Source organism: Astatotilapia calliptera, chromosome 11, assembly GCF_900246225.1.
Source record: "Astatotilapia calliptera chromosome 11, fAstCal1.2, whole genome shotgun sequence".
NCBI classification, from domain to species: Eukaryota; Metazoa; Chordata; class Actinopteri; order Cichliformes; family Cichlidae; genus Astatotilapia; species Astatotilapia calliptera.
The window spans coordinates 23324607-23385554 of NC_039312.1; the positions used below are offsets into that span (position 1 = coordinate 23324607).

Here is a 60948-nt window from a genome sequence, read left to right on the forward strand (position 1 = left end):
GCCACGGTGACACTGGCGGAGGAAGTGAGAGTGGGGTTTGGAGGGTGGAGAGCAGAAAAAGCAGGCCAGGAAGATGGATGGGAAGCCTAAAGGCATCGTGAGGCAAACTAGGTGGCTGGATATTCTCAGATTGCAACATTTACTGTAAGTTACAGTATATTCTCAGGCTTGATGGGTTCCCTTCCAGGCGTCTGTTTCTATCACAGCTGATGCTTATGTCCCCTTCTCTTTGTAATATATAATATTATGTAATGTAAGAGGTAGTTAATATCCTGGTTGCGTTCACATTCAGGAAACGCACATTTTTGTGTGTCACATTTAATAAAAATGCAGGAAACCTGCAGCTGTTTATTTAGATTGTCTCACTTTCAGGAATATTTGGACTTTTTTTTTTTTTTTGGTCAAATATGTTTATTCGCTTCCTTGCTGCAAATTAAACATCAGGATCAAACAGATTTCAAGAATCTGTGCCAAGCCTGGAGCTGCAGGGACAGGATGTGATGTGCTTAGCGTAGAAAGGGGAGAAATAACCTGAACAGTCGTCCTACTAGCAAAACCGGTAGGACATATAACATGCTCAAGCTGTGCCAGTCGCTACAAATGTTAGTTTGTTTTGATTTTTCATGCAACGCTGAAGCATTTCTCGAAGTCTCATCATCGGGTATTGAACAGAAGTGTCGGTCAGTATGTGTAGGCGACTGTGTTTATTTGTTAACGAAGAATAAATATAAATTAGGCGCAGCCTTCCAGACTAATTTGCATCTGTTGTCCCCGGTTTTTAAATTAAAATTGGATGTCTTGTTTTAATGGTATTTGTTTTCTTAGTTATCTTTTTAAAGTGGGCATACAGGTGTGTGTACACCACCCCTTTATTGCTCAAAAGTGTTGTCACAGTGTTGCCACTGGACAAGGATAAAGATTGGCCTCAGTTCACATAAACTCACCATTGTTGTGGTCTCATAGGCAGATATGTATGTGGATGTATATGAGTAGCTGCTTTCCCCTCTGCATCCGATGCTCCTGATCGCTCATTAAAGTGTCAGGTATCACTATGGTTTACTATCAAAAAAAAAGAAAAGCCCCTGACTGTTTCTAAAAGTACTTTTGTACCATTTTTCTTTTGTGTCACCTAGCGCTGTTCATAGTAATTAGTAAGTCTTCAGAGGTGTAATCAGATTCTTTTTTTAACCTTCAGACGGAGATGATTTCATGCTTCCTCCGGTCTTTATGCTAATCGCTACCCAGCTCTACAAGTAACACGCAGACATGACAGTGGTATTGATCTACTCATCTTAACATCAGCCAGAAAGCAAAAACTGATTAAACTGTTCCTTTAAAGTGAATATCAGAAGGCCAGTTTAGTGATTGTGGTCACTTGTGTTCCTTTTTGTTGTATAAATGTATCTTTTTTTCCTCTTCTGAAGTGATGCAGAATGTAAATGCTGAGATGTAATCTGAGTTACAGCAGATATCATGATATCATTATAATTGCGCTGCAAAACTTCTAATGAAAGTGCAAGCGCTAAAACTAATGGTATGTTAAATATCCAACATGTAGAATTTTAATAGGGCCACTTTGTTTTTGAGACAGCAGTGTAATGTATCATAATTGCTTTAATGTGTTGGATTTTTGAGAGTGCTAAAATCTACAAAATTATGTGCTCCAATCGACGTAATGGCAAACTGACCTGTGCTTTTAGAGCACTTGTTACTCTTCTGTTAAGTATCTGCTTGCTGTTTCCAGCTCTACCTTTTACCTCCCACCTTTTCTGTGTGTATATGTGTATGAGCGAGAGAGAGAGAGAGAGAGAGAGCGCGTGTGTGTGTGCGGGAGAAACGGTGTGTTTGTAGTACAACATATCATTCATGTTCTGAGTGGACAGCAACATTTGGCTAATGCAGCCCTGCTTTCTCTGCTGGCTGGAGTCGACCACCTCGGTGCCAGCGCAAAGTGGACTGTAAATATTGACGGGGAGATGGCAAGAGTAGAGCGGCGACCTTGTCAGGAAGAGAAGCAAGGAAGGAGAGGCAGAGGGAATGATTGAGGCGCGGGAAGAAAGCGAGCGGGGTGGAGAGAGAGGGAGCGACAGAAAGAAGAGATGGAGATGCCTTCTCCCAAGGCAACCGAGTGTGCTTTGATGCACTGTGGCAGGGAACACACTGTGTCCCCAGAGAGGGAGAGCATCTCTCTCACACACACACAAAACACACACACCATGCAGAGTTATCACATTAACCACGACACAGCTTTTTAAAATGTCAAAATGCACAGGCACACTTAGAAGACGCTTACACATACACACAAACACAATGTGTACACTTAATGTACGTCAGTGACGTGAATTTAATCCTCAGACAGTCTAAATGCGCAAGGTTGAGCTCTGGGAATCACGGGAGATTAGAAATGACCAGCATTACTGATTTGCCCAATCCAAAAACCCCTGGCAACAGCATTGCAGACGTGCACGCACACACACACACACACACACACACACACATAAAATTCAGTCAGCGTTTCCTTCAGTCAAATCAGTAAGGTCTGTCCTCCCTGAGCCATTCGGCTGGTTGTGTTGTCCGAACAAGCACAATCAATTTGATGTGATTTGTTTTGTGTTGAAATGAGTTGTAATGGCATCATGAGTGCAGTGAATAGCAAATGACAGTGATGGTGATTGTGGTGGTGGGTGTAGTAGGTCTTCAACTGCTGGAAAATTCATGTCAGAGGTAGCTGCAACACTCAACACTGTAGCACTTGCATTGATTGTGAATAATTTAAGTGCGTGTGTGCAGGTCTAAGTGGGTGTGCGCGTTTGTGTGTGTGTGTTCAGGCCTGCAGCTCATGCATGTGCCCTTTTAGCATAGCCACTAGCTGTACTTTATTCTCCACCTTTGTTGTTTCACCTCTTTGCCTCATTCTGCTCCTGCCCCTCCTCCTCCTCTTCTTGTCTTCATCTCCCTCAATTCTGCAGTTATCTGTGCACCTGATCGTTAGGTTACTGTATTACCAAGTGTATACACAGATCAGGCTGAATGAACGCCCGATAGATGGATAGGGCGTGTGTTTTACCAAGTTACCCCAGAACAGGGGTGCCCAATCCCGGTCCTCGAGAGCTACCGTCCTGCAGCTTTTAGATGCATCCTTGTTCCCACACACCTGAATCAAATGAATGGCTTGTTATCAGGCATTTGCCAAACATGATGGCATGCTGAAGAGATCAAACCATTTGATTCAGCTGTGTTGGAGTAGGGATGCATCTAAAAGCTGCAGGATAGTAGCTCTCGAGGACCGGGATTGGGCACCCCTGCCCCAGAATCTAAAGGGTAGGATTTCACTTTTCTCTTAGTGAGCAATGAGATTACATGCACTGTTCTTTATCTTAATCTCTTTCAGAGGCCATCCATTCATTCCATCCTAATCTCATCTCCAGGCTCTCTGCTCTGACCGTGGTAGCCTTGTGTTTTTCTGTGCCTGCTGGGACTATAGCCCTGTGTCTCATCTGAGTTCAAAAGGGTCGAATTTCAGCCGATACCCGTTTGTCTCATTACGCTGAAACTTTGCATTAAGGGCAAGCTTTTTCCTGAAACGTAAGTTTCCACTGACATCTTAAAAACAACAAAGGCGAACTTGCAGAAAAGAGAATTCTAAATCAAATGTTTTCTCCTTCAAAGGCATTAATGGTGGCGCGGTGATCAAACGCTGAGAATTTATATAATTAAATAGACATTTTTCACTTTGCTAAAAAAGCATGCTGCTGTTTGACTTGAAATATTGGAGAGGGTAAAAGCGGGGGGAAGATGATGCACAGTGAAAATTCACAAGCGGGACAATCCCGCAGCATTACTGCCACATGGCCAAGGCTACGTCAAGCTGAGCCAACAAGCAGCCTCAGGCTTTGGATATTTTGGTCAACTGTCTCTTTTTTGTTTCTTGTTTTCTTTTTAAAGGCAAGCCAACCCATTAGGAATGAATCTGATCATTAGCTACACTAGGATTGTTTTTCTAGTGACAAATCTGTTAAGCCAAAACCAACTGTATTTTTATCTAAATCTTTTCTTCAGTGGATATGAAGGATTTCAAGGTTGGTTAGCAGGCACTCAGTGAAGTAAAACTTGTGTAGGTGTGTGTTTGGTGTGCCTGTGTTGCACCGATTCTCTGAACAGGTCAGGGAGGGTAATAAAAACAGGCTTATCTCTACTCGTTAGGCACAGGAGATAAGAGATGCAGAGGGAGACGCTGCAGATTTGTGCTGTCGTAATACAGGGCCAGACGAGCGAATCCCAAATTGCGCCGCCAATGGAGCAGGATGACAGGAAAGGGGGGATGATGGGAGTGAAGGATGGATGGAAGGAGAGGAGGCACAGATAAATGCAACAAAAGCCCAGCCTGTGTGGGGAAGTGGAGGATAGGCCAGCATGTTAACCTTAATCCCTTCAGGGAGAGGCGTAAACACACAGGAAGAGAACAAGGGATTGAGTGGAAAAGAGAGGGATGTGAGATCTTTGTCTTCCTGCTCTCCCCTTTATCCCCTCTGTGTGTGATCAGCCAGTTGCAGGCAGCAGTCGGGAAATCCCTCTGTACTTATCTGAAGCCAGCCTCTTAATCACAGCCCTCATCTCACTTGGCTCTTCCTGCTCCCTCTTTCTCTTTTCCTTTTTATTCCCCTCTCCTCACCTTCTCACTGTCATTCTCCCATACTCCACTTTTTGGACTCCGCCATCTCTCCTTGACTCATCTCTCACTGAATCCTCTTTTGCTGACGACTCGCTTCACATTTCAGCTTTCCAGACAGTGACTCACTTGGACTAAGTTTTTAAGGAGAGCTCATCTGCCTCCCGAATTTTTTGTCGCACACACTCCAAAGCATTTTAAAATGGAAATGCGAAAAGAACAAAGGTGGAGCTGGAAAAAAAATCAAATCTAGCCACTAGCTGCAGAGCTGCAGCTGGGACTCATCCATGCATCCTAAAGCTCAAGAGATTCTGGTGGTATTTTCAACTTGCTGAAGTAGGTCTGCAGTAATTTCAGGCAGCTCCAGCGAACCATCCAGCCACATCTCCTCTTCCGTCACTCCTACTCCTCCCCCTCCTCCCGTGTGCCCAGTGGGAGAGTGGTGGTCTATGGTTGAGTGGCTGGCCAGGCAGGCATCTGTGAGCAATGGAGGGCTCACATATAGGAAAGGGATAGATGTCTATACGACTGGATGGTCCCTGAATTGATCCGCTCACAGGAATGGAGCTGACCTTTAACTGAGTTTGCATCTCGCTCAACAAAACAAACAACAAAAAAACACCACATGGTTTGTTGGATGAGCTCTTCTCTACCTCGGGGCTCCTCTCCACTCAAATTAATTTGATCATATTTTGTGCGCGCTGGGTTTTTGTGTCTAATTTTATTTTAAAATATGTATGTTGATGTGTTTCTGTGTACGTGTGTGATGTTTGTTTGGAAAGAAAAGCGAGGGGGGCCAAAGGGCAAATGGCAGACCAGCGTCTCAGTGTAAATACATCATCCTGAGTGACAAGAATGCAACACAGGATGTCAACTGTTTCTTAAAACAATGCCTTGTGTCGGTACAGTTTTGTGTGCATGGGCGTGCGCCCTATTTGTGTGGGTAATAGCTTGTCTGGTTGGATGTCCTTGGCGAAGAACTGCACAGATTTAAACAGGGCCAGCAGAAGTACGGTGTATATGTGCACACACACACACACTCTCTCTGGCGTTCTCGCTGTCTCTGTCTGCAATATTTCATTAGCGCAAGACATGGATGGTGTCCAGGGCCAACACAGAGGGCACGCTCTCAAGTCAACTCATTCACACACAAACACTGCACCTCAATCCTTACAATTGGCCTTTTCCTGCAGCTTTTTCGCCTCCATCTAAGGTTATCTGAAAGGAAGGAACAGGCTCCTACCTGAAACCTGCTGAGTAAAAATGGCATTGGTGGGATAATGACGCCTGTGAGATAATGCAAGGCAAAGCAGAAAGAGGCGGTTCTATAGAGGTTTGAAGGAGCGGAGGAAAAAAATATCCCAGCAACCAAAAATGTGGAGGGAGGTGTGACAAAGAAAACCAGACACGGCAGTGGAATGAGGAAGGACTAACACAAAATACTGGGAAGACGAGGCAGGTTTCAGGTTTTAAATGATTAGATGAGAGTCTGTGCTTTGGTGTTACAGAGACACAGCACCACCATGTGGCAGTCTGAATGCACTGCGTCGAGGTGATTTTTATGCAATTAGCTGAGATGTTTCCTGCAAAGATGTCAGCTGCAGCAGCTGAACCCCGGTAAGACCTGAATGCCTGCCAGTATGCCACATCCAGTCCCCATCTGTGTTGTCTGAGATTTCATCAAGGCTCCCTCGTCTTTTTATTGTTCTGCGCAAATCATTTCTCCTTTCCCATTAAATGAGAAATATTCCCACTGACTTTGAAAGTGTCACAGTACAATGTTCCCTTTCTCCTTTGTTCAGCCCTCATAAAATGAAAAAAAAATTGAAGTAATTATTTAGCATTGTTAATTTTACTGGTATAAAATCTGTTATATGGCTGAGCTAAAGCAAAAGTATGTTTTACAAGCTTGGGACACTTTTAAGATTCCGAGTATTGCATGAATAATTAGGTTTAATTTCCCGCAGCCTGTCCTAAATTGTCTCTCCAGCATAGTAGCTCATTGTTCTTTTCTCTGTATTACAGAAGAACCCTTTTTTTGTGTGTGTGAATTTGAGCAATAAATACAAAAATTGAAATATTTCTTTTCAGTGCATTTTAAGGTACAGGGATGAATAGACTTCTTAATGCTTGTAGGGAATGAAACACGTTTCCCTCTTCATGTGTGAGCACCGTGGAATTTTGTCCCCTCCAGAAGGAGAACAACTACTTTAGATGCATTGAGGCCACCACATGTTCGTTTTGCTCCCAAGATGTGAGGAGTAGGAGTCTTTGCTCCAGAAGTAATTACAAACAATAGAAAACTTTGTACCCAGCAGAATAAATCCAAACAACATAATTAACTGATTGTATTTATTATTTCGTTAGAACCCGTTTGTTTCATCTTTAAAGGGCTTACTGCACTTACTGATTGCTGTGCTTTGGATACTGCAGGTCCAGCGCTCATATTTAATTTGACACTGTAAAGTATGCTATCCGTTTAAAAGAGAAAGACGCGCCAAAAGCAGGACTGCAAACTGTGTCGATGGCGCGCTGATTTATTTCTTTTAATAAATGACAGCCTATTAAATGTTCACCACAATTAAAGAGTATTAAGAGGGAGGAAACCCAAAGAACGTGTGGGGTCAGTGATTTTTCAGATGATGTGTAATGAATAACAGGACGAGACATGATTATCAGGTCACATTTGTACGCGTGAAAGAATGAGGAATTATTTGACGAGGTATTCAAAGTAGACTATTGTTAGAAGTGAATCGTAATTAGAGGGCTAACAACGTTCAATCATGACCCTTCCAATTATTAAGACTAGAGTTTATTCTCATCAAATGAGCTTCAGATCCTCTTTGCCCTTTACCACCTCCTCATTAGCATAATCCCCTGGGAATGCGAGGGATAATGAGCTGGGCTGCACCTTCAGTAAACACGCGCTGCGTGTGCGCACTTCGTGGTTCATGCTCAGCGTGGTCATGGTTCATTAGAGGAACCTCTGCACGACTCCGCTGGTTCGACTTAATCAGCCATGTGACTCGACACTCTAATCAAGACCCCGTCTGTACTTTACAGTGTTACATCTAGACACAGACACACACGCATCTCTAAACTCTTCTTCACTGATTAGTCTCTCCGTCTCTTTTTTTTTTTTTTTTTAATTATAAAGCCACTCTTAGTGATCGGGTTGACAATGTGAAACAACTTCATTTATCTTACTTACAGCCTTGTAGTACACGAGTTCTAATTAATGGTAATGTTGTTAAGTCAGTTGTTCCCAAACTGAGAGGTGGGACTCGTTGAAAACAAATAGGAGGAGAAATATTAGAGTGGGGGGAGCGCACAGATCGTTGCACAAAAATATTTCTGGCCTTTTTAAAAAAAAGTTTATTTGTCAGGGACCATGAACAAAAACATTAATCTCAGAGGAGAAGGGATACATTGTGCCGGATTTAGCTACCAGCTAATTTCCATCTGCAAGTCTCCAAGTCTCCAGGCAGGTAGACACGATGCTAAATCTGAAATACAAATCATGTCCAAGGTACTAGATACAAATTAGCGTGATATGATGAAGCATCCGCACGCAGCTCAACAACCCCCTGGCCCTACTCCCATCCCACAAACACACATCATACAACACTCACACATATATCCAACACCCAGACTAACCCATCAGTGTACATGCATATTATAACAATCAAGCTGCTATAGAGGTTTTAAAAACGCTTCATCTAATCAATGTTGAGTCTTTGACGCTTGTTTTCAGCCTTGAATAAATTACAGGGTCACTGACTTTACTATTCCCGCCGCTCTTAGCTGCTTCGTAGCCAATGCCTTCTTCTCACATCTATTTATTGGCTCTGAGCAGCTGCCAGACAGCAAGTGAGAACACCAGGAGGTTACCATCCCAGAAACAGAACAACACAAGTATAATGACAATTGTTGTTTTTTCTTTTTTCAGTTTGAACAACTTGTTCTCTTTCATTTTAATCTAAAACACCCCTTAACCTCCATTTTTTCATATTTGTATGCATGCTCCTGCAGTAGGCAGCTTCTAGTCTAGAAGCTTAAATAATAGTTTTATGGTGGCTGAGGTTTGGGTAGGTTTAGATCTTTCTCCTATCATGATTTCTATGGCTGCTCATGTGCTTTGTTACTTTAGCATAAACGCATGTTGTGCTGAGACAATTGTTTTGATATTTCACAACATTTTGAAAATTGAAAATTAACTGTGGGTCATAATTTTTGTTGTTGTTGTTGTAGTTGTAGTAATAGCAATCTCAAAATAAAATATGAGAGCCACAGGTGCTGATTGGTTGGTTGATTTGTTTGTTTGTTTGTTTTCTATGAGAGTGTAGCCATAGCACCCTCCAAAAGTATGACAAGAGCAAGACCAATTAATCTGTCCATCAAGCCTACGACCCACAGACACTGATTATGCCTTTCAAGGGGATCTTTCAGTAGTGCAGTAGTTCCCTTCAGGGGGTGAAATATGTATTCGGTTGGTTTTAAGATCTGGTGATTGACTGGTCTTGTCTTAAACCTTTAATTTGTTAACCCTAATGAAGTTTTGAGTTGAGGCGGCAGCATGTTTTGGATCACTGTCTTGCTGCAAAATAAAGTTTCTCCTGATTCATTTGGATGCATTTCTCTGTAAACTGACAGACAAAATGACAAATGTAAACTTTTACATTTATTCTGCTGCTACCATCATCAATACAAATGATTGAGCCTCTTCCGGAGGCTGTTGCATTTAATGGTGGTGGAAAAAGATCCCAGATGGAGACTCGTGGGTATGCAGGGATTTTATGAAACCAACTCTTTATTGAAGGCAATCTGAATCAACAGGAAACACTGGAAACTAAGGAAACTACAGAAATCATAATGCTAGGCTACAGGGAACTATTGGAAACCAAGGACCACAGAAAAAAAGGCAAAAGAAACAGGTGACGAGACAAAAGGCTACAGAGAGGAATAGGTTATAAACACACACGAGGTAAAGTAACCATCACATCACATACAGCGGAAATTTACTGGGGAAAATACAACTACAAGGCTACCAAAATAAAATGGGGAAATAAGTAAATAGGGACTATATATAAATATACGGGTCGCAGTGAGGAAGCATAGAGGAACATAAACTCGGTATTAACTGTAAGAACAGCACAAAGTACGATTAAAATAATCTAGGAACATTAACCACTTCTAAACAGAAAACAAATAAAGAAATGGTAAAGCTCAACATGGTGGGTGAACGGCCATAATCGAAGCGAGCCCAAGCCATGGTTCAACTTCCACCATGCTTCTCAGATGAGCTTGTATGTATGAGCAGATCCCTTTGACCTTTCCATCGCTTTGGTAGAGGTTAATCTCCGTCTCATCGGTCCATAGAAGCTTTGTTGCAGAATTATTGTAACTCATCTCTGTACCTTCTTTACAAATTCCAGTTTCCACTTTCTTTAATCTTGATGAGTGTTTTGCACTGCTGTTCTCAGAGTCTCCTTCACACAGCAGATTGTGATATTTCCATCCCTGCTCGCTGCAGGTCGTTAACAATGTTATGGACTGAGTGGAGTGTTTTTCTGCCATTACTTCTTGTTTTTCCTTGAATTACTGGTTTTCTCAGCTCCAGAATGATCAACTTGACTGGCTTTACTATTCCAATACTTTTTTGTGAGGTGGTGGGGTGTATTTGTGTGTGTGTGTTTGTGCTATGTTAAGCTATCAAGTTGCTTTCATTGACTTAATAGTCATTCAAAAATCATGGAGTGCTAATCTAACACAAAGCCAGAGATTTACTCCTCGTTTTTCTCTTGTAAAATTCTTTACCTGTTTTGTTCTCTTTACAAGCTATTTAAAGGGGCAGTGAGCCCAAATATCAAACCCATCTATATAATTTTGGACAGTCTGGAAAATATCAGCGATAAAAATGTCTGCCTTCTCTTAAATATAATGGAAATAAATAGCACTCACCTTGCAGTACTCAAATTTGGAAAAACTCAGCTGCCGTGTCTCTCTATACAACTCATGACCTGCAGTTTCACGCAGGAACTATTTTTATTGTATCAAACCCCCTTAACCTCATCACTGTGCAGAATAAAGCACTCATCTAGTCATTAGGAGAGGTTCGTGTTCAACACACCGTGACAAGATGTAAACACTGATGCTGTCTGCCCCCCTTCAACTGGGCTGTAATGCTAGTTAGCTGCACACTTCTTTTGATTACTGGATGTAGACTAGAGGTAGAAAATAGTTTGTGCATAAAAAAGACCACAAAAAGATTCTTTAAGTAAATGCTGCTGATTTCTGGAAAGAGACACTGCTGCTGAATTTCACTAGGAGCAATTTGTGGACCCCATAACAAAGTGGTTTTATTTTATTTTATTTTATTTTATTTCTTTAAGAATAGAAATGTTTTTGGTGTTTTTTTTGCACACACAAGTGGGCAATTAGCAAAAACAAAAAGATGCTAGATGGATAAATAGGAATATAGTCTACTGGGAAAATGTGCAAATTTGATTTGGGGGTGAACAATCTCAATCTCTGGTGCAACTGTTAGAAGGCGGCATTATTGAGAGAAAGAGGGCGTTCATGCCATCTGTAGTCTGGTCTAATCGTATTTGACATATTAATAATATTTTTCCAGAGACCAGTCTTCCAGAGAGGGGGCCTACTACAGGGATCATCATTGGAGCCATCATAGGGGTCATTATACTCATAGCCATCATTGGAACTGTCATTGCCCTGTACCGCAAACGCAAAGCCAAAGTACTTGGAGAGTAAGTATCTCTGTGAGTGACTGAGTTTCACTTCAGTTCACTGTTGTTGATTTCAATGAGTGTTTGCTCTTTTTTTTTTTTTTTTTTTTTGTTATTTGCAAATGATTCCATTAGATGAAATGCCATGCAGCGTGTCTCATGCTTTTGTGAGTCATTAAATGTGTGAATTGTGTGTTTTTGTGCAGTCGTCCACCAAAGTACAAGCCCCCTCCCCCAAATAAGACATTTAATTCCACCAACTCTGCTAACATGGTGAGTCGCTAATTGAAAAGTCCTTGGAAGGACAAAAGTATCACTATCCTGACATCTGTCAGGTCACTCGGCACATATCACAACTAACAGTTTTGTTCTCGTGCTGTATAATGATTGTTTAATTGTGTGTCGACAGCTGCTGAACTCAAGCAATGCCCCAGTGGTCCAAAACGACTTCCACTCCACCCAGAGTCAAGAGCCAGTCACGGTAAGGATGCATGCTGAGTACATATGTGAAAATGACACTTAAATGCATATTTTTCGAGATCCTATCAAAACAGAATCTCCTCAGAGTACTCTCTTTTTTCAGCATCTGTTTTTGGTTTGGTAAAAAAAACAAACCAAAACAAATGTTCAGGACCATTTTAGATAATTGGCTACATAAATCCCAGTTTGATCTCAGGAGCAGTAAAACGAATGCATACATTTTTTAACACGGTTGCAGTAAAACCACTGCATTTGAAAAGCAGATGATAAACAGCCTGAGATGTCCCAAGAAAAATATGTTCAATGTATTTAGTGTACTCAGTCATTGCATGCACATTGTACTTTACAACAATCAAACAGCAATTGTATTTTTTCTTTGTAAAACTTAATGCAATTATTGCACTTTCAAATAAATAGTGTAAGGTACAAACCCCTTAGTGATGTTATTGTGCAGATTAACTGCATTATTATAGCTAAGTGGTTAAAATCATCAACAGATAACAAAAATGATATAAATATTAATAAATCAATAATGATATTTTAAAATGATCATTTTTATGATTCTGAAAAATGTTTTTTCACAAAATTAGTATGTTTATTTTCAATATTTCCAATATATTTTGGTTATTTTCCCCTTTGTAAAACAGTTATCTGGCACAAGATTAGATTTAGATTGTTGTGCAGCTCCGATAATTAATCTGTAATAGTTCACAGGGCTGCACATGAGCAGCCTGTTTAATTCACTGATTTTATTTCTGTTTAAATATTCTGACTTCCTGGGCTCCCCACCCCACCCTTCCTACCCCTGCTTTGTTTTTGCTTCCTCCTGTGCCACCCTAAAATCCTGTATATGCCTCTGATACTTGTGATAAGCTTTTGGTCCCCAGTTATTATTAACTAGAAGACTAGAGGTGAAACACTTGCTATGCTGGTTTTGATCAATGCCATAAAAACCTGTTATTTTTATCGTTGCTGGTGATAGTCTGGTTTTCTGGAAAGTATTTATTATCTGAAAGAACTGAAAGAAATCTCATTGATGATGCTATCTGAGTCTAACTTAATGTTTCATCTTTTTTAGAAGGTGATGATAGAAACCACCTCCTATTTCACTAATACAAATACATACTCGGTAAACTCTCGTAATTCGTAGTTGTATGATATGCTTATCTTTCCTTATTGTTGGCAGGATCTGGATGCCTATCAAGATGAGGATGACGATTATGACAACGGTGGTTTAAACAACAGAATGCATTACGTGTCTGGTGCCCCCTCTGGCTGGGATGATCCAGGGAATAATGAGGTCCTTCCTCCTTATCTGCATGTAGACGTTGACCGCCAGGACTACCACCCCGTCCCCAACATCAGCCGTGGTGAAAGCTTCGTGTCGTCTGCCATGTTTGTGTGAGGGCTGTCAAAAGCCACAGAAAGTTGCTAATGTGTGTAAATATGAGCGTATGCGAATGATTGAATGAATGAATTCATATTTCTGTAGGTACGTGGGAATGTGAACATTTGATGCTTTAATTGTGAATTTTCAGGTTACAGGTAGTCTTTATTGTGACGCAATCACGTCCAGCCTTGTGTTGCTGGTTGCAAACGTCCATCAACTTGAGCCAGCAAGACACAAACTGTCGCCAGTGCACACAGCTGTAGAGCACAGCTGCAGGAATGTAATGAGATTTTTATTCTTAAACTGTACATAAAGCAAACGCTGTTGTTGTTTTTTCATATTCAGCTCATGAACACTGTTGAAAGGAGCAGATGTTGATACTGAATCTGTTTGCATTGCTGTCATACATATTTTACTGAGGCGGCATGGTTAAAAGAAGCACAGTATGTGGGTTTTTACGCGATACCTCTGTTTAGTCTTATGTCTCACGTTGTTGGTTTCAGTCTCAATAAAACAGGCGCCCCGCGGAGAAGCAATTAGCAGCAGTTAATCAGGTGGTGCTTAGAAGACACCAGCAGACCGTGACGACATTAGGTTTTAAACTGCAGTCAGTGGGGGTTTACTGCTGCTGCAGCACTTTATGTTTTGATTTAAATATTTTCTTTTTACTGACTTTTTTCTTTCTTATTTTTTGTGCATCTGAATTTTGCCTTTCTTTTGCAAATGTAATGTCATTCATCTCCTTTGGAATCAAACTGAGAGTGATCCTTTCTTTTCTTTCTTTTTTTTTTAAAGTGGATCCATCCCTCAATATTTAAACCATAGCTTTTCTCAGCACTGGCAGTGCAATATGAGGGATATTTCTTACTAAAAAATGAAGAACCAAAAATGCATTTTGTACCTATTTTTATTAGTCGTAGCATCATAATATAAACTAGCATGCTGAATTTGGTTGAGGGCAAATCTGGATTATGTCTATGAAGTCTACATTGTTTATCTCTCTAGTGGAGGATTAAATTATGAAGTTGAAACAGAGGTTTGCAAAGAGCCTGTTTGTATTCTCATATCGCCGTCCATTATCAGGCTCAAGGGTTAAAAAGGTCAATTGTGCTTAGTCAGAATATGTCTCTTTGTGTTGGTGCCAACCAGGGGTTTATTTTATTTAACCGACTTTTGTTAAAATTGAAGTACTTTCTGAAATAAAGTTGGCTTAAATCTGTTTTACTCCTTTTTGCATTGTATTATCTCAGTCATTCTGACTGTTTTTCCATTTAATAAAGTAAACGGTAAACTCTGATCTTATTAAAAAACATAAATTTGACTTTGTGGTGTTGGTCTTCATTGCAAACAATTCATTCTATTGCCCTCAGTTGTTATTCCTCCATTTCACCAGATGGGAGCAGTGTGGACTGAAAATCCCTGAGTGTTTAGCACAGCAGAGGGAGTCTTGATTCCCACCTGCTAATGTGTAATCCAAATAATACAGATATTGTACTGGGGAGTGCTTCAGCTTTGATTGAATACTGTCACTTTGTAGCATTTACGAGTGAATGATGGGTGGAGTGTGGGGCAAACTGAAGCTGCAATACCAGCAGATTTCCATTTAAGGACTGCAGCAAGCTCTAGCTCACCTGATACGGTGGTAGGCACACTCTGTGCTTCCCCCCCCCTCTTGTCTGACTCATCTCTTTCTATCTCCAGCTGTATTCCCTCCAATCCTGTATTTAAACTCTACGTGCACTGTTACCTAAGAGCATCGTTTTTGGATCCGCATGGTTCACTTGCAGCACTGTGACTACACCAAAAGGGGCCAAATATGTGTTCCAACTGACTATAAGGATTACATGCATCACTTTCGTGCACCACTGACTCATATGTATAAACTACTTGTGTCTTGCAGCTTATCTGTATTAATTGGCACGGTGTGCAGCAGTGTCCTGACTGAGCGGGTCTGCTGCAGATTAGCCTGAGGTGCTGCAGATGAAGGTGAGGCCTGACTAGCACTCACCATGACTCTGCAATCTGTTCCCTGCCTGAAATTCTGATCACACAGGTACATGGTGATTCTAGGAAGTACTCAGTGTGTAATGGGATTACTCCCGACATAATATATTCTTTTTCGGAGGGCCATTCAAAACTTAACGTCAAGGTCAGCTCACTCTGCAGAAGCAGTGAAAGCTCAAGTGGTACCTGGGATTTTATTGTGTGCTAGCAGGGTTCTCATAACTAGACTTCGTGAACTGGCATTTAGGTAATGAGTGAAGAAGGCAGAGAATAAACCTTCCATGCCTTCAGTGCTGCTAAGCTGGTTAAAAATAGAGGCAGAAGAGAGGGATTGAAAGAATCGGGGTGGACAGAGAAGATGGGGGGGGGAGGAGACTACTAATTTGACTCCCAGTAAAGTAGGTAAGCAGGGAATTACCGGGTGACCTTGGCTGCGAAGTAAAGCAAATGTGTGGCAAGATGTTAAAGGCTCAGAAAGAAACTCACTTCATGCAGCTACAGTGATCCTGAGTGCTCTTTGCAAGCCACCAGCTGCCTCATCCGATGGACAAACACTGCCTGGGCTCATCATGTGCATGACAATGATGAGCATGTTTGGTTGCATGCTGATAGCTTGGTTGGTGAGTAAAGACACATTTATAAGTACAGGCCTGACAGGGATTACTCACAGAACATCTTGAAGGATCTTGAGTATCTATTTTAGGAGTGCAGATTAAAGCTAGCAGTAGCATTTAAGCAGCAGACTGAAAGGAAAAGATCATAAAAGAGGAAAGAGATTTGATTTAGTCCTGCTACTTAGAACTGAACCTTAAAGCAGCTACAGGAGAATGAAATGAAACGAGCTCCCCATCTCCATGTGCACAGGATCTGTGCTCATATGTTATCAACAGTAAAAACTAAAGGCCATGTGAGCAAGTTTTTCAAGTACATTATACCTGAAAAGTCCTGTCTTTTCAAAAGAAAACTTCCAGGAATTATCTTGAGAAGCCTACAACCCCCCCCCCCCAAAAAAAATTCCTCATCTGTTCCCATTTCTCTCTCCAGCTTTCACTCTTATATTTTTCCCCATTCTAAACGCCTTCACTTCTCAATTCTGTAAACACCAGGCCAGAAGAACACGATGTCTGAGGAGAGAGCAAGAGGGCGAGGGAGGATTCAACACCGGCCCCGTGGTGAGTGACACTGTCGAGACGCCTGCGCAAAAGGGAAGGCATGTGAGTCAAGAGGGGAGTGGAAAGAGGGAGAAACTGATAGAGAGGGTGATGTAGATAAGGGGCACAGGCCGTGAAAGAGAAAGAGGAGCTTTGGCGGATTAACGGGGGAGCTGAATTTGGAGGGCAGACGAGGCCAGCAGACAGCAGCTGGGGGAGGCCTGGATCACATCAGATTGGTTCAAATTTTAACTTTGTTTCGCAGATGGGCTTCCTTTGAACCCACAGACAGGGTTATTGAAATGGTTTAGTTACATGCTTTACTATTAAAAAAACGTATGTGAATCTGTGAACGTTCAAGAAAAAAAATGACCAGTGACAGATTGTTCTTGAAGAAAATGTATTAACCTTAAAAGACATTTAATGCAGGGTCAAGTGAGACTATAAATAATTCCCCAAAGATTGTAGGTGCTGCAGTGTCGAGTGACCAGATTATCTGATTGGCTGGTTGTTGCTGTTCCACACATGCTTTGTATCAGGAAAAACAAAAGCCTTCTGATTGTAACAACTGGAGGCTGTTATTTTTGCTTTAATCTTCCTGTAAGGCTACAAAAGATTGTCACAGATTTGAACCAATTATTGTGGACAAATTAATTAATGGCAACAATGTTATCACAACATCTGTATTGTCTTTACAGGCAAATGAGCTGTCTGCATGCATGGCTGTCCAAAAAGCATGAAAAAGAACAACTAGTCAGATATTTACAATAATATATGATATGTGCATTAAGACAATATGCACGTGTGTATTACCATCATTTATAAATATCATATAGTAACACTGGTCCTGGACCAGTCTACATAGTGACATGAATCACAACTCATTTGTGGACTGTTCAGCTTTTATTGTGATAGGAGAAAACAGGAAAGCTGGATCTATAATAATATAATAAAAATAATGCTGGATGTAGTAAATATGATACAAATTAAAACCCATATATGCAAATTCATATTTAATCTTTTTTATTTATTTTATCTGCCAGGAGGTTCAATAAACACTTCATTTTTCAAAACAAATAAAAAAAATAGAAAATTATGGAAATTATTTCATGCTTCGGGCTTAGAGACCTAGAAAAACCAAACAATGTTCTTCCAAATGAAAGTATCTGTATTTAGAAAAGCTTACTGTGCTCACCGAGGCAGTAACATGTCAGCAACACTTGAAAGAAACAATAAAACACTGTATGAATATGTGTGAGTGGAGGGGTGTATCTCGTACAGAGAAAAATAGTAGCAGTAACCTCAATATTGCCCATTGTACATTGGGTGAATAGCCTCTCTGTGTGCGATATGTGCAACTGTGTTTCCTGGGGAAGTCCTGATCTCTAACGGTTAAACAGTGGTTCCCTTCACTCTGTACTTACTGAATGTCTCCCTTTAACTGTCACCACATTTTTTCATTTAAATAGGTGGGATGTCCAACATGCCCTTTAAATATCTCCCCGAGTGAGCTCAAGTCTCCCTGCTTCTCTTATGCTTTTCCATGAATGATGTTATCATGTCATAAGTACTTACTCAGTTATTATCAGCAATGAGCTGTTGACAGGATGTTATCCAGCCTCTGCTAAAATATTTAGTATGTGAGAGTGATGCATTGAGAAGTGGCTGTTACACTACACATTCATATGAGCCTCACTGCTGATCTGTAGCTCTGTCCTCATGACACGTCTTTCCCCTCCTTTCATATTTTGTCTTTTTATTGATCCTTTATCTATGTATCTATTTATTTTTTCCTTGTGTAAACTGAAGAAATATTCATTTTCAACAAGCCTAGCAACACAAGAGTCCTCCTCTTATGCAGGTGATATTATGTTGAGTCCCAGCTCTGGTCCAATCAAACAGGGGCGGGTTTCCTCTCTCCAATCGCAGCCGTTCGGCCTGCACTGCAGCTGCAGGCGGGACGGTGGGTGTGCACGGACGTGCATGTTCTCTTTATCTAAAGCAGGTGCTCCACCTGGATAAGATGAGGGCGAGAGACAGAGCAGAGAGAGAGAAAAGTCACGTTTTATTGGCTTTATTCGATATAGAAGGAAGTCCTTTGGCATATCTGAATATGTTACGATAAGCTTCACTCAGCAGGATGAGATGAGAAAGGCCTTCAGCCTTTAGGTTAAAACTACAACTAAAAGTGTCAATCACAAGTGATGATGCCACGAACACTGCTGACATTTAATGATTTATGGTTAATCAGATGATTCTCCATGAATGACAAGTTAGATGTGGAAAAAATTTTATAAGTTGCTGCATAAATTAAACAATGGATCACTTGTATCCAGATGCTCTCTGTAAAGGCTTCGTAAGTAGTAACTAATAGCTTTAATAATGCTTACTAGATAATGCGCTCCTCTTTAAGGATTGAGGTTCTTTCCTTACATCAAGAATTAATATCTACAACAAAGCATCTTCTACAGGAACAGTGTTTGTCACAGCCTTTGTGTAACTGACGTGTTGAGGTTTGTCAGTCTTTAGATTTTCCAAAGTTTTATTTGCTAATACAATGTTTATTAATGACATTAATTATGGGGTTTCCATTTACCACATAAATGTATGCAGACTCTGGGAAGTGCCCTTTATTCTGTGTTATATAACTCCCTCTGCTGTGTAATATTTTTCTAAAATGTCATCAAGTCTTCAGTAACAAATGCTAGAAATAAATCTCCAGTAAGAAATTCTAAAAAAGGCTCTGCAGCAAAGCTCAAGCTTATTTGAAAAACTAGCGCTTGTGTCATAAAGCAATTAAAGGTTTTGATGTGCGCGACTCAAATGTTGTTGTTATCAGAGAAAATGTGAATCATCAGTATACATGAATATACTGTCATGAAATACTTTATGGAGGGTTCTTATCAGAAAAATGACACTTGTAAATTGTTTGCAGTGACAACTTTAAGTGTAAAGTTGAATTTGATCCTTTCCTGTGCTCTACCTAACCTTCATAATGGTATTGTAGTTTTTTACTGACATCTTTAGCCCCCAATTTTTTACTTTCAAGCCACCTGCTTGACACCCGCCAGGTCACTGGTAACCTCAACTTGGCTTAAAGGTACGGTTAGGTTTTGGTTAACTCTGTTTGCTGAATTTGTTTTAGAGGTGGCTTTATAAAGTTTCTGAAAATGTTTCGATTTAGCTTTAGCGCAGGAGCAGGATACCATCTACCAATTCAGCGGCTGGTTGGACGATCCCTGGGTGTTTTAGTCTGCATGCCAAAATATCCCTCTCGATCTGTTCATGTTCAGCTGAGTTAATAAACTCCACTAAACTAACCAAGAATCTGCCCATAGCTCAGACAGGTAAGCAATGATGGGCAGATGATTGGCAGATGTTCAGAGCTTAAGGTCCTTGTGCTTCTTGGATACAAACAACAGCTTGTCATTATGGTAAGTTGCAGTGAATTGGGCTATCACAGCACTTGAGTGATTCTTTGCATAGTCTAGATTATCTGAGGCTTGATTAAACATACTCATTAAACCATTCATGAGCTCTCATTGTCTCCATCTAAATTTTTAATGTGTCTGTAGTTTATTAAGACATCTTTCAATTTATTATCTTTTTAAATCATCAAGACAAAAGCTCCTTGAAGCACACAAAAACAAAGCTTGTACTTAGACATAAATAAGAGTTGGCTGTTTAAATAAAATGAACCCACAATAGTTTGGCCTTTCAGTTATGAGTATTATTTACAATAGAGCTACTCCTGCACTGAGACACACTGGCTCTCTAATCAGCCTGGGTTACACTTTGCTTCACTCTATGTTTGACAGAGTGAACGAGTAAAACCAGCCAGTGAAGTCAACACAGCACAGTGCCAGATGTTTTATTCCCCCGTGATGGCACAACATTTGAACAACTGAGTGCCTCTTGGGTTCTCATCCAGACTCCCTCCCCTTTATCATCCCTAATTTCATTCAATCCAAAATCACATTTCTGGGCAGTCGCGCAACCTTGTCTTCCCATACACATACACACAGACACACTAATACATTCAAATGGCTGCCAGGGAAATACTTGAATAATGACACATGAATGGCTAAACCGCTCATTCAGTCAGAGGAAACAAGCCTTGATTTAGCAGCACAACATGTTAGCATGTGCGAGCTGACATGACATAATCTAATGAATCATGATTTATTTGAGGGTTAGAGCTACTTACGTTGATGAGGTGTGCGTTTGTGTGTGTATGTGTGTGTCCCTATTAGCCTGCCAGGGTGTGTCCAGATGTTCGTGTCAATTTGATCAAGCCCGCAGCCATGCCCGAAGTACTCCATAATCCTCATGGAAACAGATTACCAGGGCTTGAATTTATCAATATAATCCTCAAGCACAGTTAGCTCCAAAGAACACAAAGACATCTATCCCATTATATTCATATATTGATCTCGATCTTATCTTGCTGCAGAGATTGTTACTGGAATTTCAATGTGGGCTGTATGCCATTATCTGCTGCTGAAAGCATGTTTGACACAATGAAAATCCAACTTTATGATGCATTTTTCCCCTTTAACACATAATATTAAGAAGATGAGATTGAGATTAATAGATCCACACAAACAAAAGTACAAAAGTAATAGAATTTTAAAATCGCTGGTTCCTGGGACAGTATTGTGAAAAAGTCTTGAGCCTTGCCCCCGTCATTTCTCTGTATCTTGCTAAGAAAATAGAAAATAAGTGTTTTGTTTAAACATTTGGGTTTCTTATTATCTTCAGGAATAGCTCTCAAGCCTTCTTGAAGGACATTCAAAGCTGTTCTTTGGATCTCAGCTGCCTTTTGTTCCATTCTTTTTCAAGATGATCCCACACTGCTTCCATAATGTTGGCGTCCTGGCTCTGCAGAAGCCAATTTATGACTAATTGTTTTCCTATCCAGTTATGCTTTTAGTGCATTGGCAGTGTGTTTGGGATCATTATGTTGTTGTTTTTATGTTGAAAAATGTAGCTGTTGCCAATCAGATAATTTCCAGATAGTATTGTATGTTGTAATTTGGTCACCTTTCCATTGAGACCATTTCTGATGAGGCTTCAGTAAACTGCACTTCTCAAGTCCTGTGTCACATCTTTGCAGTGTTTTTTAATTTTATTTTCCTTACTGTTCATCTACTGTAGATATTTTTTAGGTACTGGGTCTGCGACACACAACACTGGGTCGCAGACCCAGTACCATGACATTGGGAGCTGTTTAGTGAAAATATTATTTTATTTCTATCAGGCTGAGTTATGTTTATGATTCAAAAAAGCCTGGAGATCTATTACTCAATATAAATTTTACAAAATTTCAAGAAAGTCTGAACTTTTGCACAGTACTGTATAAAACCAAAAAATACTTTCTTCCACAAGTTTGCCTCCAAGGGCCACACTGCCCTCTGTGTCTCACCTTGGTCGTCAGTGGATGATGATGACCTCAGATTTGCCACTGTAAAATATCTGTGGAAGTTTAAATGGAAATCTGACAATCCCTTCAGCTTTGCCTGCGGGATAACGTTCCGCTTCACTTGTTTATGCTTGTGTGTGTTTGTGCGCATGTGTGCAGTTAAGTTGCCAACTGCATGTTCTCCTGCGCACTGTCATGCATAACCTTGGGAACTATCCTTCCTCTAAGCATCATGGGATGGCTCAGAGGACGGGGAATTATCCAATCAGCCGTTAGGGTCACCCCAGTCAAATGACTCTAGAGACTCGCTGCCTCCCACCCCCTACACCACCCTTTTCATCTCCTCTCTCCCCATCACATTAGTCATCGGTTCATACGCACATCCACGCAGAGTGTTTGATGTGTAAATGCGTGCCGAAGACACATACAGTATAACTAGGGCAATTAAAGTCGAGTGTAACTGACGTGTTACAGCTTAAATTAGACTCACCAAGAGCACAGCAGCAAGGGAGGAAGAAAGAAAGAGCAACGTGAAACAGAGTTGAGGATAAAGAAAAAAGAAGGAGTCTGTGGAGGACAAGACAGGTGACATTTAAGGGGAAAAGTGCAAACTTAAGCTCTTTTGCAGCATTAGCATCTGTGTTTCTGCCCAACTGAACACTCCTCCTGCCTGTAAGTGTGTGATTTAATAATTCAGGGTAAATTAACATAACCTAAACAAATTGTCCCAAAACCTGTTTCAAAACGAGTGCTATTTATAGGCATCGAAAAGTCTCAGTGGTTGGAAGACAGCTAAGCTTAAAGGCACAGCTCACCCCAAAGTTAAATATAGACGTTTTTCTTCTGGGCTGTAGTGCTCTTTATCTGTCCTGATCGTTTTGGTGTGTCGTGAATATAATGGAATTAAAGTTGTCTTGTAGCGCCAAAAGGGCCAAAAGACCCAGCAGCAGCATCCCTATTCAGAGATCATAACCTTATCAAATAAATTCAAAAATACTGTGAAGTTAGAACAATTTTTTTTAACAATCGAACCACAATCACAAAAGAAACGTTACTGTTCAGCTCAGGGGGATGTCATTAAAGTTTACATCCTATTTTCCTGTCATGAGGGTGACCTCTGTGAGCCGTGTAGTTTCGCAGGAGGCAATAGTTCCTTCATGGAACTGCACACGTCATGTCTGTTTTTGTGGGTGGAGGTGTGTGTGTGGTGGTGGGGGGATTCATGCTGTATTTTTTTATCTTTGACATGTTTTTCACGCGTCTCCCATTGCCGATGAACTCCGCCGCTGTCACTCCCTTCCCCGTTCCAGCCACAGTCAACAAATCGGCATTCACCCGGCACACGGTGTCATCCATATTGAGATTTTGAGGACTACATGGGAGCATGTTTGTGCTGCTTAAAAGCCTCTCTCTGTGGGCAAACGCATGCACAAACAGACAAAACCGCAGTACCATAAATAAAACATCAGGAAGCCGGGGTCAGAGCACACAGTCAGCCACAACACTGCACTCCTGGACCATTTAGGGTTAAGAGCTTTGCTCAAAGGCAACGTTCTTGAGGAGAAGGTTTGAACATATTGTTGCTCTTGTATTCCCTCTTTTCCAGTTGGTGACATCATGGTTAGTCTAATTTAAGGTCTGGCATGCCTGTTACATTTCTATATCACACAAGCTCTTTCTTGTATATATTATGAATGCCCATTTAGCCTACACATCTTGTGTGGATGCAGACACAAACACACAACCCTACTGAGAGAACAATATCTGAGAGAGTCCATAATGAGTACACGGCAGCCTCTTTCTGTCAAAACCATGCTCGGGATAAGGGCACAGATACACATCCAGTGGACAAGCCTAAGGGACAGAAGACACAGAAGCGCACACACAGAGATATGCACACATCTGACACACACTCACAAGACAAATGAACTTCCAAAATTAGCAAGCAGAGTGGAGATGTGTTTCTTTTTCTACAGTATCTTTACCTTTTTATTATATTCGTGTGTACATGTGTATGTGCGTACGAGTGTGTTCATCACTCGATTGGTCCGGTAGGCCACTGTCAGACGCGACCGGGAGCAGCAATAATGAAAACACTGCTGAGGTTGCCTAACTGGCATAGCACTCCATCACACTGACTCATTGGGAACAGCAGCACACACACACATGCTCATGATCCATGCAGAAATATGCTGACATATACAGTCCCACACGTCACTTCATACTCTCTGCTCTTGGTGCCTTTTATGCCATCTGTCTTCTACATGCACGCACGGAGACACACATGCACACGTGCAAACACTCCTTTTCTCACCCGGAACAGAATGAGGACACGCACAGCCACACAAAGCAACACATCTGGTTAGACCACAGCACTGCAGTTCCTGCTGCTGACGTACCACACACGCAAGGTCTGGATGCCTTGCTGAGCGCTCTGCAAGCAAACAGCCGTTAGATCTCCGTCAACTGTTGTTAAAACCATATTCACCTCTTTATCCAGCTTCAGGCTATTTTTGTTTCCATAAACTGTATTTTTAAAGAACACTCGAATGTTTCAAAAAACACTTATCGGCTTTCATGCCAAAAGTTACACGACACCATTAAAAGCGCTCCTTGTTTGTATGGTAAATATGAAGTTAAACCAATGAGAAGTCAGCTTAGTGTACACTGTAGGCAGGTGGGAACATCTCACTCAGCTTTATACCTAGTTAACAAAATCTGCCCGCCTACAGATCGGGATTATATTCTGAACTACTTATAGGAACTGCACCTGGCCAAGAAAAAGTACGGTGCAAAATATCCCATCTGGCCCTCCTTATAGTTATATTTTTTATGCATTAAACTTATTTGTTTTGTTTTTTAACATGTCAGTGTCAGCTGCTCTGTTTCCAGTCTTCATCTTTAGCCAAGCCAGTACTCTCCTGGCTTCGTCATCATAATTACTATAAGACTGAGTGGTATCGATCTCATCATCTATTGTTCTCATACTGTCAGTAAGCATACAGCACAGATTTCCATTTTCTTGGCAAACAGTTCTGGGAGACCGTTTATTCAACCTTAATCACATTTTTGTGCCCGTATTATTACTACCTCTAAATGTGAGCCTTATTCTTATTCTCCTCTTTCATCCCTTTCAGAGAAACTCTTGTGCAATAAGAGTGTGGCGTGCTGTCAATTTAATCTGGATGGGGTGACGTCTGCATGTCTGCCTCAGAGGGAGAGAAAGACAGAGAGGTGGAGTTAGGCAGAACTACGCAGCTGAACTTTTAATCCTCTTAGTGTCCTCAACTATCTATCTCTCATTCATCTGTCTTCTGTCTGTCTGCAACTAACCACTCTTCTACTTATTGTATCCATCTGCCTATTTCATGTAGCGCTAAATTACCTCTGAGGTTGAGATGAATACATTTCATTTTCTTTCTTGCTCTCTTTTGCTCGCTTCCTGCCTCATCCGTGACTCAGCCCCTCTTTCCTCCCTCCTTTATCCGGCTCCTCTATGTGCTCTTCCCTCTTTACCCTCTCCATCTCTTGGGCCCCCTGCAAGGTCGTTCCCAAGGACGGCCTGCTCCCAGCATCCCCTGCCTGATAGGCCGATAGGTATTAAAGGACCGCTTCCCCTGGTGGAGCACATGGCTCAACTACAGCTCTGCTATAACGCTGTCATCATTCCCATCACTCCCGAGGCTGTTTACTGTACTTCCTTCTTGCACATACACACACGTGCCAGCTCACACGCATCAGTGAATCCAAAGGCACAGCTAACACAAGATGCTGACAGTATATTATGCTCGCATTCATACGCTAGCCGGATTCTTAAATCAGGTGGGGGCTGCTTGCTACTCCACACGACAGGCCACTTATCAGAGTGACAAAGGATGCATGCCTGCAAATACACCGATGCACACAGGCAATGAAAGAAAAGTACTTGACCCATGCTGACAGATAGCCAGCACTGTCTGAACTAAGCAAACCTTTTCCTTTACTATAACCTAGTGTGACACAATACAAGCTCAGCAGACCTGAAAAATACAAAGCGAACAGCTTTAAAGCAGCTTGAGCGGTGAGACAGTCAGCAATTTGGCCTCCATGGACGACAAATTCGGTCTAATGTGCTGTCTGGAATAGAAAGAGGATAAAAAAATCTAAATTATTACAGTTGAGCTGTGAAGGATTCCTAAAAAATGACTGCACCACTCATCTGCTAATCTGCTGAATAATCATAGTTTTTAAAAGCCATTTTTAAAAGCGGTGACCTCATTTATGAGCCAAATTGACACTTTGTGGCATTAAATACAGAAGTCCTGTGCTTTGTTATATCTCATTCAAAAAACAAAAATTGATATCAGAACCTGGCCGACCATAGAAAGCTTGGCAAGTCAAAGCAGTCTCCTGGAGAGTAGAGGATAAACAGCACTGATGGTAAATTTCAATGCCAAACTATTGGCAGTCTCCAGAGTTCCCACATTTGTTTGGGGCAGGATCATTATTATGTGTGACAGATGCTGGGAATATAGGGAATGACTCCATAAATCCAATTTAGATTTTTAGCCTGTTTGGACTTCTTCTTTGAAATTACACCAGTTTTTTATTTCATTCTATTGTGTCACATAGTCAATGAAAACACTTCACAGTGTGCGCGTTTTGTCTCATCAGTCAAGAGAATATTTTCCCAAAAGTCTTGGAGATTATTGAGAAGTTTTCTGGCAAATGTCAAACAGTTTTTGTCTAGTTTCTTTCTTGTTGTTGAAACATGAACTCTCACCTTAACTAAGGCAAGTGAGGCCTGGAGGTCTTTAGATGTTGTTCTGGGTTCTTTGTGACTTCCTGGGTGAGTCATCAGTGCGCTCTTGGAGTGACTCCTGGGAAGGTTCACTACTGTCCCAAGTTTTCTCCATTTGTGGATTATAGTTCACGAGATTCCCTTTAGAAATGACTTTGTAACCTTCTCAAGACAGATAGATATCAGTGACACTACATCAAAGCAGTATGTATTGCTTTTTGAGATCTGTTAGCTTACTTCATTTTGTCAGACAGCTTCTATCTAAGGGATTTCTTGATTCAACATGTCTGGGAGTAAACATGCCTGGGTGTGGCTAGTGAGTTTAGTTTCATTAGCCACACCCAGGCTTGATATGAACTCAGCTTTTCAAAAAAATGTGGTTAATAACAATTAATCCATGATTTAACAGGAGGGACAATTACTTTGGACCAGTTTCCTCTTTCGAGGTTTCATGTTTTAAGTTAATTCTGATTAAGATAAGGTGAGGGGCTCCCTTTTGTAACTTAATATTTACCTTAGAAAGCCAGCGTTGTATCAGCCTTTTCAATCAACTCAACAGTAAATAGTTTTTCTCAAAACTGCAAATCCACAAATGTGTTTTACACATCTATGAGGATGTTTTAACTCCATCAGGCCTTTCTCTTTACCACTCATACAGTTTAGGGCGTCTGGATCTTATCCAGGCTGAGATGTACATTGGTAAACCCTGTGAAGGTTGCCAGCCGGAGACAGACAACAGACAACAGTGATAACCACTGCACCAGCATGGTGGCTGTCACATAATTGATACCATCATCAGCACAAGTTTCACATTATGTTTCTTAACTACTGCTGCTTGGGATTGAATTAATTATGAATGTGCGCAGGCTGCACACTGTCAACATATTACTCAGTCTGCTATTAATTTTGTTGATCGCTTTATCACATTCTTAAGTTTCATTATGGTATGCAGAAGAGTTTAGTAAAATCATGGCAATCATAGTAAAATCACTTGCTTTTAAAAAATAAAATCAGGATTTTACTGTGAGACATGAGTTTTAAAAGGAAACAAAGTAACAATTCATTAAAAAAAAAAAACTTTACTGACTAACCTTGAGAATTTTTTGAATGTGTATTCTTTGGTTGAGGATATCCAGTGAAAACAAACACCATGGACTTTATTTATTTCTAAAATTATCTTCCAAAATGCCAGTAACGTCTATTTAACTTTTGGCTAAAACATGAAAGAACTCCAAGGCACTCTCTCTTCAGATAAAACTGAAAGGCCTATCCCTGAAAACACTGGATATTTTCTAGTTATCTGCCATAAATTGTTAGCTTCCCTTCTATGACGAGAGTGGAATATTCCACCAGTGAAGCTCCACCAATAGGAGGAGTCTTAAACCTGGACAGACGCGGGAGATCGACACCAAGTCAGAAACAGTCGCCACATTCAATCGAAATCAAACAAGATAACACAAAGAACCATCAGTCATACACATGAATGCGTCTTTTAAGTCAAATAAGGTTTATAGAAAAGGAGTAAAAATCTAAGTCCTCAGTTAAGCTGGAGTGTTTAGTGGCCTGTCATTATAAATCCAAAAAGCTTCCCTTTGGTATTTAACCTTTGTTTAACCAGGCAGGTCATTTAAAGAAACCTTGCACTCACTTCCAGCCGCATATTTTTTCTTTTGTCTGTATTGCAGGAGCTTAACCCACACTTCAAAATAATCCTTGTTTTTCCAATACATTGCTTTAGTGTGTTCCCTCAGTTCATCAAAGTCCGAAACAAGCTTTTTTAACTTGAGCCAAAATAAAGAAAAGAAAAAACACAAGGCAGCCCAGGCTTCAAGCCAACTTTCTTCTGATTTCTCGACCCTTGAGTTGTCTGCCTGACACATAAAGACACTATCACCCCTCTTTGAGACTGTACAGGCCCAAAGGCAGAAAATGTGGCATAACATGTTAAATTACAGCAACTATACAATCACTGCCTGTTTATTAGGTGCACTTTTTCAACTGCTTGTTGATGCAGATATCTAAGTAGCCAATCGCATGGCAGTAACTCAGTACAATAAGCCACATATACATGATCAAGATGATGTGCAGAAGTTCAAACTTAGCATCTATGTGCTGTTGAATGTGGAAGAAAGGTGATTTAAATGACTTTGAATGGGGAATGGTGGTTAGTGCCAGACAGGCTGGCCTGAGTATTTTAGAAACCGCTGATCTATTGAGATATTTCAATACAACCATCTCTGCAGTTTACAGAGAAAGGCCTGAAAAAGAGAAAATATGTGAGTGAGTGAGTGAGTGAGTGAGTGAGTGAAGATGACTTGTTGATGGCTAGCTGCAGGAGGAGCTAAAAGGGAGGCACCAATAACTCAAATAACCACTCTGTACAACCGAAGTATGCAGAAGATATTTCTGAATGCACAACATGTATCGATCCTTATAGCAGATGGCCTGCAGCAGCAGAAGACTACACTGGGTGCTGCTCCTCTCAGCTAAGAACAGGAAACAGAAGCTACAATTCACACAAGTTCATGAAAATTGGATAACAGAAGACTGTAAAAACTGCTATTGACAGAACTAAAAACAAGACATTCATAATCTACCAACTGCACAACCATCATGTCAGAATAGGACCAAACAAAGAACTATATTGAGACACCATTGCAAAACAATCACATATAATTTTGCAGTCAATTTTAAAGCACGTTGTACCTCAGACTAGCTCTGCCCAGATCAGTGTCTATATGCAATATGTGCAATGCCTAATAATATACCATTGGAAGTAATGATGGGGGAGAACCTCTGTAATCAAGTGCATTGTAGGCGTTGCTTAAGAAAATACAACTTTAATTGATGTGAAAAGCCTATTTTGACGTCTTTTTTGAGTGAGAAAGTGCAGCGTTGCTGCAATGCTTTAACAGTGGGAAATGAGGTAATGGGCATTTATGGTCTTAATGGAACTTTAAGTGTGCTTTAAGTGCACACTGAGAATAAATACCTAATAGTAGGCCGTTACATAAAACGGAAAACAAGTGGATGGATGTTTAATGTCTAATGGCCTTGCACACTGAGACTTTGAAAGCACATTAAGTGCATTTTACTTTCATTCACAGTTCTTTTACTCATTTGTGTTTGTAAAAAAAATATAACAGAGAAACCCCTGAGCTGAGTACAAAGAAATGAGCAGCTGATAAACTTTGTGCGAAAATGCATTAACCAAAACCACAAAAATGGATTTCAACAATCTGTTCAATTTAATAAAAATGAATTTAAGTTGCAGATGAACTGAAACCACTAAGAGCATGACATTATTAATGGCTTTTTTGCAGATATTACTGTGACTGGTTTGTGAGAGGTATTTTAAGTTATGGCAAAAGTAGCAAAAAAAATGGTGGTGAATAGGATGCAGAAAGGCTTTGATGTAGTGGCTGTGGTGCTGAAAGGACAGCTACCGGACGAGGCGGAGGAGTCAGGAAGGAGGGAGGAGAGGAGGAGAGGAAATGCTTTAGAACCAGATGTACAGACAGAAGGAGAGAGGAGGTGACTGAAAAAGATTTACTTGATATAATTTGAAAAGTAGGAAGATGAAGTCGTGTTTAAATTTGGCTGATTATCAAATAAATTGGTGAATAACTTCAATATACTGTAAAAGTATATGGGTCTACTGAAAGCACCAGTTTTTTTCCTTTCTTGAAAAATCCTTCCTCTGTCTTTGTTTTCTAAATTGTATTCTGATACTGGCAGCAGACAGTCTAATAGCACATAGCAGGATAGGCACAGACATAATTAAAAACCTGATAAATAGCTGGGCGTCTGAGGTCTGGCCACTGAACATGCTGCTTTGCTGGCATAGATGCCTGGAGCAGTTACTGTCATCACTGACACCTTTGCTTTTCCTGCTATTCAAAGTCGCAGGTTTGCAGGTTCAGTCTATTGCAAAAGGTTTGCATCTTTTAATATCGGACACTGTGCTTTGATGCAACGCCATTTTTAGCTTCTGTCTCTTTAAGTTCCTCCTACGCATTTGTGCTCAGTTGTGCAGCCAATAGCAGGATCGGATTTTGGCATTTTAGCCTTTATTGTATAAAGAATAATATAGCGAGTAAATAGGATAGTGGGCTGGATTGGCACACAAGAAACACCCTGAGGGCGACTGGATCCTGCCCCTGTAGTAACTTCTTGGCATATGGGTCACCTGCTCAGCCAGGTGAGTTGTAGCATAACAGGACAATTGACGTGTAATGTTCGAAGCTGAAACAGATTCAGAGTACGGAGTAAGCAGTCGGGAAATAATGACAGAGTTTGAGCCAGCTAGCTGTATGTGGATTTAGTTGAATCAAACTTTACTATTTAACACACTACCATAAATGGTATAAGAGGGCATTAAGGTGGTGCATTGCATAGTGATGGAGATAGGTATCGAAAGAAAAGGCTGGCTTCCAAACAGGGCGTTTATTACTTCCCTTAATTAGACGTCCTGTAGCACTTTGTGGACATGCACAGACTGTGCTTAATTATGACTCTGTCTTTTATCATTCAGTGAAATATGTAAAATCACTTATAGTAAATAACAGGGACAGTTAGCATAGCTCAATTAAATAGCTCCCTGAGGCACCACCAGCTGCAGAAAGAGGTAAGACATGATCCTCCTCACTGACTCTTAACGAGTTCCCAATATTTCTAATTTCCAACTCTACAACTATTGGACTATCATATAGTTCACAGTTCAAAATATTTGTTATTTCTTTTATACAGGGCTTTGACACAGACCCTCCACCAAGTTCCTTTTCCTTTAATACCCCCCTTCTCCCCATTCAAGTAAAATGTCTTCTGATTGGCTGCTTCTGGAAGATTTGCAGCTAGGAGGGGCCTCTGTGCTCACAGCCAGAGCTCTTTACCTAAGATTAGGCATATAACCTGCTCGCTGACATCATACAAATCTAATTATAGAAAAAACTGAGCATTTAAACAGTCTGAAGCTTGAGCTTTTCTCTGATAGTTATTACCTGTATATATGCTGAGCTCATAATTTCAAACTTTGACCTTGTTTAATATGAACATCCACCTTTCTAACAATATATATGACAGAATCTAAGTAAAAGCATTATAGATAATATATGTCTGCTGCTGATATCCAGTGTGCCTTCTGCATTGTTACAAAAACTGCTTACACTGTACTAAACCGCTGATACTGAGAGGACAGGAGAACATGTAGACTGAGAGGACTGTAGGAGGACACACTGCAGGGGGCTGACTCTCACATAACCTGACTTTTTTAAGCTTTTTCCAACCCCGTGATTCATTTGCTCATGCTGCTGAGTAGGAATCACGTATGAGTAACCAGGTTACTGACGTTCCCTGCAAACATTATGATATGATCCACATAACTTAAAATCTAGCTGTATGTGTGCAGTTGTGTCCTCTGCTTGGGTCATCTGGGTGTCATTGAGCCAGAAGGTTTAACAAAAGAAAGCCTCTAATAAGGAACAATGACCTACACCCTGTGATGTCACTGACGTGGCAATCTAACAAACAAGACATTTTGATATTACTGGCCTGCCAGTTTTAAATCCCAGTGTTTGCTAAACAATGGCAGAGTTAAGGTGCTTGGGTTTCCTCGAGTTGCACAAACAGATGTGTCTGTAAGAGGTTATGATGTTCACAATAATGGAATCCAAGTTTTACAAAATGCTTGTATTTGTTCCTTTCAGCTTTTTGTGGGAGTCTTACTTTTGAACATCCCCAAAACAAGTGGGCTGAGCTCCCACTACCACAAAAGTGAAAACTTATTCATAAGTATTAATTATTCCTAACACAGACTGATTCAGGACTCTAAAGTTTCGAGATCTGCCCCTGATAAATATAATACAGCTGTGAGCAGGTAGAGGGCCTTTAACATGAGTGAGGGTGACATGTAAAACTAGACCATTCAGTTTCAGGAAAAACCACTTTGGACTGCTGTGATTGCGAAACCTGGTCTGTGGCATGCTGCTAAAAAGTCAGTTAAGAAGCAGTTAAAGTTTTCATGGTAATAAAACCTGTCAAAATTTCTCTGAAATGGGCTCAGCACTCCTCTCGCAAAATGGCTTTTAAAGGTCAAACCGTAATTCGTGTTTACATGAAAGACGACATCTGACGACCTCCCCTGGACCCTTAATGGATGTTTTTTTGTAAACCATTCATAAAATAATTAAAAATGGTACAACATATGTCAAAACACTACAGAACACCACCGAGCCGATCATTTTGGTTTTTGAGCAGTGCAGGACTAGTTAGGTGCAAAGGTTTCTTTTCTTTGGTTTTATTTCAATAGAGAAAAACATATAGTAGGATTGCTTGCTTTGCAACAACCCCACCAATAATCACCAGGGGTTTCCTTATCATTGTAAAATGTTTATTCTCTTAGGTTTATAAAACCCTGAAAACCTTTGTGCTTGCCAAAGCAAGTTGTTAGATTTATACTCTGAAATAAATGCTTTTATGTAAAGGCAGCAGTCGTACATAGATTGAGAGGGTGAATAAAGATAAATCACTCTCTTTCTGTTTATTGTCTGTCAAACAAAACTACTCTCCATCATTTTCACAGATTTCTGTTTTCTAATCTGCTTTTCTTGTGTTCTGTATCCAATTTATGATACGTCTTCTGTCCTTCCCCTCAGTGCAGCTGTATGATAACCACAGCTTCACTGCCAGTCCTGTATCAATCCATCCACGCTAAATCCCAGAGGAATTTTCCACCACCCACCTGGCTCTGTTCTCCTTCATCCATGTCTTATTTCCCTGCATTCTTTCTCACGCTTTCTTTCTGTCATACTCCTTAAGCCCATCAGCCTTTCTATCATTTATCCTCCTGCCATCTCCTTCCTGCTCCTCTCCGTCTTTCTCTCTCTCCCCCCTCTCACTTCTCTCTGCGTCTCCTCTTTTCCTCCCTTCTCCCTGTTCTGGACACTGTGAGTGGAACACAGATTATGTCAGACATTTATAAAACCGGATTAGCTAGGATCACCTTCACACATGCACACACGCACGCAAAAACAGATGACTTCGTACACCCCCACTCAAACCCTAATTTTAGCTATCCATAGATACACTGCAATGCCAAAAGTATGCGGACACAGCTGTTTACATAATTACTAGCAACGTATGCTGCACTTCTGGTCCTTTTCTGCAGTTATCTGAACTAAATCTCCCTCCAGGTCCAATGAGGATGCCTACCAATACAAAGGAAGGGTCAATAACGTGCTTGCACAGAGCAATGACACTAACCCTGTCCGACACCTCTGGGATGACCTGGAATACTGACAGCTAGCCAAGTCTTATTGCCCAGATACACTACTTGTCCTCACAAGCCCCTCTGTTGCTGAACAGGAGCAAATTCCTGCAGCCACGTTTCAAAATCTTGTGAAAAAGATGAGTAAAAAATACAGTAGAAGCAATAATGCCTTTTAATTATTTTCTATTCTGTGTGGACATAGTGTTTTAATGCAAGCATTTTGCCATTAGGTATGTTGAAACTAACAAATACTGCATCCATACATACATATGCTATTTCCGTCTGATCCATGCAGTTTTTCCCCACATGGCCTCCACACGCACGACCTATGACTGCAAAACCCCATGATATACACCATTCACCTACAAAGCCTCTGACGTCATATTGTCCAAAATAACTGACTATGCACTCGTGACACAAGCACATGGCACTTGAAGCCATGCAACTCTACTTCATTACTTCATGTGAATAAGTCAGACGCAGCAACGCGAGCAGAATCCACAGAATCGGTAAGAATAAAAATATGAGCCAGCTTTCTCTCTGTGCCATCTCTCGCTTTCCTTCTCTCTCTTATTCTTTTCTCCCTGCATCCCCCACCCTCCCTCACTCAACCCTCAATTTCTGACTCAGCAGAACAAGACAGATACAAGGTCATCTGACTGCTGTTGCTGTGGAGCACTCGATTTGGGGGGATTCTTCCCTCCCCCCTCTTTCTTGTACTGCAAGGCGGGTAAACGTTGGGAGGTAGAGAGGCTGAAAGGAGGGAGAAACATCAAGGCATGACAGAGGTTATGGAAGGGTACAGCTGGCAGCCATTTTAATTCAAATGAAAAGAACTTTATTAGCAGCAACCACACTGACAATGTCACCCTCACTGGCAGCACTGAGTGCTTCAGGATCAAATTATTAAGCCTAGCTGTGCATTGCATATATGGGCTACATATCTATTTATTTGATGCAAGGATTTTGTAAAGCTGAAAGCAACAGAAGCTGTTGAGATAAGGGTAAAAATAATAAAGATGTTCTGCATAAAATATCTACATGTACAATGTGGTTGCAGAGTGAAAACTGACAGTCAGATTTAATCAAGACTGCTCCCCATCCATGAAACCCCTGAGGTTTATAAGCATATGTTATTACTGGCTGGATACTAAACTGCATTAGTGTTGTGCATTTCTTATATATCTCGTATAGATTATCAAATCACATTGCTAAACTGCTCAAGCTTTACGGACATATCTTTAGATGGATACTATTAAAACCCGATTCTTCATGAAACCACAATAGAAATGTTTGGGGGGAAAAATACAAACAGAACATTCCTAACAAAAGACAGCTTGTATAGTTGAGTATATCTTGTAATAAAGGATTAGATAAAGAGAAAACATGATGCTCTGGAGCCTTCTCTTCCACCAAACCAGCTGAACACAGAGAAGGTCAAAATCTTAGAATTTTCCACCACAGTGACAGAAAAAGCAGGTTAGGTTAGGTGTGCATATTCATGTTACTTTTCATAGTGCCGGCACTGACTTTAGGGTGAGCATCCCACAGGCAGAAGAGTGGGTGGTAAAAGGTCAACAGCCAACATTTATCTGGATTTACACAGAAGCCTGTTATTAATACAGACGGGGCAAAATGTTCTTTGAAATCAGATCTTAGACAAGCAGTGATGGAAAAACAAAGTGTCAACGTTTAACATCTTGTTAGTGTTGTATGAGTGGGATTTACCAGAATGTGCATTTGAAGCTTTACCCCGTCCATCTGGTTGTTCGGGAAGGTTATGAAAACACCAAGCATCCACAAACAAAATGATTACTCACTGCTAATTGCATCTCATTGCGTCTTTACTGATTCATACTTCCCATATCAGATTAAATAATAAAAAATAAAAATGCAATGTGCACCATAACATCTTGTTTTAATAAAGCATCACGGCTGACTGACCTCCAACTCTGAGCTAACCTCATTCTGATGCTCTGGGGCTTCACGGGGCTGAGTGGTCATCGTCTGGACCCACAGCAAGAAACCCAGTGAGGCATGACAGCAATCTGCTGCAGGGACAGCACGCGTGACTCCCAGCTTTCCCTTGCAAATCAGGCATCGCTGTGCATGCATGCATAGTATATATGTGTGTGTGTAACTTAGCAACTCTGCATGTGTGCTTCCACTGCAGCATCACGCCTTCATTCCAAAGCACGAAGAGGAAAAGAAAAATGTACGACCAAAACCATCAATGATAACTCACTGCTACACACGTGCCAGCTGCCTGTCATTTTTGCATGTCCTCTGTTTGTCTCTCTTTCATGCTCTCTGTCTTTGAACTCTCTGGCACCGTTACAGAAAGCAAAACTCATCCCAGCCTGTCCATCTTTCTGCCTGACCAGTGTTTAATGAATGCAGTCTAATTTGTTAGACTATCTCATTAATCTGAGTGTGTATCCTTGCAGAACCGGTCAATCCTGTGTGTAGGATTGACAGCTAATCTCATAAATGTCAAGTAAAGTGAGCCTTCCGAAAATTATTGTAGTGCTTAAACAATCCAAGTTGTATTTCTTTTTTACTTCCATTAAGATTCATCTAGTTTCATCCTTTTTTACTTTCCTTTTTTTAAATTTTGTTTTGTTTTTTGCTTAGAATAAGTCTCCCCGTTGGGTGAGATGCTGACTCTGCATTGTCAGAACTGTACACCTGCTGATGGAGCCAGTCAGGTTGCAGGCTGCTTTCTGCAGCCGACCATGCATCCCGATATGCAGTGACAGACTAATGACTGAACTGTGGCTCGTGACTTCACCCTCATTCTTTCTATCTGAATTTCACACACTTTGGATGTCCTGCTCTCTTTTCTCTGGCTGCTGTGCCCGGGCCCACTACTGAGGAATGGATGTGCACAACATGCTCATGATAGGACCAACACAACATCCAGGTGCTTGCTTTATACATGCAATAACCTACTGCACAAAAAAACCCACTATTTTATGGGACAGCAATACATTACACGATGAACAAACACAATCACGACAACTAGAATCTAACCTTGTGCGTCCATTTATACAAAATTTCAGGATAGAGACTCGCGATGCTGCTGGCTGCAAGCCTCGGAATTCTGCATTAAAGCAGGAGGGGCAGAATTATATAGTTCTATTGGCTGGCTTGTGGAGTAGGATAAATACAATTGGTCGGAGGCGCTCATTGGCCAGCTCTGTCAGTTCTCGATTCACCGATTCGCTTCTTTCACCGGCGGAGTGATGTCGGCAGAAATGGGGAGGGAGGTGGTACTTGTGGCCACAAGTATCAGAGAGCAAAGGGAGGAAGCGGTTCCCCGCGTGATGCTCCGCTTGAGACTGCAGAATTTCATTTGAAAGACGTCCCACAAGGGGAAACTGCAGCCTAACCTCGCCGAAGGTTTGAGAGACAGTTTATTTAAACCAAAGACAATTCTTCTGTCAGACTTAGGCTATAGATAACTTGTCTGACGTCGTTTACCTGTGTTTTTTTCCACTATGCAACACAAAACAACTGAGCATATCTTCTTTTGCTTTTCAAGGCAAGGCATTTTGATATAGTTCAACGTGAGGGGCTGACACCTCTCAAGCCGTGCATCACCTGAGAGGAAAAGAGTGACTGCGTCAACATGGGGGTAAGAACCGGCGATTCCAACTTTTTTACTGCGTTGTAGCCCACCTGAAGTGGCCTGAAAAGTGAGAGGTAGCCTAAAGCCTAAAGAAAAGCTGTCAAACTGAGACGTGATGTCATTTTTGTTCTTAATGGAAATCCCGTTTGTCTGAGTGACATTGACTCTAATGCGGAACTGTGTTTTACGCCGGTCTAGACTGCGACAAATTGATGTAGCCACGAGCTCTTATCTAGTGCAGTAGTGGAAACGAGCTTCTTTTGGACTGTTCACTTTCATTCGACTTGGATCAGTTATTATTTCTGGCTCGTGTGGGCTAATTTGTACTGGGATTCTCATTAATTGCTGCCCCCGTGATGAAATGTTTAGAAACGAATGCCAAAGTCTTATATCTAAGTACTGTAGGTCTGTGATGTTTCCAGCTTGTCGGTGTGTCAGATGTGTAGGCTCTTTTAAGTCGTATAGGCCTTACTTTGACCATAACCTTGCCAGCCATGATAGGCCTAATCGGTTTATTCTTCCTGTATGCTCCTGTGTATTAGAGGAGGAGCACGTGTTAAGGTTATTCCCCTCCCCATCATTAAGCTGCAGTTTAAAAATAATACTGAGTTTTGCCACATTTTCGGCAGACTTGCATGCACTTTCTTTATGATTAAAGACCGCAGTGCATTATGACCTCCTTCATGCCCTCGCTGCCCACCCCCACCCACCTCCACCTTCCTCCTGCCCTCTGCTGCGTTAAACCCCGCTGGCATCCCCCCCTTCTGCGGTCATCTGTTTGCGCGCAAGCGAAGCAACTGTCCGGTGAGGATGATGAGCACGCCGCGTACTTACACTGGACGCTATCAGCTGAGGAGTCCATCCTCGGCACCCTCGCTGTCCCGTGCGTCATAATGCGGTTACCACGAATAAGCGCTTCACCAGCTTAGGCTATTTCCCCTTTAATTTGTGACATAACAGGGACTCGATAATCGCCAGCAGTGACTACATTTACACACATCACAGATTAAAGAAACGACGACTCCAGCCGGCTACACGAGGAGAATGACAATAATGACAATAAGGTTCGTCAGTGTGACTTTAGAGGGCTCTCTTCTACTGCGCGCATCCATTAAGCTATTAAACGCATTTGAGCTGTTTCCGGGTATATGGATAAACTTATCACTCGTGTAAATTGACCAGTATGGAGTCTGGTGGAAAAATACAAGGTAAAGTCAAGATGCGGCTGGTGGTGTGAGTTATTGCGCAATTCGGCTCCATCGCCTCGCCATGAAAGAGTAGTAATATTTAACCCCTGTGCACCGACTGAGCGATGCGGTGGCATGACGCTGCAGTAGGAAGACCATGCGGAGCTGAGACATTTCCAGCTCTGCGGAGGCAGTGCAAGCCGGTTTCATTACAGTGAGACCAGCTAATGTTGCCCTGCAAAGCCTGACATTTCTGCGCCAACAGAGAGGTTCAGTGTGTTGGATTCCGGGGAGGTAGAAGAGAGCCTCCGGTCCATGTCAGTGTCTTCTTATAGATGTGGAAGCTATAGTGGGCACTGCGTCAAAAGGGATGGGAGTGCAAAAAAAAAAAAGTGCTTACGCATGTGCTGCTGCTGCTGCTGCTGCTGCTGTGTGGAAGTTCACTGAAGCAGTGAGAGAGGGACGTTGAGTGGAAATGGACTGTCATTTCAGAGGATGTCCTGTCTCCTCGGAGACTGCTGTTATAGAACAGATCAATAAGGAATATGAGCTTCCCTTCTGATGTCTTAAATCATAAAGAAAGTATATGCAAGCCTGCCGAATGTGTTTGCGCTTAAGGCGCTGAGGTTACCCTAAATGGAAAAGATGGATGGATAATGGAATAGAGCTGTGTATGGAAAAGTGTCATCACTTGTGCTGATGTACAGCACTGACTTGTCCCTCTTTCCGTCTGAGGATTTCGCACTAGCGCACTGTCCTATAGCATTGCCAGCTGTCCTTTCCCAAGGCCGCAGGGGGCACCGCTTGCGACGTTCCTTCTGCTTCAAACCGGGGGCGGGGCCTCTGGTGTGGAAATTCCCTGTAAAAGGCTGTGATAGGCTGGCACGAGCAGCCACGCAGAAAGGACCCGGTTAACAAGAGAGAATAGAGCAACCAACCGGCACGTTTTGTCAGACACAGAGATATACGTTCTAAATTTGGAGGACAATCTCTAAGGAAAGAGCATGATGTAACGCACACATAGGTCACCTTCTCATCTTTCTCACTGTCCTTTCTGCATTGATGCAGTTACTGAGGATGAGTCCATGGGAGGAATGTAAAGTGAGATGTTGAGGAAGGGCTGCACACATGCAACATCTGCAGCTGTTTATCTTCAAACTCATGACACAAAGGAAGGGAATGTGCCACTGCTGAGAGAACAACGGGTACAGAGAGAAAGGAAAGACAGATTAGTGGTGGTTGGTTTGCAGGAGTAGTGAGAGAAAGAGAGAGGGATTTAGAACGAAGGAGGTGGCATATGTTGAGGGGAGGGGTGGTTGGATGTATATCCTGTTACAGGATAATCACCTGAGGCTCACAATACCGCAGCTCATGTTTCCTCTTTCTGTGCCTGGTCATATTGGTTAACCGGGAGAGCAGAGAGAAATGGGATGAGGAGAGGAAGGATGTACTTGGGTCGAAGCATAATAGGTCTTAATAATTTTTGTTTTCATGATTGAACAGTTAGTGTTGAGGTGAAGAGGTAGGGATGTAGGGATTGTCTTTAAACCCCAGTAAGGAAAAAAGAAATTAAGGTGATTTAGCAGCAGAAAGGATTTTTAAGAAAGGCCATAATGGCTGATGGTGATGGGTGTGTCTGTGCTGCTGTTAGTGCAGTGTGGCTGAGGAGAAGCTCCTGATAAAGATAAGTCCCCTCAAAGACTGGATTCATTCATTACCTTATGATATAAAGGCTTTCAAACTGGTACCAGAGAAGTGTGCGCTGCTATAGAAAAGAAGTTGGAAGGTGTAACAGAAAGTAATTCAGGAGTTGGATATGTGTGTCCGCTGCAGAAGCCCAGCCCTCAGTTTGGTGCAGAGTGCTGCACATCCCTCCCCATTGCACCTGCTGCCTGATGCAGATAGGCTGCACTGAACCACAGCTGATGTGTCCTGCACGTTGCAAGAGCCAATAAAAAAGCATAAAAGATCTAATGAAACACAAGTTTATCATAGACCTGTGGCCCAGAGGTCAGTTAAGGTCATTATGGTGATTCTTTGAAATGGACCTCCACTGCTCGCGTCAAGCCACTTGGATCAATAGACGTCCTTTGTAATCAAAGCAATTTTTTTAGTGAGAGTGCTGCTTGAGGATAGATTTCTGTAGTGCCTCAGCAACACCCCTAGAGTTAGCCTCCCTGCTAGCTTAAAACTAATAAGACTAGACTTGAGCTGCGAGCTCGTGTAATTCTAATAAAATGTAAAGGTCAGTGCTGTCTCCTTTCTACATTACTTGTAGAACAAAATTACAGTAGACGGACAGAGTGATTGATGTGGCCAACAGTTCTGCAACATTAACGTGCTGATGGTCTCCCATAAAGAGACCGAGTCAGGAGGGTTAGGTTGCCTGACTACGGCAACATGACTAATTCAGGGTGTTGTCGTGGAGATGTGTGTGTCCCTTTGTGAATACACTAAAGGAGAACATGTAACACTGGGCAGCCACAGTGGACAAAGGCTTATCACAGACCCAAAAGAGGTCATTAGCTCTCTGTTTGTTACGATTTAAGCTGCAGCACTCTGCAAGGAAATTAATTTTTTTCTTTTCTGTAAATTTATCTTGACTGTTAAATTGTGCATTTTCCATTCGTTCCTGCATCTGATAGACTTTACATGAGGGACCCTGCATGTTTTAATGGGATATGTTAATAGGTATTTGGTAGTTTTGCAGTCAGCAGCTGGTGCGTGTAGATGTGAGATCATTAACATCTGCATATCTCAGTGTGACCTCTTGCCTGATAGTTGAGGTGCCCTCTCTCACACTGTGGCACGATGCCATGTTTTCTACCAGCGCCAAGAAATTAAGATTTACAATACTAGTGTCATGTAATTAATGTATTCTTAGTGCTTATTTTCTGATTATATTGTTTGATGTACTTTAGTAATGAAGGTGCTCAGCTAAGTGCTCAGCCAGACTGAAAAACAGGAAGTTAGTGTAGAGCTATACAAGCATATTAATAAATACAGGAAGCCAGAAAGGAGGAACTTGTAACATATAAGGAGTTGTTGAAACTATGTGTGACGTGTAAAGTACCAAAATAACACCTATATGTGAGACATTCTTATGTCATTCTAATGTTAGAGATCCTGCAACTGGCATTGGGCTGTGCAGGGCTCTCTCTCTCTTCCGGAAGATGATTGAATAAAGAATTAAATATAAAATGTTTTGACCGCTCTGAGTCAGGTGTTCTCTGTTCTGTTATGGGGATCAAAGAATCTGGTTTTAATACTAGTCTAAATCAGGCAACATTCACTCTCAGACCAAGACACACAGACAGTAGTATTAAAGTCCTTAACAGTGCCCAGCATTATGCAGTCCATCGTACAGAACTATAGTTACACAGTTACACACAAACGGTCTCTATGGGTTGAACGGATGCAGATAATGAGGGACAGGCAGATGGACACAAGGCAGCAGAGTGGAGGGGAGGGGGGGGGGGGGGTTATAACGCTGAGATAAAGCTGAGATTGTCAGTTCGACTTATCAGTGATTATGTTTCTTGCTTTTGTTTATTTTTAGTTTTCGGAGCCACCCCAAAGTGGATGATTTAAGAGCTGTACAGAGTTAATCTCTCTTTGTGTGTTTGTGTTTCCTGAGATTAAGATTTTGTTTCAGTACTCAGCCACAGTCTTTTTATTATTATTATTATTATTATTATTATTATTATTATTATTATTATTATTATTATTTATTATTATTATCATACATACATTTCATTTCCTCCAGTATTAAAGGAATGTCAGTAGGGACCGGTCCGCCTCTGTCTGTTTCCTTCAGAAGGGTTTTCCCTTTCTTCTTTTTCAAGTCTGGTATCTGCAGTCTCTCCCTATTGATGTCTCTTCACTTTGTTAAACAGAAAGATAAGAAAACTCCACATCACTCTCAGGGCTGATACAGAGAGGCAAGAGCTCTTTGGTGGTCTCCTTTTCAAATACTAATCGTCAGTTAACAGTGACAATTTAATTATTTCCTTACCCAGTGCTGTTATAAAGACGTTCACCAAACGATTGCTACAGCGATACAATGACAAAAATTCATTTATGCCCGAGAATGGTGTAGAAAGGAGAGTGAGAGAGACAAAGAGAAGGAGAAACACGGTGGGTTAATCCAGTGTAGTAATCAGACTAAATAATCCCAACAGCCATGGGTCGCTACCCTGAGCCCCCTACTGTGGGCCCGAGCCCTTCCATCCTACTGCAAGAAACAGCAGATGGCCCAATGACCTTGCAAGGTGTCACACACGAGCACACACGTATGCATTCAGTACCATAGGGTGTATACACGAGTCACAGGGACACACACACACACACTTACTGAAACAGTGTTAAGATTTTATGTGGTGAACACTTTTATTAGTTTTTACATTTTATCTAGTAAAATTCAATGTTTTTAACTTTAAAATGCTTTCATTGGATCATTTTAGGTTAGAAGAGCAGCTTATTAGTGATGGGTCGTTCGCGAACGAAATGGCTCTTAGAGCCGGCTCTTTGACGTGAACGACGCGAGCCGGCTCCTTATCGCGAGCCGTCACGTGGGTTTTTTTTTTTTTTTTTTCTTTCTCTCAGCCTCTCTCTCGCACTTTTTTTCCCGCTTCACTCTGCACGCGAGCCTTGTGCTTTACGCTGGGCAGAGGGGGGAGGGGCGGTAGTTACACTCAGTAGCACAGGAACAGAGCCAGAGAGAGAGAAAGAGAGGCAGGGACAACAACATTAGAAAGGTATAGTAATCATCCACAACTATTTTCGGTTGCAGATGATAAAGGATTGAGAAAGTTTATTCATGCAGGTCCATATGACAGAGAATATGCATGTTCTTTTAGTTTTCATATTATAATTTATATTTAATTGTGTTGTGGTTTGCAGTGTTTTGTGTTCTTTTCACTTTAAATTTGTGAAAGGAAAAAGCTGAAAATTTAAATAGTTAAAACTTGAAATGTGAATAGTTGATTTTTGTATTATATGATTTATTTATTACATTTTATGTGGAGTGAATAAATAAAAGTATATTTACGGTGGCCCCTAGAGACAAAGCACATACAAACTTCAAATCACGTACGAACTCTGAAGCATGTACAAACTCCAAAACACGTACAAACTCCAAAACACGTACAAACTCCAAAACACGTAAAAACTCCAAAACACGTAAAAACACGTACAAACTCCGAAGCACGTAAAAACTCAGAAGCATTTAAAAACTCAGAAGCACATAAAAACTCAAAACACGTACAAAAGACAACAGAAGTGCTCCAGGATGCTGGTCGCAGTGTTGAGCCTTTGTTATCTTGTGGCTACACAAGCCAGCAAGTACCAACGACCGGATTTGGTGTGTGGTAATAACAGGTAAATGAACTTTTTTTTAAATTATTTGAATATATATATGAGTGCCTGTGTATAAATACACAAACAATACACACATGCTTTCAATTGTGTAATTTAAGTGATCTAGTAGCTCTGCTTTGGAAGTTCAGTTCATGCTGGAAATGTGTTTTGGAGTTTGTACGTGTTTTGTCTCTAGGGGCCACCGCATATATTTATATATAAACATATATAAATAAAACCACTTGTTTTTACGTTAGTAATTCCTTTTGTGCATAATTTTATATTATTGTTAATAATAAATTAATTAAAGCAACAAAACAACCTGAAGAGCCGGTTCGGAGCCGAAAGAGCCGGCTCTTTTTAGTGAGCCGAACCTAAAGAGCCGGATCTCTAAAAAGAGCCGGAAATCCCATCACTACAGCTTATGGACATTCACAGTAAATACATGCTTTAAAAATGTAAGCATGACAAATTTTAAGCTCTCACAACTTTTAATTCTACTCGTTGGTCTATGTGTGTGAAACAGTCGGCTGAGAGGCTTTGCTGACTCCACTCAATGCAACCTTTAAACAAAACGTATGCATCCAGTCATACACGAGTGACTTTACTTTAAACTTTTCTTCTGTTTACCACTCAGTAGTCATGTTAGAAGCACTCAGTAACACCATCATGTGGTGCAGAGGACATGACGTTATCACTGAATGAGTCAGGTCTGCGGAAAAAGAAGAAGGCTAGCCTCATATGACATGTATGACAGATTTTGTGGTCATTGGAAAAAAAGAAAACTTTAAGAAGAAAATGTTGGGCGTAGATGTATTTCTTCCATCTACAAACCACTTCCTCATGTGAAAAGAAACAACACTCTTGTGTTTGTGCATTCATAAGCACCGGTTTCTGTTCTGCCTTATGGCAGGGAAAGAGGAAGGAAAATTACTTCCCAGCTCCAGTGAAACCCGCTATCAGTTCTCATGCCTCAACTTGTCGTGCTAAACAGACTTTGCATAATAATAAATCGTCTCTCAGGTGCCACTCCTCAACACAACATGACACTTCCTGCATTTCTGTCATTCGAGGTAGAAAGTGTGCCGTTATCTGACACAACACTCTCTTTCATTCTCAGGCCTCGCTGACTTTTAGTTTCTTATCTTTTGTGTATTATCACATTACCGTACAGTGACTGGGTCTCTCTTTTATTCACTCTACATCTCCCTCACTCTCTCTGCCGCAATGCGTGTAGATGCTGCACATACGGAGTGTAGCCAATACAATGACTCACCTCTGCTCACACAGACACAGACACATACTTATTCCTTAAATCGATCGCCTGTGAGCGTTATACAGCAGTGACTACAGTGTCCAGTTACAGGTGCATCAATTATTGCTCATCCTGGATTACATCGGGGGATCCGAGGAGTACCAGGCCACCGCTGAGATTCACCATGTCAATGGCCATGCCGGTCTCCATGGTTACTTGCCCTCCAAACACGCTTGCTCATCAGTGTTGTCCACATGAGGGCAAATCGTGTAGTTTGGTCAGCCGGTGCAAGACTCAAACGCGCATGCAGATGCAGGGGGAAAAGATAGTTACTGATATTTGAAACACACTTTGATCAATCAGGATATCACCAGATCTGAGTGATTGCATTCCGTTATCCACAGAGGAGCATGGAATTTCTCCATTTCCTGATGATGCCAAAGATATGTCTGTCCATCACTCTGTTTGCTTGTGATATTGTGAAAGAGCGAGTGTCTGTAATTCCAGCCACGGGTCTCCGTTTCCTTCCTCAGGACAGTGGAGGCTCATTGAATTACCCAGAGCTGTGCGATACAGCTGGACAGAAAAACACAGGCAGCACGTGTTCTTCCTGCATGGCATATTTTCTTCTTCTTCGAGCACCTGATTTAACAGCTAATGTCAAGAGAGATATAAAGATCTAAAAATATATATCAGCTGACAGTGATGTCCCTTTTAAATCAATTTTTGTTTTGTTTTTGCAAAATAACTCAAGAAGAACTATTGCAAATCAGGTGCAGTGAAGCCATCTTGCAACGTGTTTAAAGGCTGAACCCTTTGTCATAATTGAGTGCCAAGCGCACACAAAGCTAAAACACTTAACATTCTGTAAATAAGGCGAAACAAAGGATAAGCTTCCAAGATATCACTTCCTATGTGACTCATGCTGCTAACAACTCATTCATATCCTGCAAATGAACGTTCACATAAGGGCACACTCAGACACCCAAAGTGAGAATATAATCTATTAGCATTTGAGGACACATTCAAAAAGATACGCATAGCATAAGTGCAGTTGCGCAATCTATTAGAGTGGGGTCACTGAGGGTCAAACACTGATATGGAGCCAGCAGACAGACTGCTGGTCAATATCTAATTAGAAGCATGAGAGAAGGGTGACAGCAGCTCCTCTCGTGCTTTCACTCACTCGCTGATCCTTTCTCCACCTCGCTGTATCACCTCCCACTGCTGTCTCCTTTTCCGTGTGCCCAATCCTGTCTGTCATCCATGTCTCTGTCTTTACTTTTCACCACATTTCTCTCTTTGTTTGAGGCTCGTCTCTCCCTCCCCTGCCAGCCACTGTTATTGTCTGTCTGCTGTGTGTGCGACATAAAGAGAAAGAACTTTGTCTCCATATTTATATCATCAGTTTAATCATGCAAATTCACAGGGGAGCAGGTGCACTGCTGAGCTAACAATGCTCCCTAAATGTGTATTTGCTGTGTTCAGTCACTCTCTGTGGAAAAAATTATCTACAACAGCAATAAAAAGTCTGACAGATGATTCACAAGCACCCATCAGTCTGTTGTCTTTGGAACAATGGTGCTAAATTACACTTGAATAGAAGGCAAATCTGTAACTTTCCATGTTATTCAACACCTCTGATCTCTGATCAGAGATATTTAACTGTTATTCAGTCTGAACAGGCACGTTCACATGTGTGTGTACACATGTATGAGCAAGCACTTCCTCTTTGTCATTTTCAGAGACGTGACACACGAGCACACACATGCCCAGGGTCTGTCTCAGAGGGGATGAGCAGCAGTACTTTTCCACTGCATCAGTCTCTGCTCCCTTACCCTCTGTCTCACCAGGCCTGCCCAGTCTTGCTGCAACAAGAGATTTGCTCACCTGTTCTTTTGTTGCAGAAGTGTGTGTGTGTGTGTGTGTGTGTGTGTGTGTGTGTGTGTGTGTGTGTGTGTGTGTGTGTGTGTGTGTGTGTGTGTGTGTGTGTGTGTGTGTGTGTGTGTGTGCTTGTAGTCCAGTCAAACAGCTACCTCGCTCTAACAGCCTACTCTCTGCTTGACATGCTTGAACGAGTGGTTTTATTGTTTGCTTTGAATTCAGCAGTGGTCGTTGAGAGCAGCACTCCCTCAATTGGTCGGCAATTTTCCCAAGATGTCTTGCATGTGTTGCTTCATGAATACTTTTTTTTTTCAGTTATGAGCACAACCAGAAAGGCAGGTCTTAAGTAACAATTGCATACAGACTAAATACGCAGAGACATGATTTCACAAGACTTTTGCACAAGAGCAGTACAATTACAGCTCAAGTGGAAAATTCACTGGCAGGCTGATCTTTATTACGCACACTGGTGTAACTGCAGGGGTGTATGTTTTGGTGCGGTCTGGGTGTGGGAGTTTCCATGTCAACATGTGCGGAGGACTCGGGATCTCGTTTCATACCCCCTCCCAGGTGCTTTTGTAAATGTGTCCGTTTGATTTGGATAAAGGGCCAACTTGTTTTAGACTAATTATGTTCGAGGTCAGATAAGCAGTTCATATCTAATTTACAATATCAGATTTAAATAAAGTGACCAAGCAGGAGTGATCAACCCGGCTATACCACTAGAGGGTGTATTTTTCCCTGTGAACAACAGCACACATTCAGCACTTCATCATATTTAAGTTACAGGTTAACCTTTAACCTCGTTTTTTTTTATCGTTTGACACAAAGTGACTGCTGTTATTGATTTATTAGTCGATAGGTATTGACTTTTCTGTTTGACTTGTGGGGATTTAATTTTGCAATCCCCTGCGTGGAATCAATACTGTATATTTCACTAAAATGATGTTTCACCAAGCTCAACTCCCCCGATGACCAGGTTGGATCAGTGAGCGAACCCACTTGCATCTCCTGGGAGGAGTTCTTGTCACTCCATGTCACCTCTGACCTTTGATGAAGCAGATTTGTATGGATGAGGCTCATCAAAGGTCAGACTACTCTCCTTCCAGACAACAGGCTAGAATTACAGCTATAGACTAAGGATCAGAAAATGCAATGATGGAGGAAATGAGGTTATAAATAGCTCACTTATGTGTAGTTAAACAAAGTGAGCCATCTTCTAAGGGGAGATTTACAGTAACTGGAATAATAGATTTGATGTAAAGCAGGCAGAGGAGAGTAAAGACAGCTGATGTGTCTGTGTCTGCATGTTTGCGTATACACGCAGTTTAATTTTTCTTGACATCAAAGTGGCTCTGATGGTTTTGTATTGTAGTGCATGCAAGAGTCTGGTAAGAAACGCTTTGATGAGTCTGCAAACTCAATTTTCCTGTTCGCTGTCTCTTTCTTATGTCGTTAATGCTCACTGCTGGAGAAGTAAATGAAAAGGAGCAAAAGTGATTTGTTAAGACCTCAAGGTTAAACCATTTGCACTATACGTTTTGATGTGTCCATCAGGATCTTGTGGTCATTGAAGGGAGCATTATTTGATCAATGGAGATCAAATGGGTAGATCGGGCTGCAGGCACTTGCTTTGATGTGTTGATAATTCACTCCTAACCCAGTTTTATATTTGGTTGAGCAAAACCGAGCCACCCGGGTAATATGTTTTCAATTCTTTAACAATGCTTATAATAATAGGTTTTTATAGTCATGGGTAGGGCTGGGCCATATTATACCGTTCACGGTAATACCGGTATAATGTTAGGCAACGATAGGAAAATGAAATATCGCGATAGAATGGGAGTAAAACGCGCATGCGCAGTGCCTTTGTTTTCATACGCACATGGCCGATTGTTGAGTGAAACAGATGAAGCAGAATTGGTTTGTAAAAATGGTGCAACTTCAGTGATGTGGAACTGGTTTGGTGTTTGTCCGTCAGATACACAACAAAGCACATTTTTTTGCAGAACATGCAAGCGGCCGTTGTTATTGTCGTATTTGTCGGACTAAGATGCTCTTAAATCTGGGAGTAATCTGGGTCCTAAACTCCGTATTCTTCAGGTCAAACGAACACTGCAGCATCACTGAGAGTTAAAAACTGTCTAAATTCTTTCATCTTTAATAAAACGATCAGCATTGCTGCTTTACCAGGTGTAACTATAAAGTTTAACTTCCAGGCATCCATGAAAACAAAAGTTATTACATTTAACGGAGTTAGAAGTTAGCAGGAAGCTAGCGGAAGTTAGCTCGCTAGTTTCGCTAGTTACCTAAGCATGATATTGCATGTTCTGACTGAGAGATTTCTGAAAAAAATCAAACGTACAGCTCTGCTATCACTTCCAACATAAATGAAGACAGGAAACTAAACAGCAGTGACGTTTGTAGGGTTACTGAAGTTGGGCTAGCTGGTATATAATGATGTGCTATGTGATCGCTAGCGACACAGCTATGTTAGCATAACATAAACAGTGAAGCTGGAGGACGAACACTAACACTTTTCCACTTATAAAAGTTAACGTGAAGGTTCTTCATGGTTAGAGACAAATGCAATCGCATGGCAGGATGCTGTAAACGGACCAAACTTCAGTCAGGAGAACAACTGAGATAATCCATCCACAATACGAGGTTAGTCATTAATATACTGCAACAACATGGGAATAGAGCAGCTGCCAGAGAATTCAACATTAATGAAACAATGGTACAGAAGTGGAGGAAGCAAGAAGAATGAGTTTAATAAAGTTTGATTTCCTGACTGCTTTGTTTCGCTTAATGTGCCTTATAATCCTGTGCACCTTATGGTCCGAAAAATACGTACTGCACACTGCAGTTTAATTTTGCAAAGCACCTCTTTTTAACTTCAGTGGATATTATACATGGTTATGCTCAGGATATGTCAGCCCATTTCTACTGGAAATGCCTTTTGGTTAAACTTTCAGCAAGGAATTTGCATTTGCACTGTTACATTTTTATAAAGCTTTAATGTACATAAAAACCAGCTTCTTGTTTAAGTGAAAATAAATGGAAGGTTGTCTTTTTGCGCTAGTAATGTTGTGGAGTTGTATTTTGTCTCGCATCAATTATATCGTCGGTTATATCGTTATTGCAAATTTTCAAATATATATCGTGATAAATATTTTTGGCCATATCGCCCTGCTCTAGTCATGGTTTTTTTTTTTAGCTAACATCATCCTCAGAAACTAAAAATACATTCCATTATTATACTACTACTACCTCTCAAGGCCACTTCACAAGGATACAACGTTATTAGCTGTGTAATGAAACAAATCTCATCAAGGCCAGTTCAGCAGTGCCCACTGCCTTTAATTCAGCTGCAGTCAGTGGCTGATTAATACTCTTAAGAAGGCTGCTCTCGCATCAGTTTACAAATGTTTTAATATTTTACAGAGCAGTGTAGTTTTTAATGGCTGCAATGAACATAACAAACCAAGAGGACAAGGGCTGCTCTCTCCATTATGTAGTCCACAGGCATGTATAAAACATGTGTGTATGTCTGTAGTATGGGAAGTCAGACAGTTACCGCGTTGCCACCACACAGGACAAAGATGACCGATCCCCCAAGAAGAAGAAGGGGGCAACCAAGGACATGGATGACCTGAAGAAGGAAGTACCCATTGTAAGTAAACGCTTCCTTTTTTTTCTAAGAATAGTTGTGTAGTAGTAACTGAGTTTTGCTATGATGTGTGTTAGAGGTTACAAAGTTTTACTGCACTCTGTTTCCATCTTGCTGGATTTAATTGTCACTGTTGAGTGGATCCATACAAAGGTCTGGTCATGGGCAAAGTTTTGGGTCAGTTCATTTTTGTTCCTGTCAGTCAAAGGATGATTGATCGCTCGTGTACAGTTTTCTTAGTATTTCAATATTTTTTTTAAATGATATTGTGAAAAAAATTTTTTAACATCCTTGAAATGATGCAAGGATGTATTTTTGAAGAAAATCTTCTTTCAGAATGGAATTAATGGAAGGAAACTGGCAGCATTTTTTCGGACAGAGAAGAAATTATTTTCCCATACACGCAAACGTTTTTGTATTTTTTGCTGGTAAGATGGGGGGACTTATTATGAGGAAGTCGGCATTTTCGTCCCACTTTTCAGCCCAAGAAACAGACACCATGGTCGCCATACCTGGCTGCCGTTACCACATACTCTTACCCCTCAGGTGAACTGCATGCATGGCGTTGATTTCTGAATTTCCTTCTGTAAAATAAAACGATAGATTTTTTTTTTTAATCAAAATTTCCTCCATGAATAAATTTAAGCTGGAGAGTTTTCCCCACAAAATATCTCTGCATGCAACTAAAAATACAAATAAAATTGTGAACTACAAGAAATTCTAATCTACATTGTTTTTATTTTTCTGTTTGTTGGGGGGGGGGGGGGTTTAATAACAGACGGAACACAAAATGTCTGTAGAGGAAGTATGCAGGAAATTCCAGACTGACGTTGTCCAGGTAAGCTGACAACGCATTTTCCCAGTTTGCCACCAGGTGGCAGTGATGTACTTTTCATGGTTAGAGTTTGTGACAAAGAAATGCTTTTGAACTTCACATTCCGCTTCCTCTCGGTTCACTGCAGGGACTGACCAATGCCAAGGCCGCAGAGTTTCTGCTCAGGGATGGTCCCAATGCTCTCACCCCTCCTCCCACCACCCCAGAATGGGTCAAGTTCTGTCGCCAGCTGTTCGGTGGATTCTCCATCCTGCTGTGGACCGGCGCCATCCTCTGCTTTCTGGCCTACGCTATCCAGGCAGCTACCGAGGACGAGCCTGCAGGGGACAACGTGAGCAACCCACACACACATTCACAATTAGTCACACAGGTTTAGCCCAAACATATTCATCTGTGGCCTATTTGCACCTCATTAACATACCCGTCACACCTAAGACTCTTGGGTATTAACATAAATAACACCTCAGTAAATATTTTACACATACTGCACTCGGTGGCTTCAAACCACCCCCACTAACATATTTCTAATTTTCTCTCCTTTCAGTTGTACCTTGGTATTGTGCTCACAGCTGTCGTAGTCATCACCGGTTGCTTCTCATACTTTCAAGAGGCTAAGAGCTCTAAAATCATGGAGTCTTTCAAAAACATGGTACCTCAGGTAAATAGGTGCTTGATCCCGTACACACAGTATGAAGTAATCTATGCTGTAAGGACAGCAGAAGGCGTACAAGACATCCTTGTCGCCACTACTCATATAGCTTTTACTTGAAGAAACCTCCTGCCTCCATTCTACAGTAACATTTAACATGTCAGTCAAGGCCTGTGTGAAATTATCCCCCCACTGCTTCTCCCGTACCTCTCTACTTGCCACTCTGATTTAGAATAAAAGCTGTATACACAAAAAGAAGTTTCACAGCTGGTGCTTGCCAGTGTTTTGATTATAAATTAGTTACTTACAGTATGTAAGTCAAACATATCTACATGGAGCTCTCTAAATGTAATTCTGGCATCATGAATGACATTATTTCCTCTCCTGCAGCAAGCACTGGTGATCCGTGAGGGTGAGAAGGTGCAGATCAATGCTGAGGAAGTGGTGGCCGGAGATCTGATTGAAGTGAAGGGTGGAGACAGGATCCCTGCTGACATCAGGGTGACTTCAGCTCACGGCTGCAAGGTAAAGACACACACACACACACACACACACACACACACACAGTCACATGCATAGATTTATATTTTTGTTTCTTTTTATATGTAATAAAAAAAAAAACTTTAACATTTTCTTTTGCCCAACAGGTAGATAACTCTTCCCTTACAGGAGAATCAGAGCCTCAGAGCAGGTCACCTGACTGTACCCATGACAACCCCCTGGAGACCCGAAACGTTGCTTTCTTCTCCACAAACTGTGTTGAAGGTATTGTCACCATGGCAATAACACTGCATGCTATTGTTACCTTGCAGGACTGTGGTTGAATTTAAAGCCCTCAGTTTGAACAAAGCGATAAAGTTCACAGTTAAAGGGACAGTTCACCCCAGAAACTTTATGGGCTTTGAGGCCGTTTGGCAAGTTGATCAACTTTGGAGACTAAGTCTGTATAAACTAGAACATACTAATGTACTAGAACTAGATGAAGCAACAAACAAATAGAACACAGCCATAGTGATTTTTTTCTAGAAATCATGACACACTAACTAAAAAAAACCTCTCCAGAAACCCATAAACATTGTGAACAATTTTCTTCTGCTTGAAATATCCGACATGCAGCAAAGGGCCACGGGTCTGACTCCAACCCAGCGCTCTGTCCATGTGGCATGCCTGTATGGTTGCCTGCTTAACTACTGAGCTAAACTGGCGCCCCCTTACACACAATATTGTCACTGCGCTCTTTTTGTTGTTTTTTTTATCTCTAAACCCAGTTGTCAGGTCGTGATTTTAGAAATGTGTTTTTAAATAAAATTAAAAAAAAATCACCTTCTAATGCAACAAAGTTGTTGCACCTGTAAGATTGTATTTCTGATTTTGTTTTTTGATCCACACCAGGCACAGCGCGTGGCATTGTTATTTGCACTGGAGACCGCACAGTCATGGGCCGCATTGCTACTCTGACGTCCGGCCTGGAAACCGGCAAAACACCCATTGCCCGCGAGATCGAGCACTTTATCCACATTATCACAGGAGTGGCTGTCTTCTTGGGCGTCACCTTTTTCATCTTGGCCATCATTTTGGGTTACACCTGGCTGGAGGCCGTCATCTTCCTCATTGGCATCATTGTGGCTAACGTGCCTGAAGGGCTGCTGGCTACTGTAACTGTAAGCAGGCAAACATTTGCTTTATTTTTGTATTTTTTTTGGTTACATATTTCAGTGCTTTCCTTTGCCTGATTCTTTTTCATGCCTTTTCACTGGTCTTTTTGGAGATTCTATAGAAATAAACACAAACCTTCTCATTTAGTGTGTTTAATATTGTGCTAGTGTATAATTAGATTACTTCTTTTAGAATCGAGGAAACGGATCAGTTGACAATTTGAACTCTGTGCAGGTATGTCTGACTCTGACTGCCAAGCGTATGGCTAAGAAGAACTGCCTGGTGAAAAACTTGGAAGCTGTTGAAACTCTGGGCTCCACCTCCACCATCTGCTCTGACAAGACCGGCACCCTGACCCAGAACAGGATGACTGTGGCCCACATGTGGTTTGACAACCAGATCCATGAGGCTGACACCACAGAGGACCAGTCGGGTAAGTGAAGGGACGGCATACGGGCAACACTGATGGCTCAAATATTTTTATAGTGTAAAAGAATTAAAAATGATTACTAAAAAAGTACAACATTTATTAATTCTCACTCTTACATTCCTTCTGCAGGTGCTGCATTTGACAAGAGCTCTGTGACATGGCTGTCTCTTTCTCGTGTTGCTGCTCTGTGTAACCGCGCACAGTTCAAAGCTGGACAAGACTCAGTGTCCATCCTGAAGCGTGACGTGGCTGGTGATGCCTCAGAGTCAGCTCTGCTGAAGTGTATCGAGCTGTCATGCGGCTCAGTCAGGATGATGAGGGATAAGAACAAGAAGGTGGCTGAGATTCCCTTTAACTCCACCAACAAATACCAAGTGAGTAAAGGGTCAATATGGGTGAACACATATGTTATACACTGAGTAATGCATCAGATGGTCTCATTTTAATGCTTATCTCTGTTCTCCTCCCCTAGCTTTCTGTTCATGAAACAGAAGATCCAAATGACAACCGCTACTTGCTGGTGATGAAGGGAGCCCCTGAGAGGATCCTGGATCGTTGTTCCACCATCATGCTGCAGGGCAAGGAGCAGCCTATGGATGAGGAGATGAAGGAAGCTTTCCAGAATGCTTACATGGAGCTGGGAGGACTGGGAGAGAGAGTACTGGGTAAGGTCGAAAGAGGTGAAGGTGGATACTGAGGGAAAGATTTGACAGTGTGGCCATCAGGTTCAAAATCCCAAAATACACATTTTATTTAATAACAATTTATTTGAAAATGTAGCTCAGCTAAAAGTATTATTTTAGTCATCGCTTAATAGCCTATCGGATGCAGTGTATGTTCTTCTGGGCAAAGGATTGAGTGTTTACTTTATTATAAATGTGGTTTCCATTCATGATCATAGATAAAACGATAAGTCCGAACTTTCTTCATGCCAGGCTGCAGATGTTCCATCCATCCACTGTTATTCATTTATTTTTTACATCCATTTAACTGGTTTCAAAGAAGAAAATGTTAATGTTAGTACTCAGCTTAATTGTGATTATGGTTTTCACTATAATCGAGCAAGTCCTGTATCTGTGGACGCATCCATCCTGTGCTGTCTTCTGAAGGTCATGTTAACGTCCACTTTCCAGGTTTTGAATTCATTGTCAAACTGGTTTTTAAAAGACTGATCAAATCCAAATTGGACATTAATATATTTTTACTACACATCTGTACTGTGTTTATTTGTTTAATCAGCATCAGCCGCAGAGAGTTTCTTCCTGAGGGTCCTTAACACACTCAATCCAACACGTAAACACAAAACAAGGCTCTCCTCTTGCAGACAGCATTGAGTTTCATGTAGACACTTCCTTACAAGATACTTTTACTTTAGTTCCAAGAATAGGGTTATAAGAAACGACACTTTAGAACTAAACAGCACACATCCGCTGTATTCATTATCCAAACTATTTTAATTACAATTCTTACTAATTTTGATACACACCGTTTTATATTTGACTCGTTCTTTAGGAGCTTAATTTAACATAAACTGGTAGGAACTTCCACCCAATCTTTGCCTGTGAATTACTGTTTTCTGTATATTACTTGTTTTAGCTTTTGGCATTGTAAAGTTATTTTCTGTTGCAAATCATTTTTCACAAGTATGTTCATTAAATGTGAAAACAGTCTTCAATATAATTAGCAATTACCCATCCTAGATTACTATTCATATCACTGACATGATTTCTGTAAGAGCATTATGATGCACGTCGTGAAGATTTATTTTTAATTTGTTGAAATGTTTTTTTTATTTCTTTTACAATAATTGCAATAATCCAGCTGTGATAGAACCACTGCATTTAGAACCTCTGGTTTTATTCATTTTAAACCTCTTCTAACCACCCCCACCCATTCTACTTACAATGTTATTAATGTTGTAAGTTAATTTCTAACATACTGTTAAACCTAATAGTTTTGTCTCTTACACATTTTCAATAGGAAAATGTAAATCACGCGTGATGTAATGAAGGTTTTATACTTTTAGAAGCTCAAAAAGCCCTATTTGAAATAAGGAAATTAACTGTGACAAACCTTGAAATAGCTAATTCAGCATCGCATACAAGAATTGTTTTTTAGAATTATAATACCGCTCTCTTGGTTTTCACTAATTTATAAGACTTTAACATAATTTTTTTAAATTATGATCTGTTGAATTGTTGAAACAAAACACTTTAAGGTTATAACTGTAGGAAGGAGTGTAGTGGAATTTATTTAAAAAGTAGAGAAAGCCACAAAAAATATGCTTAAATAAACAGCATTAAATCACACATTTCCCCTCGCTCCAGGTTTCTGCCACGTGCTGCTGCCAGAGGATCAGTATCCCAAGGGCTTTGCCTTTGACACAGATGATGTTAACTTCCAGACAGATAATCTCTGCTTCGTCGGCCTCATATCCATGATCGACCCTCCCCGTGCCGCCGTGCCTGATGCTGTTGGCAAATGTCGATCCGCTGGTATCAAGGTAAGCTGTTTAGATTCGACACAAACTTCTTTGATCTTTAAGTTTAGTCTATTGTTGCCAATAAGAAGTCATTTTTGTTGTTCTCGTAGGTCATTATGGTTACTGGTGATCACCCGATCACAGCCAAGGCCATTGCCAAGGGAGTGGGCATCATCTCAGAGGGCAACGAGACAGTGGAGGACATCGCAGCTCGTCTCAACATACCTGTCAGCCAGGTCAATCCCAGGTAAGGAACGTTTACAGAAAAACACACACCAAACAAGCAGCAAGTCTCACAAAGTGAAAGCAAATTTGTTCTAACATTTTAATGTCTGTGTTTAGAGACGCCAAGGCCTGTGTGATTCATGGCTCAGACCTCAAGGATCTGTCTCAGGATCAAATGGATGACATCCTGAGGAATCACACGGAGATTGTGTTTGCCAGGACCTCACCACAGCAGAAGCTGATCATTGTAGAAGGATGCCAGCGACTGGTTGGAACATTTTTAATATACTAGCTTGAAAAGAAGCTACAGGTTTTCTTTTTGGAAATGTACTGGCTTAATTCCAGGGACTGCACTTTGAGGTGTCAATATACTTTTGGAACAGCAGATGGCACTATTTGACCACTGGATGAAGAGCTTGCTTTTACACAGGGAGATAGATTGTATTAAAAATGGCCATGTTTTTTCATTTTTAATGCAAAAAATGCACCAGCCTGTTAATTGTTTTTTTTACAGTTCCCAAACTTAACATTTTTCTGTACAAAAGCTAGAAAAATAATGTTAAAAAGAAGCTTTAAAATGAAATGTAAAATAAAGTGGTAACAATCGAAATATAAGCACATACAATATTATATTTTTTTATGTATTAATGTATATTTAATTTATTACATTTATTTAATAATCTTGGAAATTAATAATTTCAATAAACTATCTTAAATTCAATAAAACCTTGCTAAATAATAATGAAAACATGTAACAAAAACAGCTTTTTTATTCGCTTTAATTAATGTCGTTCTCTTTCATTTGTCCTAGGGTGCTATTGTAGCTGTGACAGGTGATGGTGTGAATGACTCACCTGCACTGAAAAAGGCTGACATTGGTGTTGCCATGGGAATCTCAGGCTCCGATGTGTCCAAGCAGGCTGCAGACATGATCTTGTTGGATGACAACTTTGCTTCTATTGTCACTGGAGTGGAAGAAGGTGAGATGACCCAAAGGAGAGCACTGAAAGACTAAGAACGCTTAAATCAATAAAAAGTTTTGTAATGAGAATCTGAGAAAGGACGTAGGAGGAAGATAGAAATGACGCTTTAGAAAGAAAAGAGATGCTAATGGTTGTTGTTTTTTTCCAATAAAAAATGTCTTGCATGAAAGCAGAGTTCCCGATCATCCACTTGCATTTGAGATGTCAGAGTTGGACAGAATGTGACGTGAACTGTCTACTGTTTCTTTTTTTTTCTTTTCTTTACCCTCTAGGTCGTTTGATCTTTGATAATCTTAAGAAGTCCATTGCCTACACCTTGACCAGCAACATCCCAGAGATCACCCCCTTCCTATTTTTTATCATAGTCAACATCCCATTGCCACTGGGAACCATCACAATCCTGTGTATTGACCTGGGAACTGACATGGTAAAGAGCTTAAAAAGACTCTTTGTTTAGTATGATGAATGCAGCATTATGCTCACATACAGCTCATACTGTCTTCTTCTTCTACTCTCAGGTTCCAGCCATCTCTCTGGCTTATGAAGCAGCTGAGAGCGACATCATGAAGCGCCAGCCTAGGAACCCAGCCAGGGACAAGCTGGTGAATGAGAGGCTTATCAGCATTGCCTATGGACAAATTGGTGGGTGAACTGAAGATTGTGACTGTTGATCCAGGCTGTGAATTGTCTTTGATGTGGATTGAAGTTAGATCTGAGTTGCCTAGAAGTCATTTTGTTGTAAAAATCACTTTATCCCCCTCTTTTTTTCTTTTTTTTTTTGTTCACAAAAAACAATAGTTGGATTATCTTTGGAGCTGTCCTCGGTGTTTAGGGGGGAAACTCGATTTTGGAAATCAGAAAACTTAAAAATTGGTAACTCAATCTCGATGTGTGTACATGTTTCTTAAGGTATGATCCAGGCTCTGGGAGGATTCTTCGCCTACTTTGTCATCTTGGCTGAAAATGGTTTCCTGCCCTCTCAGCTAGTAGGCATCCGACTCAACTGGGACGACCGCAGTTTAAATGACCTGGAAGACAGCTATGGCCAGCAATGGGTAAGTGTGTAGTAGGTGCAAATTTTGTGTTTTCACATTTTGCTACTACATCTTACTATTATGGTTCTTTCCTGCCTTCACAGACATATGAACAGAGGAAGATCGTGGAGTTTACATGTCACACAGCCTTCTTTGTCAGTATTGTGGTAGTGCAGTGGGCTGATCTCATCATCTGCAAGACCAGGCGCAACTCTGTCTTCCAGCAAGGCATGAAGTAAGTCAAAGAGCTATTCACTGCATTATAGTTGTCTTTTCTGCCAATCTTATCAGCATAGAAAAAAAATCTAGATTATACTAATCGAGATGTATGTATGTATCTATGTAGATATGTTTTTGGCTTTAATATGTGGCTTTTCTAAACGCAGGAACAAGATCTTGATCTTTGGCCTGTTTGAAGAAACAGCCCTGGCTGCCTTCCTGTCCTACTGCCCAGGCATGGATGTGGCACTCAGGATGTATCCTCTAAAGTGAGTTTCAGCAACACACAGATAAATACATTGAAAGATCAAGTTGTCTGGTTACTTGATTGCAGTTCTCTCGTTCTCTCCACAGGCCTACCTGGTGGTTTTGTGCATTTCCTTATAGTTTTCTCATCTTTGTTTACGATGAAGCTCGAAAACTCATCCTTCGCCGGAACCCTGGAGGTGAGCGAAGTTTTTTTTTTTTTTTTTCATTTAAGTGGGCGTTTCTTTAAAGGTCTTTGGTTCATCAGGCCTAAGATGAGAGTAGTTTAACTTTTTCTGTAGATTATAAACAAAAACAGAAATTTATTAATTATTGAGCAGCAGTTAAGTAACGCTAAGCTAACTGGTGACAGTAGGGTCTAAATATCAAAATAATTTCCCAAGTTACTAAAAGCACTGTTTATTTACTGTGTTTTTTCTCTACTATTTGTGCTTCAGGTTGGGTGGAAAAGGAGACGTACTATTGATCGTTGGAGCACTTTCGCTCAAGCCCCTCACATCTTCCACTTGTTTCTTCCCCCGGTCATTCCATCCTCGGCAAAACACATCTCCAGATGTCCCGCCCCCTTAAAGACAAAAAGCGCTTTGAAGCAATTTTCATCACAACTGCCCCAAAGATTAAAAACAGCAAAAGCACCTTTACAACTTTCTACATCGACCTGCCCTCTTTCTCCCCACCTCCTATGATACTCTTTGCATGTGTTCTCTCACAGCTGTGTACATAAACCAATATATCTACCAAACGGCAGCTGCATATTGTGTATGTAGATCTGAATGAGCTAATGATACAAAGGGAGTGTCTATGCTCTGCAAAAAAAAGGGCCATCCAGCTCCTTCTCCTCCCTGTTCTTCTCCTCTTCACCAACATCGTCTTTCTGTACACCTTTGTCCCCTCTTTCACCTCCTCGCCAACCCTTTGCTTGTCCTCCAATCACACACAGATATACACGTCACACAGTGAGATCCCATCACCGGCACTACTTCGACTGCCACCTTTCGCCTCCTGTCTGTGGAGGACCATTGGAGTGGTCATTTTCCTGGCATTCTCACCGCGTCCATTTTCCTCCTCTTCTGTTCCTTAATGTCCAATGTTGTTTGTTTGTTTTTTAATATGTGGGGTAGGGGGGCAATTTTGATGATTTTAGTTGTTTTGTTTTTTTTATTTCAAAGTTGGGAGGGGAGGTGTGTGAAAACGACTTATCCTCATTTAGGCGCACTGAAGCACACCGCACGGCGTCCCGTCCACCGCCCCTCCCTCTCTGTATCTCACAC

At 41.1% G+C, this 60948-nt stretch overlaps 1 protein-coding gene and 1 long non-coding RNA gene across 3 annotated transcripts; one reads left to right on the forward strand and one right to left on the reverse strand.

Annotated features, from left to right (window-relative positions):
• Window positions 1-17446: 17446 nt before the first annotated feature.
• On the reverse strand, window positions 17447-37083 carry LOC113032867 (uncharacterized). Its single transcript, XR_003273950.1, has 2 exons — window positions 36943-37083; window positions 17447-18454 (listed from the first exon to the last, which is right to left on the reverse strand). It is a non-coding gene; the product is annotated as an uncharacterized LOC113032867 (long non-coding RNA).
• A 109-nt stretch (window positions 37084-37192) lies between these two features.
• On the forward strand, window positions 37193-60217 carry atp1a3b (ATPase Na+/K+ transporting subunit alpha 3b). Of its 2 annotated transcripts, none has more exons than XM_026186021.1 (23): window positions 37193-37311; window positions 37454-37546; window positions 50784-50900; window positions 51676-51735; window positions 51860-52063; window positions 52277-52390; window positions 52772-52906; window positions 53029-53146; window positions 53774-54042; window positions 54272-54470; window positions 54597-54841; window positions 54940-55132; window positions 56795-56970; window positions 57060-57196; window positions 57292-57442; window positions 57986-58154; window positions 58430-58584; window positions 58676-58799; window positions 59067-59212; window positions 59296-59426; window positions 59578-59679; window positions 59765-59856; window positions 60115-60217. In XM_026186021.1, the coding sequence occupies exons 2-23, from the start codon at window positions 37541-37543 to the stop codon at window positions 60141-60143; spliced, it is 3072 nt and encodes a 1023-aa protein (XP_026041806.1). In that variant the 5' UTR covers window positions 37193-37311; window positions 37454-37540; the 3' UTR covers window positions 60144-60217. The 2 variants fall into 2 exon arrangements, with proteins under 2 accessions (XP_026041806.1, XP_026041807.1); XM_026186022.1 differs by having other exon boundaries at window positions 50823-50900.
• The last annotated feature ends 731 nt before the right edge of the window (window positions 60218-60948 follow it).

Excerpts from the sequence above, each read along its gene's own strand:
- atp1a3b (XM_026186021.1), top strand. Across the intron at positions 54,043-54,271 it reads GGCTGCTGGCTACTGTAACT|GTATGTCTGACTCTGACTGC; the intron begins GTAAGCAGGCAA and ends AACTCTGTGCAG. Across the intron at positions 54,471-54,596 it reads CACCACAGAGGACCAGTCGG|GTGCTGCATTTGACAAGAGC; the intron begins GTAAGTGAAGGG and ends TTCCTTCTGCAG.